Source organism: Lachnellula hyalina, assembly GCF_007821495.1.
Source record: "Lachnellula hyalina strain CBS 185.66 chromosome Unknown contig00149, whole genome shotgun sequence".
Classification (NCBI taxonomy): Eukaryota; Fungi; Ascomycota; class Leotiomycetes; order Helotiales; family Lachnaceae; genus Lachnellula; species Lachnellula hyalina.
Genome location: NW_022157263.1, coordinates 1 through 70448, shown reverse-complemented (window position 1 = coordinate 70448; position 70448 = coordinate 1). Strand labels below are relative to the sequence as shown.

The window sequence follows — 70448 nt, the reverse complement described above, 5'->3', positions numbered from 1 at the left end:
AGGACTGAGGATCGCGAGATGGACGGAGTAAATGACGGCCAGGTCGCGTTGCCTCCAAGTAAATGAATGTATAGCCGACCGACCAGTGAATTCTCAAAAACCCATACTCGGAAATGATGAAATGATATCACGTATCAATTCCTGGTGCAAGCATTCAACAAAGCAAGCGCCTTTTCTTGTTCTTTGTTCAACCCAAACTCACTCATTCATCCATCCATTGCAAACAGGGAACCAACCAACAATAAACAAGTACAAACGCATCATCTACAAAACCCCCCTAACAAACAAGGAAGAGAGATCTTATCATGCAACACCTACTATACCTACCTACCTGACCTCCCTCATGCAATGGCATTACATTCTTAGATGAACTCACATCTACCCAAAATACGAAGTATAGATAGTTCTATTCCATCCAATCTAATGCACACTGCCGGAGAAACACAATTAAAACAACCCCTGAATGACGAGCATCACTAGCGGAAGCGTGTCCTTGGATATAAGCGCGGCTATCAATGCTGGAAAGTAAGGTACCGGTACGTACGACATGATACCGGTACTTGTGTATTATTCCAAGGAACGGTGCGTCATGAGTGGATCACAGTGAGGAACAGGAAGAGGAGAGGAGCAAAGGAAAGTTTCACTGCATGCAGACTGTGCCACATCACAACCAACATACAAGTACATCTGAGATCCACTTTCTACACGCACGCCACAATTCGGGGCGTGCAGCGTGCCTTGCACGTGCTATACATCGGTCTCGACCCGATCCGATGCGAGCCTCACTGACGGAGCCTCGCTTCAAATGCAATGCAATGCGGCAAAACCCTCAATGTGCTAGCTGATTATCCATCTAATCCAGGCCTGATATATATATAATTAATTACCTACGGTACTATATTAAATATATACCCCCAGATTCTCAAACGAAGAAGGCACGTACAGCTACAGCAAAAAGCTTCCTTTCACGCATACACATAATTACATATACTTCTCACCCGACCTCTCCTCTCCTCTTCTATGCAGTACTGCGTACTGTAGCATCGAAGAAACATTCCTATTTCAACACAACACAGCACAGCTAAAGCAGCAGGGTATCGACGGATGCCTCGAGCATCAGATTTCGTACCTTGTTATTTAATTACCCCCAGGACAGCATCAACTTCGGAAACGGATTGCTGACTGTAATTATCCTAGTGACGGGTTCTTGATATACCTTCTTTGACGCTATAGATGGCTCGTCTCATATTGCATGTATTCTGCACTCGGCGAGACGAGGTCGTGAATCTATCTACCTTTTCGCCTTCGGTATTTGTATATAGGGACTGGCTATCTATAGCAAGCTACTCTAGGGCAATCAACGCTGATATCGTGGGTATCAATCGCAATCATTATGAATTAGGAGTATATAAATCTTCAAAGCAATATTAGACCAAGCACTCCAAGCCCTATTAACAATTCCACGACCCATATACTCCTAGGTATCCTATTCCTCTCGGCGCTCCCCAAAAACAATGTCCCGTTAGAACTACTACTCCCCGTCCCTGTCCCTGTGCTCGTTGCCTGCGCCGGTGCGAACCCCCCGACCGATATAATGGCGTTTCCAAGCGGCGCCGCCGTCGTCGTGGCGCCTACTAGAGCACCCACGGCCACGGTCTGGCTGCCTACCAGCACGCTTGCTGCACCGGGCAGGAGACTCATCACGGTGCCCGCAACGGTGATTGCGGGGCCATTCGGTCGGAGCGTCTGCGAGGAAATGATGTATTCGAGGGCTGATGCTGGGGTGGCAGTGGCGAGCACCTGGGTTTGTCCGTTCACAACTACATAAGCCCCGTTGGAAGCCAGCGAGAGGGTTGTCCCTGATACCGTTACGGCACCGCCCGCAGTAAGAGTCTGAGAGCCGATGATGAAATTGGAGGACTTGTCTGCGGTGATAGCTGAGGAGCCAACAGTGAGAACTGCTGCCGGTGGCGTGGAAGTAAGCAGGCTCTGGGTGCTTTGTGCATCAAGTATAATATATGCACCATTTGAAGCCAAGGAAATGGTCGTTCCAGACACCGTTGCCGCACCACCGGCCGTGAGAGTCTGAGAGCCAATGATGAAATTAGAGGATTTGTCTGCGGTGATAGCTGAGGAGCCGATAGTGAGAACTGCTGCTTGTGCCGTAGCGGTAACTAGGCTCTGGGTACTCTGCCCATCAATAACCACATAAGCGCCATTCGAAGCTAGCGAGACTTGTGTTCCAGAAACTGTCACTCCGCCGCCGGGAGTAAGGGTCTGGGAAGCAAAGACGAGGTTGGATGACACATCAGCCGTGATAGCTGAGGAGCCCAAGCTGAGGACTGCTGCTTGTGGTGTGGCAGCTGCAGTGGCAGTAGCTAGGCTCTGGGTACTCTGTCCATCAAGAACGACGTAAGCGCCATTGGAAGCTAGCGAGACATGAGTCCCGGAAATAGTTACTCCGCCGCCGGGAGTCAAGGTCTGAGAAGCAATGACCAGATTAGAGGATGCATCAGCAGTGATAGCTGAGGACCCGAAGTTGAGTACAGCCGCTGATGGTGATGAAACGGTGACCGGAGCTTGACTGGTTGGATCTTGTGGCGGATCCTGAATGCTCGATGATAGTCCGCTTGCAACTGGCACATTCTCTCCTGTGTTGCTCGATTGAGTGCCAGGTGCAACTGCGGCAGTGGTTCCTGGGTCGCTTGCTACTGGAACTGGACTGCTTGCAGGGTTTCTCGACGATCCATCTGATGCTGAAGAAGCCAGCGACTCGGCTGGCGTTATGATTTTGACTGATTGTACTTCGATATGAGACGACGGAGAAGCCGCTGTGGGAGTGGTAGAAGGTGTAGTTGAAGTTGGTAGACTTGTAACTGTAGCGCTTGCCATGTCTGCTGCTGCTGCTGCTACTGGAACCGCTGAGCTTGTAACGGGTGCTATGGTAGCAAATCCATTGCCTTGAGACAATGCGTAAGGAGGGTCATAAAAAGCAGTAAGTGGTGCTGCGCAATTACTCCATACGGGATTGAGTGTAAGTACTTGTGACGGGATCGATAATGTTGGTTTGCAGGGATTCAAGGTCCATTCATACGTATTGACAAGATCGGCGACATTCACTCCTGACATCGGGAACTCTGCTAACATCGATGAAGCCACGGATAATGCGCTCGCATAATCGGTATAGCCATTAGGTCCAAAACCCCAATTAGTTTGAACTGTCGTTTTGCAATCAGTTCTATGGCAAAGATATTAGTGATCCATAGCCGCAGACTCAGGAACAAAGATATAGCATGGCTTACATGTCTCCAAAGGTTGCTTTAGTCCATGCGAGCGTACCCTCGCCAAGAAGAACATTCCAGGTGAGAGATGATGCGACAATCCAGGCTGCGGAGGTAGATAGATCGCCTGGTGCAAATGCCAAAGTGGTAGTGCTAAACCCTGCTCCAACAGTTCCACACATATTACTTGCAAGTAATGTCTCAAAGGCAACATATATCGACGGGGAGGTTCTAAATTAGACACATTATAAGGAGGAAATGTAGTGGGACATGGGACTTGGCACATACAAAGTAAAGCCGACATCATTGACGAGCGTAGATATTGGAGGGGATTGGGTTTCTGTAGGCCAATAAAAGACTTGGACGGTTCCTCCAGACAACGTACAGCCATAACAGCACGGTTCAGATGCCGTGAAATCGAAAGAACTCTCGGCGAGGTAAAGAGGGCCCATTGCAGCCGAAGTTATAATGGTGGTTTGGGGTAAAACTGTTACAACAGATTCCGAGATGGTGCTTGTCCATGTCGTCTTGGTGCCACGGGATATCTCCGTCGAGCCATCCTGTGTGCTTACATATGGTAATATGATACTCGTCTCAGTCGTTGCAGCAATAACTGGACCCGTGGTTTTCTCCGCCGTCAAGCTCCATGCGGAAAAGTCCGACCCCCAAATAGAACTACAGGACATAAGACTACTACGCGCATCCCCGGTTGCAGCTAAAACCCTATAAAAATACGGATTGAGAAATGCATACGGGTCGTAATATGCTGAGCCTGTTATCGTCTCATTGTGACCCGAAGAATTGCTCGACGAGATATTTGAAGGGCTTGGAGTTATTGCGCTTAGAAACGACGACGTGCGCGAAGTGCTTGAAAGACTCGAGGTTGTTTCTATTAGAGAGGAGGTCCCCGAAGTGCGCGAAGTGCTTGAAAGACTCGAGGATGTTACTATTAGAGAGGAGATCCCCGAAGTGCTGCGAACACTCGAGGTTGTATTTGAGAAGTAAGGAGTGGCGTTAACGATCACAGCAAAGAAAAGAACGGCTGTAGTAACGAGCATCTTAAGGGAGTGTTGAGAGCAACAACAGGGAAGAAGAAAGCAATTCGAACAACAAAAACTCCGACGTAAGAAATGATCGTGACTCTCAACACGTGTATACGGAGGCCCTTGGAGCTTTAACACTCTAGCAGCGGCACAGCAGTAAAGCCACGTTAAGGCACAGCAGCAGAAAGCATTAGTCCGAATCTCCCAGACGGGTCGGGCTGATGGTTTGAGCATAGGCCACAGGGATTCTCGCTGGGGGCCGTTATGGCTAACCAATGATGGCAAGTCCTACGCGCGGTGCCTATTTCACAAAGAGGCATAGCTTCAGTTCACCACCGAGTCTACTGCGCGAGTATATGATGAAAATTACCTGATTGGCCAGATCTAGTAGTTTGAGCAATTCCTGAAAGCTGGTCCGCGGACCCTTCAGCCTCACGGATCTCTTTGGAAACACCAAATGAAATCTCGTCATTTATCTGTGTCAGGGGTAAAGTTAAGGGGGGTGGGACAGATCTAAACGACCCTCTGCACGCAAATCATCCGTTGCGCAGTGGTTGCTGGGTACGTTTTACCTTATAACATGGACGTTCTTAAGTAATCTTACTAAAAGTCCTAAAATCTATAAATACCCCACACTTGCAGGGGGTCTGTGCCATGTCCCCGCCCCCTCCTTAATATTTGTACGGCCCACGCCGTATCTAGTTCCTATCAAAGGCCCCCGAAATCAGGCCCATGCGTAAGGTTTATTTAGAACGATGCCCTACCCGCATGGCTGTGCTAACCCTATATCTATATAGGAAAACGAGATCCCAAAAGCGTGGTCCGCAGTACCATAAAGAAGCTCGAAAGAGTCTCCTCTCTAAAACAACGAAGAACACCTTACAAAAGTAACAACTCAAAGGTCTTATAAACTCAAATTGATTAGAGCACGCATGCGAGTTGCTGATTTGAGGTTTCGGGACACCAGAATCCCTTTTGAATTAAGAAAGTTCAAACCAAGCTTTTTCACAACCCCGGTATAGAGTAGTCTAGATTTACTTTACTTAACCTTAAGTCCTACCGAGTAACTTGAGTAAGTATAGTCCACCTGCCAGCCCCCGATCGTTGGCCGAAGCTCATCCCCGCTGTTCTCAGCCCCTACTCCCTAGCCCTATAAATTTACCTACCTAGCCTAGCTAACCGATATTTAGGGGCCGCGGGCTATAAGAGGAAGAGGAAGCTCCCACCGCCGTTTCGAACGGGCGGGAAGTCTCTTTAGGCATACTTCGTCTAATAATAACCCGCCCGCCGATTTTCCAAGATAACTTGAGTTTGAAAAAAGAATTGTTATTTGCGTTGGTATCGGTAGGGGAACTAACAATTCTCTTCTCAAGCAAATTTATCTCTATATGGAGTAGTAATGCGGGATATAGGATATACATGTCGTAAAGGCCCGCCGGGTAGTTAATAGGCGATTAAAACACGTACAGTACGACTGCCATTTATCCTCCCTCACATGTCCTGGACAGGGAAGGAAGGCACGCATCACGTCGCTTGATTAGTAAGCCGATTTCGACTATATTATATCTCGCGAATCTTTACGCTCTCACCTTTTTAATAACAGAGTATACGAAAACATTACTAAGTCGATTCGAACTATATCTCGAGAATCTAATCTTTGCGGTCTCACCTCCTTAATTATGGATATTACTGAAAGATCTGAGAGCAGCATGTAAGACCACACTGGTTCTGGCTTGACGTTTTATTTATTGCTCGTGATCTATCGCGTTCCAAAAGATAGCAATCTAGAATACAAGCCCAGCTAATCAAGCCGGACGCCAAATATGCAAAATCACAGTCCACGCTCCTCCATAGCCGTGGTGAAAATCTTATGGAAACTAAGCACGTTGGGCGGTGTGATCATGGTCCTGTGCGTGCCCTCCAGGACATGATACCTCGCGTCGCCTCCTGACTCCACGTCCACAAAGCCATCCCATTTCGATATGAATCCAGAGAACCGCTCGTTGAGAGTCATAGCCGATGCAGATCCATTCGGCGCCGTCGGCGCAGTGTAGAAGACATCCATGCAGTGGACCTCTCCCGCTGGATCGTAATCGCAGATGATCTGCTTCAGGCCAAAGGCAATATTCGCCCAATTGTCTATCTTCGCCTTGGTTATGCCCAGCTCGTGCAATCTCGAAGCAGGGGCAAGGGCCATGATATGGTTGAGGACCTCGTCGTGCGAGAGAGTCTGTGCTTCGGCGAGGTAGGAAAGTGCATATTCCTCGTCCATGAGATCCAGGAAGAAGGCGATGTGTAGAACCACTTTGTACCAATCATATGTTCTGGCACCTTTTTTCACTGCAGGCTGTTGGTCAAGAATGCCGAGGAACTTGACTGCATCGCCTTGGGCATTCATTTGCTTTGCGATCTCGAAGGTAGCGATGGATCCAGATGCATAGCCTGCTATAGCGTATGGTCCCTCTGGCTGTGTGCTCTTGATGGCAGAGTGGTAGGTGGTGACCAGTTCGTCCAGCGAGGTGAAGTGCGGTTCGCCGTCGAAGCCTCGGGCGCGAAGTGCGTAGACTGGGCGGTCGGTGATGTGGCGCGCGAGATTCATGAAGATTAGGACTTCGCCGAGGCCAGTATGGACGAACCAGATGGGAGTTCTGTCGCCATGGGGCTGCAGTACCACCACTGGTGAGAAATTACGTGTATGCTTGAGCGAGTCCAAAGCTTCTGCGAGCTCGTGGAGAACTGTGTGAGCAAACAGTATATTGATGGGGATGTCGTGAATGCTAAGGGCCTTTTGAAGAAAGGACTTAAGTCTCAAGAGGTCGACGGAGGAGCCGCCAAGTGCCGAGAGATCGCTGTTCCTTCCCAATTGAAGGCTACCTGGGAACATCTGCAGGTAAACGTCAATGATGGTCAGCTCCGTAATTGTAGCTGCGGGCTGGTGCGAGTCATGCTGAAGCTGGGTGAGCTTTGCTTCGTCAGACAAAGCGTAGGCATCATATTTTCCAGCTTCAAAAGCTGCTCGGATCTTTGGGCGCGAGAGCTTTCCCAGTGAAGACTTCTGGAGAAGTGATGCTTCGAGAGGAATGATGCGGTAAGGTCGAACGCCACAGTAGACAATGACAGACTTGGAAATTGCTACTTCTGTAGCCATTGCTGTCGCATAGTCGTTGCGGTCATAAGTCGGTAAATAGACAATGCAAAGAACCTCCGTGTGATGATCCTCGGGCCAATGTGGAAAGGTGGCGGTGTGCGAGGGAGTGACACCTGGGATCTGTGCTGCTTCGATGATAGATTCAATTGCTTGGGAGTAGTACTTGATGCCGTTGATGATAATGGAATCTTTCTCTCTGCCCGTCAAGAGGAGCTTTCCGTGCTTGTCGATCAATGCCAGATCTCCTGTCTTGAACCAGCCATCCGACGTGAAGCTTGTTGATGTCGCTTCCTGATTACTGTAGTAACTTTTGAAAACACAGGGACCCGATAGCTGAAGTGAGCCTATTTCATTAGGTGCTGCTGTCGTCGTATCACTACGGACAACCCGAGCCTGGATTGCATCAGTGGGAAACCCAACAGAACAATGCTCCGTATTCTGCAAAACATCATAGGAAGGACAGTTGTCGCTATAGACTGCACCACCACATGTTTCAGTCAGGCCTAGACCTGGGCGAATAAATGACGCAGGCGCATGATATTTCTGTAACAATGTTGTGAGTCTAACGGCAGTTGCCACAGAATTGGCTTCTCCTCCTGAAATCAAAGCCCGAAGGTAAGAAAGGTCAAGTGAGAGCGTCGCTTGATTAGGAAGCAATTCCAAAGCCCGGGCAATTCCGGCAAGAAGGAAGTTGGGAGCAAAAGTGTATGACACCTGATGATCACTCAATTTCTGGAGTAAATTCAGTGGTTCTTCCACGGCCGAGGAGGGCGGAATATGGATTTGAATGGCCCCGAGTCTCATAGCATGTAGATGAATCTCCACGAGATTTGCAACATGGTCAATTCCGGTCCAGGCGAGGAAGGTGTCCTGGGAGGTAGTTTCATGAAGCTTGACCTTTCCATCGATGGAGGATAGTAGCTGAGAATGTGTAAGACAAACAGCTTTTGAGTCACCAGTACTACCAGATGTGAGCATGAGAGCTGCGAGGTCTTCGGGTTTCTTTGAGAGCCCTGGAACATTGCCTTTTGCCAACACTGATTTTGAAGTGTGGCTTTTCAGTGAGCCACTGGAGTTTACATTCAAGGTGGAGATGTTGTCGATGTCAGTAGTTGTAAAAGCTCGTAGTCCTTCGAGATCGGAAAATTGCGAACGGAGATTTTCTGTGGTGATAAACAGTGGGTGGTCGAGTAGCTTATGAAGCGACATTAGGTGATGCTGGCGATGTTCGAAGTCCTGATTTGACTGAGTGGACATACACGGGATGCCTCCGGCAGCAAGAATGGCCCAGAACCAAGAGATGCCATCTAGCTGATGCTCTACGTGGAGGACGACAATTTGATTCGAAGATAGTGCGTCAATCGCGGTTAGACGTTCTGCCCTAATGGATATTTGTTCATACAGCTGTGCATAACTGACTTTTGTATATGACTTGTCTGTAGCGTTTGGGTCGTAAATGATAAGTCCTTTGGCTGATGGAGATTCCGTGGCCTGCTTCAGGACTTGTAATATGTTTTGGGGCGCCATATGATTGCTAGTGTGCTTCATAGCAGGCTTTTTTGCCTATGTCTTTTGTTGGGGGGGTTTGGTTTTCAATCTTGGTTTTTGTGCCAGTTGCAAGAAGGTAGAGTAGAGGTATAAGTAAAGGAAGAGAAGAACAGATAGTAAGATTACCATTCATTTAGAAGCTTAATAGTGTAAAAATAGTGAATGACAGAGGGCAAAGGTTTGTGTTTAAAAGAAGTCGATGAATATGGAAATGCTCCGCAATGCTCAATAAATCTCAAAAGCAAAAACTTTTGCAGGAACGGAGATTATGGACATCGTGATCCTCCTGATTCTGCGATGTACGATACTAAGGTTTTGTTTTGAACGCCATGATGGCAATTTAGCAAACGAATACCGGTAGAAAAAATAGCAAAAAACAAAAAGACTCCAGGGATAATGCTACAGGCAATAGCTCAAGCTAGAAATTTTTTTCTCATTATTGGAGTACTACCGGATTCACTCTCAATAAATGTAAAACAGGTTTATAATACTTATCCTACCGGTGAATATCAGTCGTGGTTTTTTCCATGACGGGAAGGAATTGCTACTTGTCAGTGATAGGTAAGATGTGTTAGTGAGAACAGTACCAATGATGCAAGGTGTCTGTTTATCATAGTACAAGCTCGTTGTCTCAATCATAAGGTCTGATTGAGAATCTTGAAGCCGCGTTGATGTCGTCGTCGTCGTCGTCGTCTTTGCCTCGTGAGAACGCCAGAGGCAACAGGAGGGAACGGGCTGGATTAGTCAGCCTTTCAACACTACAATAAACGTTTCTGCCATCTTTGCCTCGTCTCGCAACTTCACAACTTCAAAATAGCCTGCCATGCGGAGAATTCAATACTGAAGACGTGACATTCAATGCTGAAGAGGTGACCTTCGAAGCTAGAGCTCGCCATCCTTCTGCCAGACTATTCACCCGGCCCATGTACGAATTCGAACAGACCTGCGCTCCGAAGCCTCACTCCACAACATGACTACAAACGTGCTGGCATAAAGACAGGATGGGTATATACCAAGACAGAAAACAAGCAGAAGGCCCCACTTTGCTGTGGATCATCTAGAAGCTGCAGTGTAGCTCAACATCCAGGTCGAGTGAAAGCACCCATTGAGCAAACGTCGCAAAGAATAACACCAAACCCGTTTCAGAATAAAAAGTCGCCTTCTTCAAAGATACCCAATTCGTTACCAGCTGTAGCCTTTACAGCTTGAGTAATGTTGTACATTTCTGATAGATACGAGCGATGGCAATGGTAATGCTAATTTAGGGAGAGGGGGGGGGGGCACGTGCAATGCACGGAGGAGTGATATATTAGTCACACTCAGCGAGTTTTAGTTTTGTTTTGTAAATTTGCAAGAATCCGAGAAGTCAATCTTGTGAAGTAATTGGTTTGCCGTAACTTACTAGGCCAAGGATGGGTCCATTGAACACACTTATCCGATACCTGTGTTACCAATAAGGGGTGAGCGAGGACGGACCATGGACCATATTGTCGAAGCGACAAACGAAATTTAGCACCAAGGGGAGTTCGTCACGCACTAAATACTAACACACTCGGTCAATTTTGGCACTAAACCCGGTTTCGCTGGCAGTAATCCTAGGTTTACAAGTTCGTTTCTTACTTTTATATGGCATGTTGGTTTCAGAAAGCAGCCAATAGCCTACCATCGTCCTTGCCTTTTCACCTCTTATATTGGCCTAAACTTTCTCTGCGTATGCTAGTCTGTATCGCTGAGCGTGTCTTGGAAGGGGGGGGGTGGTATCATGCTATTTAGTAGGAGGGGACAATCATAAGTTTGTGTAATTATTGCGAATGAAAATTCTTCAACTGAGACAGGGAAAGTATGAAGTATGTTTTGCGTAAGGTTCATTTGACGGGCTTATGTATAACTATACACCTCACTTCCACGCTCTCTTTTGGTGGGTTTCCCCTAGCTGCGTTAGGAGTCAGGACGAGGGAAAGCTGTAAACTGTATGCGGACACACTAATACTGTATATTAGTAGTTTCGGCGCCAAGCGAAGATTTAGAACTTACTGCTTGCTACTCCACCGTCATTGCTGTCCCGAACCTCTCATCTAAAGAACATAAACATTCGGATCAAGCGCTTCTATAAATTTGAGCAATGGCTTGGAATCCTGAGAACTCAGCCAAAGAGCTGCCCGATTCGCTGCCCACAGCGCAATGATAACGGTCTCTTTCTCAGAGATACTTACTTCCTCCGGACTACCAGGCGCCATCACTAGGTCTTCATCGAGCACCCATGAAGACTGTTCCATTACAGCAGTAACGTCTGAGTACCACTTCAGCGACTTATTTGCGTATTTAAAACGGAAGACTCCGATACGTCTTTTCTCCAGCTCTTTTTTGGCATGTTTTAGTAATGCCTTTGTCCGTTTGTACTCAGTCTTTGTACTCTTGATCTCGCGAATTCGTCGGGTATGCTGCCACAACATGTCCTGCTCCCATTCAGGGACTAGGTGCAGGATGACGATATGTTCGGGCTCTGAGTAGCGCTCCTATTTCAATTAATAAGGATATTATAGAGGGGCGCAGTGTCAACATACCTGCCTCTCAAAACTGATGTCAAAGAATTTTAGGGTTGTGATGCTCAGGTGTTCGAGACTCATACGTGTATATATCGGTCGCACCAACTCACTCCCTAGAACCGGCCCCCGATCTCTCTCCTCCCTCTCCTTCGCTTCCTCGTGCTCCACCTTTTTGATTTGTTCATATTCGCTCATCGCTTTTTCCATGTCCTTCAAGGACTTCTCAATCGCTTTCACCTTCTCCTCAATTTTACTACATTCTTCGTCCATCTTCTTGATACCAGCGTCCTGTATGCTCCTATCATCCGCCTGAGACTGTTCTGTGGTCAAACCATCCTTGCTAGATGCTTCCGCGATATTTTTACAAAGATTCGCAATCGCTTTCTCAACCTGCCGTCTGAATCCACCATCAATCATAAACAAACTTCCAAGGGCCAGTCTTAGCGGCCTCACATGCTCGGCCTTTAGTAACTCCTCCAGAGCCTCATCAAAAGCAAGATAATTCAGCGTCTTTTGTGGATGAAACTCTCTTCCAAGATGCCACCCAAGTGCTTTGATGGGCATCTTCATGCCGAAAGCTCTGGTGAAGTCTAGGCACAGGATGTCATCTCTTCGAAGGATGTTGGTAGCTGGCTTTAAGACTGCGGACCAGAACCAATCTCTCCAGATGAGACACCCCCACTCATCCCAGCTGAAGCTGAGGATGATGCGGAGCACTCTCGAGAGGTCTTTCTTCGATATTACCCAGCCGCGGGCGGGGTAATGGACCCAGGGGCCTTGAACTTCAAAATCGTTATTGCTATCAGTTGTGGACTCGGTACTAATAATTGAGATTATTTCCGTCTCTTCCACACTCGCCTGGGAGCTAGTATCTTCCGCCTCAACACTAACCCTAGAGCTAGTATTTTCCGCATTCTCTCTGTTATCTTTCTCAAGCTGGAATTTGATATACTCATGTGGCTCAATTGGCAGGAATTGAAGAATTAAGGGTGGCGGAATACCTAGACATCTCATCGCATTCCCGATTGATACGGGTATATCATTGGAACCTTCCCGGAGCTGAAAGGCCGGCTTGTTGTTCGACAAGTTTCTCCTCCGAAACGACCTTCCAGCATCATTCGCCGTATCCTCAGGACTCTCCATCGATATAACCGTCTGCTGCCCCCCCAACGAACTACACGGAAGGAAACCATGTGCAAGCCAGAATTGGTCTTGGAGTGACAGGCGATCACTCTTCTCCGACCGCCCGCGTGGAAAGATCTCTCGCTCGGTATGAGGCACGAAAGCGATGGATGTCAAATAGCTCCAGTCCCCCTTGTTTCTCCCGACGGCTTGTATCGTCCCAGTAATGCCGTATATCATGCTCTCAGTTTGCTTCTGGATTTTCCAGCCACCGTACGGACCACGTTCAATGACAATGTTTTTCATGATCTCGCTCTCACTCTCACTTTCGCTAGATGAGAATTCGGAATTCGAATCAGACCTGCTATATTTCAGGGCTACGCGCAAGTGTTTTTTATGCCGTTTCTTGACAATTACTCGATCAAATCCATCCGGTGGTTCTCGTTCCACTCTCTCAGTTTCACTGACAAAGTTACGCATCTCGGCGCGTTCGCCTTGGAAGTTTCTTCGGATGCCCGTCATCTGAAGCACCCCTTTGTCCTTCCTCATCCCATACCGCCCAAGTAGCCCAATTAGCAAGATCCAATGCTTCGACACCACAAGCGTAGTCCTACTATTCACAACCTCAAGATTACCACCCTCTTTCGCAACCCCAAGTTCCACAGGGGTATTAGTAACACCGTCCCTAACCTGATACGCCTGCAACAACTCCGCCAACTTCGCCCACCCGGTGTTCCACCTCGCGAAATCCGTCGGTCTCAATACCCACCTCCCCTGCGCAGCCCTCCTCGCCTCTTTCACTAGGGGTTCGACCTCCAACTCATTGCTCTTATAAGCAGGCGCCAAATCAGGGACTTTAATCTTCCGAAAAATATACAATCCATTCCATAGATGCCAGCCACGGGAAATGTACTTCTGATCACGGTCCTGGATCGCGTTCATAGCGCGGTTGGTGTCGCTGAGTGCCGCTTGTAAAGCTAGGTACGGCCCGATTATTCCGATCAGCGCGAGGATTGCAAATGCGACTGCGGCCCAGGTCCCGACGTCGCTAGTAATCCCTATGTTATCGGGCATCGTTTGCGCTCATAGTAAGTAGTACTATGCAGGAGATTTATTCAACTCAAGGTGAAGATTTGATTTTTCTAAAATTCGATAAGTCGCTTGCTAAGATAGGCTCATTTCTAATGCAAGCTAAGCTACTTTAGGGAAAGTTATACTACGTAAACATAACTAAGCCTATAAATCTAATATATATGTCTTACTAGTTAGTAAGTGTAATATTATATATCTAATACCTATAATACTAATTAAAATAAAGAAAGATAGACTTCAAACTATATTTACCTAACGTTGCTACAATTGGTCAATTTTAGTCTTTTATCTTAACCTTCCTCTAAAAGTTATCGGCGTGTGCTAGTCTCTATAGCAAAGTAAGTCTTGGTATATTATATAAGTTTTATCCAAACGGCTCGTGTGTTACTATAAACCTCACTTCAACGCTCTCCCTTGGTGGAACTTCCCCGGGTGTGTTAGAATGAGGGAAAGCTGCATGCGCACACACTATATAGTATACTATTAGACTTGGCGCCCAGTAAAGATCGAGAACTTACTATTTGCTACCCCACCACCCACCTTCCATGGTGTCCTAAATCTTGATAATAGAAACTTCATTAACCCTACGTTTGTCCAAATAGTACCACCGTTGATCTGGGGTATTGGTGAAAGTTACGGTTTGGCCACGTTCTTCGAACTAATGTCTCCACAGATCACAAGGGTGCACATCAGCCGGCGACAATGTTTGGAAGTCCATCATTGCAAGCGGCCAATCCGCCACCAGTCCTCTCCGGGTAATCTTTGCAATCTTTGGTGTGACATTACTTGAGTGACTGAGCACGACTTTGAAAGATAGTTTCGAGATCCTCATATTCCTTGAGATTCTGCTGTAGGCCACACAATTCCCCTTTGGCAGATCTGATCAATTAGCTCTTCTTCTTCACATGGAGTGTCTTTATATTATACTGATCGCAATTCACCTGTTTCAAGTCAGTTAAGCTTTTGAGTTATGAGGTATATGTTGAGACTTACTATCGAAGCCAACTGTTCCTTCCTATTGGTTGTCCTCTTTCTTCATAGCTGGATCTCTCTTCCTGACAGTAAGATCAAAAATAATAACCCTTGAAGCATTCGTAAGCTTCTTGACGAGCTTTTCCACCTTTGGATAATACAAATCCTGCACAACTTCCTTATCTCCTACTCTTAAAGCCTCAATCAAATCGAGTGTCAGACCATCGGAGTCATCTTCATAGCAGAAACCGTTCTTGTCAAGGCTGAAGTCGTGTTTGTGCTGCCTCGCATCTATAACTTTCACTTCCTGCTCGACCCAGTCGAAGTTCGTGTTGCTGAACCCCTCGTCTGGTACTGAACGATAGTATGACTCGCCTTTTGATCCATCCCAGGGCTCAAGGAACCTCATAGTAGTTATGACTTGTGAAAGTTCGGTTAGTCCACCGTTAGTCGTCTTCGTCATTGGCTCTCCGTTTTGAAGCTCATTAATTGTAGTGCATTGTGTCTCTGCCATTTATAGTTTCGAACCTATAAGTAGCTTGTTCTGTGGAATTTGGAGTAGCAACGCTATCCATCATAGCACTTTCGACTTCCTAAACTAGTAAAAGGTTTAACGACATATAGCTAAGCGTTCCCAAGTGGATATATTTTATTTACTTCCTACCTTGTCTGCTTTGCTAGGCTCTTCCACTGTGTCTTATTTTGATCTTGGCCATTTGCACTTATTATTATTAACTCTACGTATCTTAACAGGCACCCAGCCTGTCCATTAGTCAATAAAGACTTAAGGAGTATTAAACGGCTCTTAGGTCCCCTTATGATTGCCTTTCGGATATTGGCCATGACTTTAAGTGCTTTAGAGTCATCCCAATCATGCAAGCACCATTCTGGTGGTCCTCTCTCTACTAATCTCTCTGGGATCTCATTCTCCCCGCAAAAGGACTGAAATCAAATGAACAGTAATCACAATCGAGGCTGAAAAGCGCTCGCATTTTCTTGGGGTATATGATGCATTTTCAGGAGATTCTAAGGCATAGAGCCCCTAGGGGCTCTATGCCTTAGCATATCCGGAATGGATCACTTACCGATTCCTCAGCCAGTGCCATGGAGAGCAGTCAAGTCTAATGTGTTTATGACTGCATCTCGGATCATCGCCGACGTCTTATTACCGTCTTGACTGCCGATTCCTGACCCAGCGGCTTGCAGGCCCAACCACGGGATGTTGTGATCATCGTAATTATAGCCAAGGATGCCCTCAAGGGCAGCAATAGATTGTTACTATGCCATGGTGAGAAGTTGATGATAGACTATGCTTCTTGGAATGTTTGTATATGGGGGGGTTGAAAAAATATATTTGGATGAGTATGGTTCTGGTGGTTGGGGAAGAGGGGCATCGGGGAAGCTTGGTATAAATTTACAAGAGAGTACTTAGCTTGCCGCTATTCGAATAACTTATGCAGTCAAGTCACGAATATGAAAAGGGTCCCGAGGACTCATAATAAGGGTAGGAAAAGGTGGTACATCCAATAGGGGAGAAAGTAACTAAATTCTCAAAGGAGAGGAACTAGGTTAATAATTTAGCAACGTATATAACAGGCATGGCAAGATTGCGGGGTGGTGGCCTCCACTGTTTTAATGATCTTTATAGCATTTATGACAGCCGTTGGAGACGATAATTCTCCCATCTGCAACGTCAACAAGAGAGGGTAGAAGAATTGGCTACGTTGCTGTAACACTTGGCGACTTCAAAATCGCGACTTTAGATCTCGTTCGAAGAGAAAGGAGATATGCCTTAAAATACCACATCGGCCATAGCTATCCTCTAATCACCACCTAAGCATCTTCTTCATCTTCCCGAACACCCCTTTGCCATTACCCTCTTTCCCCATTATCTCTACTTCTTGCCTCCTCACCTCCCTCACCTTCCAAAAACTCCTCTCGGCGGCCCACTGCTCTAACATCTCATCCCAGGTCACCCCCTTCTCCTTTTGCACCCGCATAAGCTTCGCCTTTCCCTCTAACGACGCCCACTCTACATAGCAGGCCCAAAGCCTCTCATTCTCCCCGCCATCTCCTTCAGATACAAACGTGCAGCTCCTGCCTAGTACAGGTTTGCTCCCGCGCTCTTCTGCGCTGAGGCTCCCAACGATGATTTCTGCCCCTTGGTCCAGCAGCACGTGAAGCAGGCTGACGTCGGCCTCCGCGGTGGCTGCGGGCCGTCGGAGGATCACGAACTCGGTGAAGGGGCTGAGAGTGGTGCGGGGGGCAGGGAGGCGTGTAATTGGGGGCAGTGGGGCGGTGGTTATTATTTGGGACTGCGGCGTGTTTTCTGATAGTCGAGCACTGGTAGGGGTGTTGAGAAAGGGTGTTATAATGGGCAGAAGTGGGGCTGGATTTGGTGTGGAAGGGGTCACTTGTAGGGCTGGTCACGGGGTGTTAGCTAATTTCCGGCTAGGGGAGGGGGGAGCGAGGAGGGATGCACGAATGTTCAGCTGTATGGTTGATGGACTGGAAGTATTGGTGGAAATGTAGACTGCAGAGAGACTGAGGCTGTCGTAGGTAGTGAACAGACTGTGGAGAAGATTGTACCACGGAGAAGATTTCTGGATGGGTAAGGATGGTGGTGGAGGGGATGGTGATGATGGGATGGTAAGGATCAAGGAGCTCATAGTGATTGTAGACCTGAGTACTAAAAAGTGCGTTCGAGGGTGAAGCACTGAAGATATGTTGGTAGGGACGCTATTTGGTGACAATTACTTCGTAGCTGTTTCGCTGCGTAATGCTCGTATAGTGGATCTGATATACTTCGAGCTACTCCGTAAATTGAGGTTGATTCGTTGTATTCTTAGGTGGGGCGAAAGAGCTCTAGTGCGTGTATTTACTTACACATTTTATACGTAATCAGATCCTACCTAAACAAGTTAGCGTAAGTTGGCTAAGTCAAACCCCTTACATTAGTTCATCTATGGTGGCTATGCTGTGGAGCACGGAGAAATCCTTCGTCACAGCTGCTTTTTTCTTTGATTGGCTCATACTATGATGGTATTTCCGTAGTATGTTGTGAAACATGGAACAGCTATTACTTACGGTTTTACGTTAGATACTTTTCTATTCTAACAACAACTATCAGTTCCGGCCCATCCGGATACACAACGTTGTTAAAATCACGCTATATCACACGTATCCTTTAATATCCCTCCGTTATGATATCTTTTCTATATTTAGATTAAAATAATTTCTTTGATATGCTCCTTAGATCTACAAGTTACACATCAACGCCCTAGGTGCACGAGGCCCCACCTGGTCTGCCCATATATGTTATATTTTACGTCAGGTTGTAGGGGTTGTCGCGGCTTTACCTGTATGCCAGTCATACTTATTCAAAAACGATGCTGTAGCATATAGTGCATAAGTATCGGCGTTATTTTCCTGTCCCGAAGTTGCGCTTGCACAATTATCAAAACCGTAGCCAACGGAATCATCTGTATAAACACAATCAGACTCACTTCGAACGAGTGAAAAGACTACGCCTCAAAAGGTTCTACTCACCTGTTGCGAACAGTTGATGCGTTATCTCGTGTAAGAAGAGACTTGTCACAGCAAAGTATTGGTCGAGATAGGCTGAACCGTCTATCGGGATGGTGGATGTACCCGTGTACGCCCTCACTGAAGACATCAGGTTACGAGCCGGTTTGCCATCGGAAGCCGGGACTGTGCCAAACGTGTTGGGGCAGAAAGTGATAACATATCTTGGTGCTTTCATCGTGAAGGCGCCTTCGCGAGGATTCGATGTGCAAGACCCATCTCGTGTTGGTGCGGGTTTGTCTTTCGTCTTGAGATCTTGCGGGTTGAGGTAGACTTTTGATACAGCATCATAGAAAATAAAATCAGTTCCATGGAAAGCTAAGTTGGAAGCATTAGCAGAGCTGATTTGTTCTTGTTGCAATACGTACTTGAGATATCTGAGACAAGGGTGCCATCTGGAGTCACCGAGTTCCCGGTTCCAGGGAGAAGGGTGTCAGTAGCTTGCAGCCATTTATCGCTGCAAGCAACGCGCCAAGTACTCTTGCCGCTTTTTGTGAAATCGATGATTTTCTGGAAGTTGTCTAGATTTGTAAGTGGTATTCAGTACAGGATGAGCGAGAGCAGTGGTGTACCTCTAACTTGAGTTGCTTTTCCTGTATCTTGAATTTTGAGCCTGTTGTCTGAGAAGCCAATTCCGTAAAACGTTCTGAGAGTCCGGACGACGCGTAGGCGCTTTTGCTTTGTATTGCCAGTTGGGGGAAGAGTAGGATTGTTCAGTGCAGTATTGATATCGTTTATGGCTGCCTGGCTCATATCTATGACTTCTTGGAGAGCCGGTCTAATCACAGTGTCTTGGGCATCGCAGCTTCCCAGGTCGCTTCCACTTATAACTTTATAGACGTCTTGAGTGTCTAGCTGGAAAGAAGGTGAGATAAGTAGAGCGACAAGAAGGGAAAAGAATAACACAAGATGTGAATAAAACAAACCCATAATGAGTGTAGTTGATTCACACTCAATTACTCGAGTGATCAAAGTTTCAACGTTTTATGGCGTCCAGGTGGATCTTATATGAAAAGGCGTAGCAAAACAATTGGCCATGCGCCATAGCATGCTATGTACACTCTTTAGGGGCGGGGTATCAGCATGACTTAATAATGGCTCGCATGGTTAATGTGATTGCCTGCTCCGTAGTGTGAGAACAAATCCTAATTCCTTCAAGTTCGTCTCTTAGATACCTTATAATTAGCTCTCGCTGACTTTGTACTCGTATGAAGTACTTGATTTATTACTCGCTCCTTTTTTAAAGTCTGAAACTGGATCCTCCTTTTCACTCTATAACTTTATACTCCACACCACTTAAAGAGCTTAGATATAGCTATAATATGGCTCCTAGGGGTCTAAACTCCCTTGAAAGATTGCTTTAGCTATCATATTTTTTGCTGTCCAGCGGATCTGCACTAGGGTAAGGAGCTAGTTATAAGTGTAGGATGTACAGTGGGGTGCAAAACGTTGGTTCCTATTGAGACTATTCCTAGAGGAGTCAAGCAATTGCTTAATAAAGCTAGTGGTGGTATGAATCTAATGCAAACAAGTCAAGCGATTACTTTTCTCAGTTAGCCTTAAAGACATAGGTACAAACTTTTTGCACCCTAGTGTAAGTATAGGATGTGTCCTTTCTACGCCTCCTTTAGACTCCATAAAAAAATCGAGTAGCGTGCCTCTACGTGTACGAAATAACTGTCGGAATAAGGCACCAAAACTCGCTTGTCTACTCCGCCACTTTTTTCATACACGTACACGTAGAGCGTGCACTACCGAACGAAGTGCTTTCTTGATACTTAGTGTATTTCTTATATATGGTCTCGCTTAAGTGATTGGGTCGCATATATGGGGCTACTACAGGAGATCCACATATACGAGGGTACTCCAAATCAAGAACATAGAGAAACTTACTCTACTCTCGTTCCCTCGACCAATCAAATGTCTTCTTCAGCAGATGTATAATTAAATGTAAAAAAAAAAATATCTTTATCAAGATAGTTAGTATAAGCCTTGTTTCATCTCACCTGATATGAGAATTAGCGTCATTTCTATGTTAAATTTAGAAAAGTCAAAATGCTTAACTTTCGGCAGATGCAGCTTAAATAGGATACCTTTTCGTAGGTAGTAGAGCTATGTAAATTAATTACCCTCGTAGGATCGGTTTTCAATTCCGATTTCTCCACTCTTTCTCTATTCTTACTCTCCCTCTGCCTCCTTTCTGCTTTTGTACGGCCGTAGGCAAGTCTTTACTCTCCCTCTCTTCTACTAGCCTCTACTAATTTTCTGATTATCCTAATCTCCTATAAAAACGGATATTTATAAAAGGTGAATCTAGGAATAGTAGTACTACTACATATTTTAAGAGTCAGGGGCAGAAGGAGGCATTCTAGCGTAGATTCTATAGTAAAAAGCTAATATTCTTCTACTATAAATCTCTATGTTTTACTATTAAATGATAGGGGTTTAACGTGGAAAGAGTATAATTTTGTATAGGGAAGACGCTATTAAGATCCTGTAAGGCTGACAGGGTTTTAACGAAGCCTTCAACCGTAGGCTTACACGTCCACGTCAACAGAAGGATTCCTGGCTTGACGTAGGACTGCTAGTTATCTTAGCCTAAGGCCACCCGGGTGTATTTGATATTGTTTGCTCTTTTTCGACTCTTCAAGACTAGATATCCGTGATTCCTATATCAAGTCATTGTGCTTATGTCAAATTCCTCTGTCTTCTAGGGCGGAGTTGGGCTTGGCATCAGCTTTGATAGTGTTACTAAACTTTATATTATCATTTGCTGTCACCGGAAGGACACCATTATTTTCCATGATTTATCCGACTATGAAACTCCATCTCGCTCTCTACTTTTGCTTCTTTGCCCTTAGCCATGGCTCCTTTTTGAACACTTCTTCCACTGGATATGAGTATACGAATTCGTCCACCTTGAGCTCGGGTTCCAAGCAAAGCTATTCCAGTAGTTTCTCGTCCTCAACTACCTTTCATCTTTCGTCTTCAAGTTCCAAACATGAGTCACTTTCGAGCTCCTATAATGGAGTATCATCAAGTACTCCCTCGTTAAGCGCAACTATTCCAAAGTCTACAAATGGAACTCAGGCCTCTACAACAAGCCAATCAACCATAATTAGTTCCAAGTCAGGAGCAAGAACTACATCAAGTTCGAGGTCATCAACACCGACTAGTACATTATCCACAAACACCCCTACAGGTTCTTTAAGTTTCATCGGTTCCTGGACTGACTCGACCTCGATAACACCGGTATCCTTCACCTTCTTTGATATTCCTACAACTACATTTGCAAGCGCCGCATCCGAGACATCCGAAGGCGTACTGCTAGGAGGCCTATTTCTTGCTCTTCAGGCGAACCGAAAATGGCTTACAGATTCCACACTAAGATCCCAATTCCTTGATAATGTTGAGAAGACCCAAGAACACACTACTACTTTGCTCAATGATCTTAGCGTCAAGCCCGCAGACGCTTCGGATTGTCATAACACAAAGTGGAAAAGACAAGGCCGCATGTCAGAGAAGCAGCTAAGAGCTCTACTCAAGAGGGATGGTATTGGGGGCATCGGCAATGTGATTAGTGGTGCCGCTCATGATGTTGCGGCACTTGTTAGCTGTGCGAGTGATGTTATGGAGAATTTATCAGAGGCTGTTAAATCGAACACGCCTGATCTTGGGGAAATTGAGAAATTGACCGACTATTTAGGAGAGATTGGGCAGGATATGGAAGCAGATGGAGAGGACGATGACGATGATGAGAACAAGTCGTCTTCTGCGGGTCATTCATCCAAAACAGTAACGAGTACATCTTCACATTCTTCACAATCATCTCAATCCTCTCAATCATCATCCTCATCCTCGCGGACCTCCTCATCTTCCACATCAGGGACCATCACCGACACCCCGCCCTCCTGGGTTCCCGACGCAATTGCGGCTTTTGACACCGACGCGCTGAATAAGCTTGCGACGCAGATTGCCATGTTAGATAGCTTGGTAAGTAAACTTTTCTCTTACTCAAAAGCTATCTTTCCAATCGAACATAAGCTAGGAGCTGTTTCGAGAGCTTATATAAAATGCCAGTCGCCAAGACAGCCCTTAGCTCCCTCCTGATATATAAGCTTTTTACTATACTAATATGTTGGATAGGATGCTGGTGCTACGGACACCACGCTGTCTTCTAGCACGAGATCCGCCTCTGGCTCGCTGTCGTCCGCTTCAAGTAGTAATTCTACATCCAATTCTATCTCAAACACGAGATCCACCTCTAGCTCACAGTCTTCCGCTTCCGTTTCAAGCAACCATTCTAAATCCACTCCCATACCGCCTACGACAACCTCCAGATCCACTCTCTCAAGTGCCTCTATATCGGCATCAGCATCGGCACCCTTATCAGCTTCCCAATTGCCATGTTGGAATTATGCGGATCCGCATGTAGGGGAATCAGGTACGGTCTACTGCACTTGCAGCAACGGTGCAAGCACGACAATAGCCCCTAAAACGGGGACTAATACAGGTTCGAACTGGCAACCATGTCCTTGGACGGTAGCGCCAGCGCTACCCACGAGTACCACAGCAGCGGAAACCACCAACACGGACCCATTCCCAATCACCACTACGCTGCTTGAAGGACAGGTGGAGGAGTGCCAGAGTCTGACGGTCGAAGTCATAGCAGGCTACCAACTCACCATGTGCGCGGGAAGTATCTCGACGCTTGGGCCTAGCACGACGACAGCAGCAGCGCCGAGTGCAAGGCCCACGTGTAATACGTGGGCTGATTGTCCGGTCGACCTCTGCTCTCAAGATAGCTGCAATAATGGTGGGGATTGTCCGATTTGTGCAAATAATATATGTGGTTGTATACAAGAATGATGAGATTAGTCTAACTATAGACGGAGGAGATGGAGAAATATAGTTATTTGTTATATTCATTCCTTATTTGTGGTTGCCTTATTTTCCAACCGCTCTATGATAGTACACCTACCGCCTACTGCAATAGTCCTGCAGCTCCTTCCCAGAATGCAGGAAAACGCCGGTATCTCGGAAGAAAAGGAAATAGCGCCAACCCAGACTAACTTTGCTTGGACATAAGAAATACATTACATGATCAATAAACGTAAGAAGCGAAAATATGTAAAGACGGAGATAATTCTGGAGAAGAGAACCCTGTGGATTATATGTGCGCAAGGTACTTGATCAATGTCCCTGCTGCGCCCAAGAATAGATCCAAGTGTATACGAAAGCAGGAGGGACACTAGCCAAAACCACCCTTCTTGCACGCTAAGCAGAGGTACTCTTACCAGCAACCGCGAATCGATCAATAAACGTAACTACTTCCCCCTGCCCTCAGATTCCGAGAGACCGCGGGGTGTTACATGCAGACATTTTTCGGGGCCGGCTGTGGCTTGACGCTGGCGAATCGAATCAGTATCATGGGTTCCCGCTCTATGGGCTGGCTGTGGTGAGTAGCCTGGTGTGCGAATCCGCCGGGGAGGACGTATGGGGCTGTGCAGGTTGTTTGTGTGTGATTTACTGCCTCTTATAGTGGGGGTTTGTGTTATGGGGAGGACGTAAACACAAGCCTACGAGGTGTTTGCTTAAGTGGAGATATATTGATATTTTATCCACTGGCACTATGTACAAATGAGGGTTTTGAGAATTGAGGGAAGTTGATGTTCTACTTATGTGTTTATGGATCATGGTTTAAGGAGAAGTCCTTCGTCTTATATATGTCTTTTGCTGTATTCTCCTATTTGTAATACTACTAAATAGTATAACTACCAGCCTCTAATGCACTTTATATGTTGTTCTCTTCAGCACTATGGGTATATATACACTAGCTTGCGAATTATAGTAAAATGTCGGCTATGAGTAGAAAAGCTAAGTCTGGGAAACACTTTATCTTATCTAGACGTGAAATGCTATCCGGGTAGTCAGTCTCCTAGAAGTGTTATAGCAGGGAAAGTGAAAGCGTACCGTAATCCTAGCCAACACACTATTATTACTTCCCCGCGGCACAGCCCGCTATTGCCGCTCCAAGCATCTTTAACAAACAAGCCATCTACCCAATGACTTGAAGTTCCAGACAGCAAGCCACAGCCGCTCTTCCGCATCTCAGCCTCAGCTACCAGACTGCTATTATTCCTCCCTCCACAACACCACCTAATAGATCCTCAATACCCAACTCCACATCCTTCCCCACCACCTCCCCCTCCCCTTCTGCACCCGCCCATTCTCATTCTCCGCCCCCTCACCATCACCATCCCCAGTCCCCTCCTCCTCAAGCCCCCGCTCAAACTCAGCATACCTCCGCTTCACGCGCACCAATTCCCCGTGCTGCCGCACCCGATACGCATACCTGAGGTACAGCTGGGCAGTGGCCGGCCCCAGGGCGCGGAGCTGCAATATAGTCGCGCAGTGTTGGTGGGGGGTGGGGGAGTTGAATAGTTTGATGGCTAGTGGGGTGTTAGTTGTGAAGGAGGGAGGGCGCGGGATTGGAATTGTTGGATTGACGTACCTATGGCTTCGATTGCGCGTTGGAATGAGAGGATTGGTGTTGTGTTTGTTGTAATCTCGTATGTAGATGTTGCCATTTTGCTGGTTATTGGGGTTCAGGTTGATGGTGGAATTCTTCTAGTGTAAAGAAGGAAAGAGAGAAAGATAGAATGCGAGAAAGGGGGAGAAAAGAAAGAAAAAAATGTTTGAATATAAAAGGTGTGTAAAACGCCGAAACTACCTCCTTCCTAGCTAAACGTCATTTTTAAAACAACGAGGTACCTATAAGCGCAAACTAAGATCAGCTAACCCTCTATCAAGTTAAACCAAACCAACTTCTATAAACCCTCCTCTTTTCTTTCTCTTCAACTCTTCTCCGTCCCATAGCCCGCTAAAACCTCTCACCCTACATCACTAAAACTCAACTCGCTCTCCCACCTGGCAAACTCGCCCTTCCACCATGGCTTCGGTTCCGGTCGAAGCCTCACCCTATCCCACAAAGCCCTCCACCACGCCCACACGCGCACCTTCCACCACGCCCAGTCCCGCGCTCGCCTTTCCTGCTCCAGCAGATCGTCCGTGTGCGCTACCATGACCCACGCATCGTGCTCGATGTCCGCGGCATATGCGCCTACGATGCCTCGGCCTAGGGCGCCGGGGTACCACAGCTCGACTTCGGATAGGGTGCGGAAGATGGCGTGGGGGGCTTCGGTGCGGAGGCGCGACATGGCTGTGGAGAGAGGGGGGGAGGTTAGTGCTGTTTTGTGGGACGTGGTGGGAGGGGCGTATATATGTAGGAGTGCCGTACCGCGTTTCTTGAGTCGGGCCTGGTAGGCGAAGATCTGGGCTGCGGTTTGGTGTCCTGTAGCTGAGGGTTTGTAGAAAACTCTCGCCATCGATCTTCGCATATCAGGTTGCGTTTTACAAGGCGAGGAAAGGGGAAACTGTGAGATTCGAAATATATAGGTAGGTGATGTTATAGGGGAGCTAAAGTAGTTTTGGTTTACCTAGTCAACTTCAAGTCAGGTCAACAACTAACTTTAAGTAGTATAATATGTGCGTGTTACCATGGTCCATGATATCAATTACCGCTTAACCTACCACCTGGATGCTTCTAGCCCTAAAATATACCTTTCCTCCCCAGGTCCTTCGGATTGGATTTTAAGAAGCCTTGGTTTTCAATCGTTCATATGGTAGACTTACGACCGTATCCCGATCCCTTTTGCTGGTATGGATTTCGTATGAAAAAGAGTAAAAACTCACCTCCAAGTATACCATTTGATTCCCACCAGCAATCTATACTTGCGACAGCCACTCTGTGGTCCTTGCACGTGATGACGTTGTGAAAAGGAGGGGTCAATCGGCTAATCCTTCCCTAGAACGGTGCGGTGGGTGCCCCGCACTACGGTGTAGGACGGCAGAAAAGATGACGGCAGAAAAAAGATTAAAAAAGATTCTCTCGCGACGACGAAAGCAGATGAAGGCGATTGTATGGCTGTGACTCCTCGTGACAGTTCCATCTGAGCAGATAGTATAAAGAGTCAGGATGCTCTTTGCGTGGTATGACTCTGTATTGACGCCTTTTTGGAGGGGAAATAGAGATGCGTCATTCTGTTGGGAGAGTCGAGTCGAGTCAGTCGAGATTGGCCTGGCTTGGTTTTGGGAAGGAACTGGTGTGCTGGCTAGGTAAGTAAGTTATGGGAGCAAGACAAGTAGTGAGAAAGGATTGGCTCACTCTAGAATATGGATAGGACATACCTCCGTATGCTAGAGTACATAACTTGTGCTTGTGCCAACTGCTAATTTGTAGGTACTGCGACTCTCCTGGCGGGCGCTTGCTCTCTCCTTGAAATAGAGAAGTCATGTCTTCACCCCTCGGTCTCCATCGATAATCATAATCATATCATAATCATAACATAATCATACGCACTCTGCTATCTATCTACCGCGTTTACAAAGTATTTTGGCTGTGACTTGAATTCATAAAGTCATGTCCAGATGTAGCGGTGAAGGCGTGAGGCAACCAATCATCTTCATTGCTCCTCCTGCACTGTCCAGAGCGATGACCAATGACCGAATAATATGCTCCGTACCAAGCTACTTTCGTACGCTTACACCAAAAAACCGCGGATACGATACTTTTGGCTCGAGGCTAAGCGAGAAAATTATAATACCACCCGCTGGTCCCTTCCCTTGTCTTTCCTCTCCTCCCCTCCTCTCACAACCACATCACTCCCACCAAACAGACAACGAAGTCACCTTACAATACACTTACAGAATATCCTCAATACCATTACCCCTTCGTCGAATCATGCCTCAGGCTATCGCTGGTCTGTGAATGCCCACTGCGGGTGTGCGCGAGAGCATGCCCGCAGTCCTTCAGCCCACCGAAACTTTCAATCCAATACGACCTCGACGAAGTTACCAGACTCTACCTGTCTACTGCTACCCAGTCCAGTCCGCCTCTAGACCCACACGCATTCAGTCAGACAGAGTTTGTCCATTATACACAATTACAGATCGAGTTTCGCTTTCCCAGCCAGAAAGGCGTGAGCTCTATCCGCGAGCGATCTTTCCCCCACCATCCCGAATCCCGAGTCAACCAGACCATCTACGACCCCTCTACAACCCCTCTATGCTTTTCGATTATCTCAATCGACCATCATAACCATTCATAAACCATATCTGCACCAGGGAACCCAGAGACGCAACTTCTACTAGAGATCTTGCTCTTTTTGAGGCTACACCGTAATTTCCCCACCACCACCATACCCCCATAATCAACCAAAATGTCGCGAAACATGCGACAGAAAGCCCCTGTGACTCCGGTCCGCAAGTCCAAACGTTCTACCAAACCCTCGGTCACTTCTGACGACGACGATTACGATGCAGTCAACGAAATATCTGATAGCAGCGATGAGGACGAGCCAGATGTCGAGGAGGCCGAGGAGGCAGCCATCATCCAAGATCCCTACTCTGAAGATGAAGGCTCACTTCCCTCTCGGCCAAATGAATACGATGAATCTAGTTGGGAAGGATTTGGAGATTCTCCCTTGCAAGAAAACTTTTTTGAAGACCACTTTGCTACTTCAGTCGAGCAAGAATCAACCACTGGTATGACTGGATGGACTACTACCGCTCCTTCGTCTGATACAGATGCTACCGCAACACCTCGACGTGTCAGGTTCAACATTGATACAAGTGACGACTCGGAGATTGATTTTCAAGAGTACCCTGACCCCTGCCACTTTCTTGACCAAGCCAGTTTGAACCCAAAGTTTCGCAAGAGGATCGAGCAGGATGACGATGAAGTTTCGATTGATGGTGGCCATTGGGCTTGGAATGAAAGTTCAAGTTCACATACCCAGTCAGACGAAGCTGGCGAAAGCGCAGATTCCGAAAGCTCAGATTACGATTCGTACGGTGTGTAGTCAAAAGCGTGCTTCCCAAATAATGCTGACATAAGAATAGACGATGAAACTGATGAGGACATCCCCGCAGGCGCTGCCGCTCCTCCTCTCCGTACGGTTCGACGCCCGTCTGTTTCTTCGTCCGACTCGGCAGAAGATATTACCGTTGTTCGCGAGTGGCATGGGTCAACGCCCAAGCTTGGAAGTTGGAAGCGCGATCGAAACAAACCTTTTGTCATGTCGGATAGCAGTGGAAAGAAACTGCTCATGTTCAAAGCTCCTAGACGAAGAATCAGTTTCAACACGGCGGTCGCGGGAATGCAGATGGTGCCAGTGCCAGGGAGTACACCTATGGAAGAGATGTCACCGATGCTCAGCAACTCTGCGAATCTTATGATGAGTGGTATGGCCCCAATTGATCGATTTGGAGCGGGACCAGCTATTGGACCACCTGAAGCTTTTTACCCCTTTACGTCTATTTCCAGCGATGGCCTCATCACGCAATATACTGACGAGGATGAAGATGAAGATGATATCGACGGCATCGACAGTGATAATCTTTGGGATATCAACGACATGATCGATTTCGGAGATGGGAGTTCTGATAGCGAAGGCGCTTCTCCTTCAAGCGACACAGCAGAAGCTACTTCGACCCCTGCTCGCCCAACGACAGCTACGAGCGAAGACCAAGCCCATCCTCTCCTCAATCACTTCCATAACCCTTCGGTCGTCGGCGCCTTTCGTAGTCATCAGAACCTCCATCAATTGATGACGCGCGACAACGTCTCGCAAGATTCTCTCGCCTTTTCGGGTCCGTTACAACAGGGAACTTTGAGGGGTATCAAGGGAGGACGATTCGCCGCTGCCAACAAATCCATCACGCCTAGACGCAAGACGCTTCAGCAGCCCATGGGATCGAGTCCTGGAAGCCCTCTGGCTAATGCTGGCAAGCGAAAGTTCAATGGGGATGAGCTTGGGGGTCATAAACGCCATCGTAGTCTTTTTTAAAGTCATCCTGGACTTTGAGATTATTGGTGGCTAATACGCCGAGGACGGCATGACAGCAGATTGCTGTTATCCCTGGCCTCAACCTTTATATTTGTTCGTCTATTTAGACAAAAGTCGGTTGGCAAAAAAGTGTTTAACTTTGCATTTCTTTTTGCGTTGCTTATTTAGTTTATACGTGTGTGTACGATCGGTCCCTGTCCTTTTAGGGATATCTCTCACAAGTAGCTTGGACCGGTTCAGTCCAAACTAGACTTGGTAGATGAGATTTGGTTGCTGAATTATCTGCTGTGGTTGGTGTGTGTATATATTGCGTTGGACTGGTGCATTGGTGAACAACTATATGCCGGACAGACAGGCGCACTGGCGTTGGAAGGAACTCAAGACATATGTCTTGCTTGGTTGACATGAAGTGGTAGATAGACTTTGGCATGGCATGGCATGGCATGGGCAGTCTGCACCAACGTTCCTAGCATCTAGCATCAATGAAAGAAAAGAAAGTTTATAATATGCATGCATACACTTGCTACCATTTGATCAATTTCGAATCGTGAATGTTCAAGTGAAGATCGTCAGCTGGTTCACAAGGCTAGATGGAATACGTACGGTCTACTTAGCTTAGGTACCGAGTACTGCGGCGAAGCGTATACGTACCGCGTAACGTAGTCAGCAAGGCAAGCAAGGCAGGCAAGGAAGGCTATGCTAATAAACCGGGGTATCATTATCTCAATGTAGAATGAGCAAGCCTTGTCTTGTCTTGTCTTGGCTTGCGTTGAATATTCGGCACTTGGTTAGTTTACAGATGGCATGGACGATGTAGGTAGGTAGGTAGGTAAGGTTAGGTTATACGGAGTAAGGCCGTTTGGTTGGCTGGTTGGTTCATCCCGAGTTCGTGCGCGGCGTAAGGTGAGCTGGGATGGGATGGGATGGGATGTAGGACGGAGCACGGAGTAGAGGGGGGTAGGTAGGTAGGTGGGTGGTTTGTGAGAATCAGCAATGCGTGGAGATGCGTTGGGATATTTCGGTACGAAGGGAAGGTGCGAAGGTGCAAAGGTGCGAAGGTACGAAGTCTAGTCTCCTGCTCTCATTTACATTCTGGTTTTGATACCGCGGGTATATATATGCGCATTTGTATGTACGGTACAGTACGGAGCGTGAGAGCATGCATGCATGTATTGGATTTATGAGGTTTGGGTTTAGATGTGGGATTCTTATAGCGAGGGTGATGGTAAGGTAATGCTGTTTTATAACATAACTTGGCTACTTTCTCTCTCTCTGTCTTTGTCTCTGCCTTGTCTTTTTTATATGGGGATGAAGCTGGAAAGAAGGAGGGGAGGGGAGGTATACCTAGGTACGGAGCGGAGTAAGCACAGCAAGGTTCTGCATCGGGGAATTTCCATGCTGACTATGGTGCCAAGACTAGCGTTGGACTGTTTTGGGTTTAGTGGGGGATACTGGGGTGGGATGGAAGTCTAAATTAAGGTTCCTCTGGGGTCGGATTGGTGGGTGGTGGATGGTGGTCTGTGCATCGCAATTCTGACACTGGACAGATAGGGATTATGATGGATGGATGGATGGATGGATGGAGATTGAGGTGAAGAGAAGGGATACGACATGTTAGATTCATATAGTATTATATGAAGAGATAATAATAATAATAATAATAATAATAATAATAATAATACTATCCAAGTAGAATCCATGCGCATCAAAGGAAGCAATTCATGAAAGCAGTGCGCATTCATCCCGTGTCCCATCTGTCTTTAGAACTTCTCACTTGCTTTTTGCTTCCGGCATCGATATATACTTCGCCCATGCTGGCCAATCACAGACAGCGTATTACGCCCACGTGCACCATTCCGTTTGGTGGAGGCTGTACGAAGTACAGGACGGATACGCTAGTGCAGGTGGCTGTCTATAAGCGGATCCTTTGATTTAATCCATAAAGACGTGACGCCCGGTGTTATGTTGAAGAAGCGTCATGACCGAGTACATACCATATATGCCAATAACTCCATAATATCCTTTCACGATGAAGTTATTCCAATCTTTTGCTGTTGCTGCTGCTGCCAGTCTTGGTTAGTCAGATCGTCATTCCCCGCAAATACTCCAGCTAATCAACGGACAATTCCCAGCACCGCTCGCATCCTCCCTCGCGACCTACGCACCCATCTCCTCGGGCCCATCTTACAGCGTCGGCATCCCGCCCAATTCCCCCATCTCCACGTCCGCGCAAGGCGGGATCTATTTCTCGCTCTCAGCTCCAACTTCCTACCAATGGGTTGGCCTGGGCATTGGCAAGCAGATGGCTGGCGCTACCATCTTTGTCATGTACGCGGATGGGAGTGGTAACGTGACGATCAGTGGACGCGATGGAGGTCAGGGGCATGTTGAGCCAGAATTGGATTCTGCGCTGATGGCTGGTGTGGAGCTGCTGGAGGGTAGTGGCGTAAATGGGAGTGTGATGACTGCCAATGTTCACTGTAAATATCCTCAGTTCAGACTGGACCAGAGCTGCTTTGCTTAGGTGATGGATACTGACGATAGGATATAGGTACAACATGCACTCTCTCCTCATCCTCCAACTCTGCATCCTCCCCCTGGATCGCAGCCTGGCACTCAGGCGCAGCACTCAACACCAACGATGCAGGAACCGACATCGCCCAGCACGGAAACGATGATTATCGACAATTCACGCTCGATCTAACCAAAGCCTCTCTTTCCACCGATTCGAACCCTTTCATCGTAGACGCTGCATCTGCATCTTCCCCTTCGGCTTCCGCAAGCCCGAGCTCGAGTTCTGGTTCCGCTTCTGACGATGGTTCAAGCAGCAGCAGCACTACCGAATCAAACCAAAGCCGGATTGAAAGGTTCCAAAAGGCACATGGCGCTATCATGGGTCTTGTGGTCGTTATCCTCTTCCCAGCTGGCGCTATACTCATGCGAACTATTCGCCATCCGTGGATTCACGCTGGTGTGCAGATTTTCAGTCTCGCGCTCTTGATAACTGGGCTGGCGCTGGGTGTTAAATTGGCGCAGTATACGGATCAAGTGAGTCTGCTTTCCTTTCTTCCTTTCTCCCTTCTCTTACCTTACGTACCTAATCAATATTCCATTATTTACTATTTTAAATTTTAAATTTCACGTACTAATGCGATTCGATTCGATTCTAACGCTTTTGCTAATATATACTAACACCACCCAGCTCTGGGGCAACACACATACCGAATTCGGCGTCGCCATCGTAGCGCTCTTCCTCCTCCAACCCTTCCTCGGCTTAGCGCACCACTTCCTGTACCAGAAACACTCATCCCGCACCCCCGTGTCCCACATCCACATCTGGTACGGCCGCATCCTGATGATCCTGGCTGTTATCAACGGGGGTCTGGGCCTGAAACTGGCGGATAATACGAGGAGTGGCGAGATCGTGTATGGGGTGCTGGCGGGTGTCGTGGCGGTGGTCTATGTGGTTATTGTTGTGTTGAGGAGGCAGGGGAATGGGAATGGCATTGGGATTGGGATTGGGAGGAGGGGGGAGAAGAAGACGGAGAGTGAGGGGGGGAGTCCGCGTTGAGGCGAGTGAGGCATGCTTGTGTTTTACGAAAGGGGTTGGAATCGGAGTTAGGTTGCCTGGTTGCGTGAGATGGTATATCTCGATGAGTATATGAAGCTCATTATGGTAGCATACCTACCTACAGTTCTCATTTGCCCTCGCATCGCAATACCACCTTCTCGATTCCTTTCCTTGTAACTAGTACAGGATCCGCATGCGGCATTCCTAGTATAGTTTTATCAAGGAAATCAGGACATAGTTTATTACACCCAGCCCATCCCGTCCAGTCCAGTCCGAGTTTCCAACCTACCGAAGGAGCTCTCCATAATACGTAGATATAGATTCCCATAGAACTTATTGGCTGGACCGTGAAGGGTCCTTGGACAGGATGGTTCTACCAAGCCCTACGTAGACCGGAGCGGCATCTATTCTCTGCCATTGCATTGATCGGCTCACCCCTGCACGCTTTAGCATCTGGTGGCATGGATGGACCGCTTACGTAATGTCATGGTCGATGGGCCATACCCATACCTACAGCTTACTACATACACGCACCAGCACGCAACAATCAAACGACGATACAGGACAGGCAAGGACGCCCGCCGAGACATGCACCGTTCAGGGCTCTTCCTGTCGGTGGAATTGAATCCACAAGGTGCCTTGCCTTGCTGGCAGGCTGGCAGCCATACCAACATCAGATTTATACGCGTGCGTTTGCGTGTGTACGATTGAACTATAATTAATGCTGGGCTGGGTAGGGCAGGGCACCGGGACATGATTGGCTTCATCGAGCACGTTCATCAAGGTGAGAGCTACCGCAGATGGTGTTCGAGTGAGACTTTGCGCCTTGCGCGGACGCGACGGGCTGCCGAGCTGAGAATGATTTGATGATGAATCTCAAATCCCACTCCACGCGCCGAGGGCGCATTCAGGCCAGAGGCAATCACTGGAGATTCATGTATAGGAAACTGGATGGATCTAGAATGTCTTGGGTAGGACTACCAGAATTGATGTGAAGGTAGAGGAGAACAAGGTTCTGCTTCCTAGTGGAGGTATTAAATCTATTATCGATATCTGGTTATATATACATGGAGTGGAATAGCAGAAGGTCGCGGTGAAAAGCGCTGTGGATGGTGAAATGGAGATATGATACCTCTACCGCTACCTCAACATGAGGTGTTATAGCTTCACAACAAAACGCTCCCTAAGCCACCCTCCGTAACGATAGAAGAGTAGTGGCACTGGAAGAAAAGCCACGGCTATAAAACCTAGGACGCTATTCCCCCACCCAAGTCCTAGGTCTGCATACAAAGGTGGCCCTGCCAATGGAATGAAAGCTCCAAAAAGAAGTCGGACAATCACATTGGCAGCCAACGCAGACGCGGCAGCCTCAGCGCCAAAAGCATCCACCAAATACAGCTGAGTTGGCATTATGACCCAGAGAAAGCCGAATCCAAAGAAGAAGGTCCCGATGATGGGCACAATCCAATGAGTCTGCTTGTCGGCTGCCCAGCCATACCAGAAGATGCCGATGGGAATGGTAGGCATGACCCACACCATGGGCTTCAGGCGTCCTTCAGGTGTGGGCGAATCTCCAAGTGCCTTTTGCAGCTTGTCGCTCACGGTGGCAAAGGCTGCGAGAGAGACGGCCATTCCAAGTCCAAGACCGAGATATGCCAAGCCAGAAATGCCGGTGGAGAAGTGATATTTTTCCTCAAAGACCGTGGGGAAAGTGGTGAACAGCATAAAGAGGAGGCCGAAAAGGAACGCGCACAGGAGGGCAAGGAGGAGCACGATTGGCGACAGGATGAGAAGCTTTATGGGCCGAGTAATGGCGCGGAGGAACAGCTGGCGGGGTGTCAGGCCTCGATCCATCTTCGACACCAGAGCAGTATTGCCGGTTTCTTTCCGGAGCCGAGCAGCTTTCCATCCTAGCAGCACGGCCGCATTGGTCTCGCGGAGGAAGAAGATTGATATAGTGAATGATAATCCTGCCTGGGTCGAACCGTCAGCGACTCGAGAATAGTAGGGGCTGAGCTCTACTCACTAGGATTAGGATGATCCAAAAAGTCCACCGCCAGCCAATTGATTCGGACACAAAGCCACCAACAATTGGGCCCAAGACCTTGAAGAATCGTCAGTGTCATGAAGGTTTGCGTGGGGTAATGCCACCTACTGGTCCCATAAGTGGTCCCACGAAGAACAGAGACATTGCCCTCCCACGCTGAGCTGGCGGGACAACATCAGCAACAGTTCCTCCGCCAACTGTCAATGGGCCCGAAGAAGCACACCCGGCAAGGAATCGAAAAACGAGAAACATGCCGGTGTTCTTGCTCAGCGCACATCCGATGATGAAGCCAATGTAAACGACATTGCAGGTGTGGTAGATGACAAGGCGTCCGTACAGTTCGGATAGCGGTGCAACGACCATTGGCCCAACGGCGAAGCCGGCAAGGTAAATGGACACGGTGAGACTGGTAACGGTGGAACTCGTGATATGGAACTCCTTGGCAAGCGCGGCAGCTCCAGGTGCAAACATCGTCGCGGCGAGGTTGCTTGTATGTGTATTAGTCAGTATGGGATTTGCTTTGCCAACAGAGCGCAGGAACCACCTTACGCAGTGAGCAAGAAAGAGGTGGCGAGGACGACTTGGGTCATGCGTTTCCATGCTGGCCAATTCCGCGGATTCTGGGCATCGTCTGGCCCATCCCAGTCGACGACATTGTCCTTTGTCTCTTGTTCAATTGCTGTTTGGGCAGACTCGCTAGGTTGTTGGTCATGGTGGCTGTCTTCTGATATGGCTGGCTTCTCATGGGCGGATTCCAAGTCGGCCGCCATGATATACTGTCGATAATAGTGTGGCTCTGGGATATTGACGCGTGTTTGTTCACTGGTGCCAGGCTTTCTGAGGCGGCTTTGTTGAAGGTAGGTCGTGTTGGGTATTAGATGTCTGACAGCAATGAGATCAATTAAAGAGTGGATATTTTGTGGAAGCAAAAAAATAGGAAAGAGAGGTTGCTTGTTCTATATGTACAAACGATTATTACACTACGGATGATCATAGCAATGTAAGGAAGTTCCATTCGCGGGGTTAGGAAGCCTAACTCCTTTGATTGGTTTATATGTGAGAATAGGAGAAATATGCGGACATGTGACGCGGAGGGTCGGAGGGTCGGACTGTCGTTGCTTTCTCCATTGCCTCTCGGTTTGCCCACCAGACAGCTTCTTCCTCTTCTTGAAGTGGCCGTGAAACCGTTTGAGAGCGGACCAAAAAACAATTCCGCTTCGGAAATACCTAGATTGCTGTGTTCGAGGTTGAGCTCCGCGAGCGCCTCAATCCAATCACACCATGGCCGACAATGCTCAACGTCCGCGTCCGCCGCCAAATCGACGCAGAGACAAAGTCCAACTTTCCTGCGACCCTTGCAAACACCGAAAGTACGTGCTCCATAGCCATCACAATGTCGTGCACGCTTAACTTTGCCAGGCTGAAGTGCGACCGACAGCACCCATGCGGAGCTTGCTCAAGGCGTAGCCTCACCAACTCCTGCAATTATGCGACGACATCTTCTTCTACGCCCGATGCTCAGCGGTCCGTTGCTCCGCGACAGTCCACCAGCCTCCATGGCAGAATCTCTGAACTGGAGAGCCTTGTTGTGACGCTCATGGAAGCCCAATCACTCCCAAGTCCGCTCGCACCGAAATCGCCGGGACCAAGCTCGCTCTCATTCACAGATGTGTTCCCTGAGACCCAGAGACCAAAGAAATCCCAGGATGAAGCTGCATCCCCGGCAGACCCTGGCACCCTAAAGTTGCGCGAGTCTGGAATCAGCTATGTCCAGAGTGCCCATTGGGAGGCCATTCTAACTAAAATCAGAGGATTTCGTGATTTGGTCACTGATAGCAAGGCTCCACCCGGTTCACGCTTGTTCTATGGCCCGAACCGTCATGCAACTCGAGATGAAATACTGGCTGCTGTTCCTCCTCGTCCAGTTGTTGACCGCCTCATGGCCCTTCACTTCGATTCCTACATTATCTCTCCCTGTCAGTACATCCAAGCTTTCTTTCCACTCTTAGAGGCATTGACTGTGTGCTGTAGATCTCATTCATCGCAAGAAGTTTCTCCGAGAGGTGGGTTCTTTTTAACCTGGCCGATTACAAGCAGTCTGACATTTAACCAGTACGAAAGCTTCTGGGAAGATCCGTCTGCAACTTCTATCGCTTGGATCGGTCTCATGTTCTCCATGTTATGTATTGCTGCGCAGTTGCAGGCCTTCACCATTGACTTGATCGACGGACAAGCCGAATCGCTCAAGGCGGAATATCTTACCACGAAGGATGACTTCCGGGATAAGGCCGTTCAGTGTCTTATTCTGGCCAGGTATACGACGGGAGGACCATATATCTTGGAAACCCTCATAACGGTCCTTACTGGAGAGTTTATACTCGTGAAAGATAGCTCTACCGATGGCTGGCTTTTGATCAGTACGATACTTCATCTTGCAATGCGCATGGGCTATCACCGGGACCCAGATCACTTTCCCGGAATATCTCCATTCGAGGGTGAGATGCGTAGACGCATTTGGACCATAATTCTTCAATTAGATCTCGTTCTCTCCTTGGAGATGGGCCTTCCTCGAAGTGCCACAGATACGCACATCGATACAAAACAGCCCCGTAATCTGCGCGACTGTGATTTTGAAGAGGACACGACCGAGATGCCTCCGCCGAGGCCAGAAACAGAATGGACGCCGGTGATCCCTCTCATTGCAAAAGGGCGACTGATATCAGCTCTCGGCTTGATTTGTGACGTCAACACCGATATTAATCCCCCTTCCTACGAGCAGGTCATCAAGGTCGACGCACTTCTTGAAGATGTGCACAATCATGCTATTCCGGCCGTGCTGCGCTGGCAAACTATGCCACACCCCATCACGGATAGTCCAAACCTTGTGATACAGCGGGTAAGTGTAGAAACGACCTACTACAAATCACGCATCCTCCTGTACCGGAGAGCTTTGATCAGCTGCCCAGTTCGACAGACTGAAGAGCGGACCAGGGATTCGGTGCGAATTTGTTTAGATTCCGCACTCAAAATTCTATCGTATCAACAGATGCTTCACGAAGAGTCTCAGCCATTTGGTCGTTTGTCTCAGCTTAGATGGAAGGTCACCCAGATTTTCAACCAGGATGTTCTCCTCGCAACGAGCGTGCTCTGCCTCTACCTTCAAGACGTCGATAAATTTGAATTGCCTGAGACTGCAGGACAGACAACGTGGTCGCCTAGGGCTGAAGAGATTCGACAACGACTAACGATTTCGCACAAGATTTGGCTTGAAATGAGTACCGCATCTGCGGAAGCTGGGAAAGTAGCGAAAGCTCTGAGCATCGTCCTTGGAAACACAGAGACGTCTTCCGAGGACGATAATACACCCGCTTCTTACGACTTTCTGGCGGATTTTGATGCCATACCTCTGAACGGATTTGGCGCAACGTTCAACAATCAATGTGAGAAACACACTCGGTCATGCCGATTGCAACTGACAAAAAGACTTATCAGATCTTCCTTCTGGCTTCTACTCTCCTCTCACGTTTTTTGATAATGTACTGGAAAATGGGGGGACATGAAATATGATTGTTTTGCTGGGGCTGAAGCACGTAAAGCAGGCCTTTCGAATGGCTCAAATGGCGGACAGTTTGTTCAGTCCAGCTCACCAATTCGTTGATTTATATTCGTAGTGCTGCCGTAGTCAATTTGCGCATCGTCGCATACCCCCTTGAGGTTCGAAGCAAAGGGGGTTCGATTGTGATAAGCGAGATTCGCTCATGCACATAGATTAATGGGTGAATTCAAAGGACATTTTAAGGATAAAGAGCTGGAGACTTGGAACCCTCTGCGCGAGAAGTCTGAGGCATAGAAACGTAGACTGGCTGTGATAGGTCTTTACTCTTGAAGTTATAGACATGGAGACTAAGTGTTGGACGCCTGTATTATATAAACCTCTATGTTGGTATCACAGGCGGTGATACATAGAACGTGATCACTTCTCTACTACGTAGTATAGACTTGATGCTGGTTGATTAATGCTTAGCATTTAGGTAGTATTATAGCTGCGAAGAGGTAATGCCTCTTTGCTAACTAAGCTACGCTAAATCATATAAGCTAGATCATATAACTAGAAAGGTTAGGGAGGATTCTAGGGAGGATCCTAGGGCGGATCGTATATCCCAACACTCTAGATACGCATCTTGATTATTTCTGGCAACTGTTCTTTGATGAACTATATATAGTTAGCATTGTTTAGAATGCAAGTAATAGAATAAAGTGCAGTTGTAAATTATAATGAGAGATATACTAATCTTATTGGTCTATTAAATCTGGACATGTCGGCCTATGTTCCACTTTCTAACCAGCTGTAAATTTTTTCCAATATTGAATAGCTGTGCCTATTACTGCATCAAAGTCAATTTCTTCATCGGGGTCTTTATTAGCTTCAAGGCTGTTGATTTCAAAAGCGACATTTAACTAGATGCTGCACGAATTCTTCCCGTGGCTCGAGGTCGAGGTCTCCCTAAATATAGTCGTATAGAGCTAAAAACTTTTGCACAACTAAACCAAGTAGTAAAAAGGTTATAATTAGTTACTGGAAAGGAGAGCAGGAACAGGACTAAGCAACCTAGGCAGAGTGAGCGGAGGGTAAGTAGATTAGTCAGCAGAAGAGGCATAACCAACAGGGGTTGACAGAATAAACGGCCCACCCCAAAATAAGCGAAAACACCATGAATGCTGAAGTATATAAATCTATTATTTACAATGCAATAACTACCATTTATTCCCTCTAATAGGCTTTCCTCCTGATCTTTGGAGCTCTGCGCATCTTCTAGGCATATTAGTAATGCGGTGGCGTATCTCTTCTAATGTGATTTTGTCCCATTTATCTTGTAGTGCCTGCTTTATCTCCTCCTCTGAATCAAAAATCCTATATTGTAATCTTTGCTTAAGAATAGCCCAAATACCCTCAATTGGATTGCAATCAGGCGATTGGGCAGGGTGGATAAGATTTTGTATATTATAAGCCTCCTTATACTCCTGTGCAAGCCCTCTTTTCCGCATGCCGTGAGAAGGGTCTCTATCCTCTTGTAGAAGCCATGATTTATTATTAATATTACGCATAGATTCAACTGCTTGAACGTAAATAGGTAATAAACGTTCTATGTAGTATTTCTGTGTTATAGCATTGCCCTGGACTGTCTTTTTAACCGCGTGAGGCTTCCTAGCTTCCTATTCTGCAACTTGATGTGTATATTCGTCTTCGGATTCAGTCCTAGGACGGCGATGAGGTTTTAAAGGATATAGAGGTTGCATGATTTTATCTTCTTTATTATTATAGAATTCAAGTTTATTAGCTTTCCCCTACTAACTAATCCACGCAGCAATATAAAAGCGGACGCTGTTAAGAGGAGGTCGTTTATTAATATTCTCTAGATTATCTCGTGTCCCCTGCTCCCGCAAAACTCTCCCTTGACTTTATAATGTGAGATTAATATAGGCTTTATCTGTATAGATAATATAATTAAAGAATCTGAATAGAGGAGACTAAACGTGGTCAGCGCTATATTTTTCGCGTTGAGCCTTATTTTTCATAGAGATAATCTTCTTTATAAACGCGCAAATATAGCATCCCCCTCCCTTTATATGCTCCTTTATCTTTCTCTGCAGTTGCCGTTTTCCTATAGGCAAATTAAGAGCTTCTATCTACGCTTTAAGAGGTTATTTTTGGTACGGATTTCGTATAGGAGAGGTAAGCATCTTGCAGAGCGATTTTGACACCTTAGACTTCCTTCCAAGCTTCTACGAGACCTTTCGTGTCTTTCAAGAAGCTTCTAGGCCTATTTCCTCCCTTTGTTTCTTCCACCTGCGGCCTGTAGTTGGAGGTATATATTATTACTCGCAAAGCTTTCTAAAACAGAGCCTTGGACAGTCGCGGTCAAGCGCATTAAAAAATCGCGTCCGTTTTAGCGTGTCAGCTTCCTTCCATTAGCCAGGTGATAGAGGAGGAGTAAACCTATCATTTGCGCGTGTTCTAGGAGCTATAGGTGCCATGGTTATTATTATATTTAAGAACTAATAATAGGGAGAGTCAAAATCACATTCTTGGTGTTTTCGCTTATTTTGGGGTGGGCCGTTTATTCTATCAACCCCTGTTGTAACCTCTTCGCGTTTGCAACATCATAATGAATGCTAAGCATCATCAACCAAATACCAGAATCAAGTCTATACTACGTAGTAGAGAAGTGATCATGTATCAAACCTGTGATACCAACAATAAGATGTGCCAGGGAATAGGAATATAACAATTGGTGCCTCTCTTAGCAAGGTATCATTCGTATAAGACTAGGCAACATCGGCGCAGCAGTGAAGTTGAGTAGAGCAACTGTCTGCCTTGTATAATTTGGGAATTTATACAGGATAAATAAATCAGTCCTGAAAGAAGCTTCACTAGTCATGGGATCTCGGATATGCCTGGGAAAATTGTCCTCTCATCGAACTAAGAGCGCTTGGTGGACTACCTCTGCATTATGGCTCACTTTACTCCCTATTTGATAGATGCTTAGGGTAACAATAGCCACTATAGCTTTTCTCATTTAATTAGCCTAGTAGGTACTCTACTAATTAGATAATAGGATTTTGCATAAAACAGCATTGAAGAACCTATATATATTCTCCAAAAAAAAACCTATAATTTCTATATTACTATCCTATCACATAATAAGATACTATGCTACTACTAATAGGAAGACTTATAATAGCTAAGGGCTTAAGGTGTATATTCTGGTCTCCTCCTTTTCGAATCACTTCCTACCTAATGCAACTTTACAATCTCAAGAATGTTTCATTGCCATGATGTTATTCGTGACCTCCTCGGAGTCCTATTTCCTCTTTTGTCTTCTCCTCGCTACAATTAGTTCTTAAATTCTAAGATCGAGCAGTGTGGTCAATATCTATTGCAGTCAGACCAGCATCTGTACTGAAGACTTCGCATAAATACTCACCTTCTCGATAAAACGAACCCCTACGACGACACTATTCTCATCGAGGAATTCCTTCTCGTCCCCGAAAGAGTTGTCATCTTTGTCTAGGCAGGTTAAGCAGGTGACGACTGTTTCCGCATATTTGCGACCCATCTTCGGCGGTAGTTGATCTCGTGCCATCTTCACCAAGGCACGCTTGATCTCGAATGCTCTCTTCTTATTGTCTTTGATAGTAAAGTTCACGACACCTGAGATCAAGGGGCTTGCTTGTGGAGCACCTGTTTCGGACTCGAATACTACCAAAGATTCACCGATGCCAATTTCTAGCAAACAGACTCCGAGAGAGTATATGTCATGCTGCATCGTGTAGGCCATTTCTGGAAAAACACCCTGTCGTGTGGGATGACGGTAGAGATTTCGTTCCCAAATGTCATCACCAAGCAGCTCGGTTCTGCCTTCCTCATACCGAAAGCTTTCGAATCCTACTAGGAATGAAAAAGAGGACTCGGAGTATACCGAGCGGAGAATGAGCACCGTCTCTGGTCGGATATTTTTGTGTACGAAGCCTGCTGAATGAACAAACATCACTGACTTGGCGAGTTGCTTTGCGATCTCAAGTCTGTCATCCAACGGTTGAAACTGGCTGCCGGATACGAGCAGAAACCGGAGAAATTCAGGTTGTTCGAGGTTCGGTGGTATCGAAAACGCAAAGCGGCGCGAACTTCCTTCCGTCTCAAGCACCCCTCGGCATGAAAGAATGCCAAATGTGAAGGGATCAACTTTCTGGAGAATCCTAGCAAGCTTGCAGGAATCGGATAAGCTCGATATGCTGCTCTCTTGGTCCAACAGGAATCTGGCATCCCCACCGGCTTCATATACAATCTCAGCTTCGGAGTGGCTGAATGGTGCCCGTTTCTCTTCGAAGAAGTCCTCCGAGAGGTAAACACTGCTGTTCCCGGCAGCAATTTGTCCTCTAAGATTCTCATGAATGGTATCTCTCAGGTCTTTGAGTATAGATAAAGGTCCATCCTCTGCAATGCTCACAGGCTGCAGCTCTTGGTCAAGTTTGCTGCTGGATTGCCGTATGATAAGATACCAGGATATATCAAAAACTTCTGCCCATTCTTTCAGGTCCAGCATGACAGATTTCAGGCTGCTCTTTACCCAGGTTGCGTACTTCAGGCGCTTATATTCGCCCTTCTTCGACATCATACTTCTCATCGTGCTTCCCTCTTTCGAGTCTCCGACAACCTGGTCAATCGAAGCAATTGCAGCCTGGGCTTTCCCTTGCAACACTTGGAGGACGCCATTTTGATGAATCTGATAGTCGTCGTCCAGAGTGTCCCAGATATTACGAAGTAATTCGAGCTGTCTCTGGATTTTCAACCACAAAGTTTCTATAAGCAGGATAGATTCTCTGATTTCCTGGTCTGCATGTTTATATGATTTGCAAGTTTGAACGAGAAGATTGCCATATCTAGATAACCATATCAGAAAGCACTTAATAGGGTTACTATGGAGTACTTACCTTATGCAAAGGTCCGCAAGGCTGAGCGCTGATGCCACTCCTTCCATGTCTTCATTCGGAGTTTAGAAATGTGGGAACCTGCACTCACTCAGAGGGTACAAGAAGGCTAATGACAATCGTTCCGTCAAGTTCTGTGTCTTCGGAAGAGGATAGGTAAAACGAGAGAAGCTGCAAGGTCGCGCGGGGAGCCAGATTATCCGGCTCTTTTGCGGAAAGCGGCACAGTACAGTACGAGTACAGCTGAGGCTGTGTTTGGGACTTTACTGGCCTCGTCGAGACCTCCGCATCTCGACAAGAAATACACAATTGTTGCATCTACAACAATTTGACATGCCACCCGCACGTTGCTATTCCTCTGGTAAGTTCTGGCTGCTATTATGCTCGTGCTGATTGTATAATCGAGCTGACTGGCGCTTCGACAGGATTATGCTGGCGCGAGGCTGCGAACCCCTCGCTCGGCGCGTAGCATCCCAATGTCTCTGAAGGACGATTTAGATGACTACAAACTCGACACTACTTTCCAGAGCGATCCCAAATGCGTCATACACAAGTTCTATAAGGTCCATCGAGCTCGCGGGTTCCGTAAGGTTGAGGTGCTGGAGAGATGGTTTCCTCAAGGAAAGGTCCTCGGTGCCGGTGCCTTTGGCACGGTCCGCCTGGAGAAACGAGCACCTTCCGACGATCATGAAGGTGCATTAAGGGATCTACGAGCGGTCAAACAATTATACAAATGGCAGCTGGACCGATTGAAGGTAGATTTTCGGAAGGAGTTATCAGCGTTGATCAAGTTCTCACGAACAAAGGTATGGCGGGTACCATCTTGAAGACCACTGCCGTCTAATTAGTAACAGTTCCGTCAATACGAAGTGTTTGTGGAGTTCTGGAACTGGTATGAGAATGAGGAATCCATCTTTCTGGCCATGGAATACTTCCCATTAGGGACACTCGGCGCATTCATCGAAAAGAAAATCAACGAGAATGACACCCGAAGCATAGCGACCCAACTATTAGAAGGATTGCATATCATGCATTCACAGGGCTTTACGCACAGAGACTTAAAGCCAGAAGCAAGATTGGAAAACCCCTGCAAACAAATCTCTGTAGCTAACTACTACTGCTTCTTATGCAGAACATCTTCGTGGTACAAGTATCACCTCAATGGGCGATCAAAATCGGAGATTTCGGGATAACCAAACGAGTTTCAAATAATAATACTATCATGCAGACTGCTACAGGAAGCCCCAACTACCTCGCCCCAGAAGTCTACGGGTATGTGCCTGTTGCAGATGCCGAAAGCTCTGCATATACAAATGCGGTCGACATATGGTCATTTGGGTGTGTGATATATGAGATATTTGCTACCAATGTCCCATTTCCGTCCTATCCACATGATCTTATGAAATTTTGTCGGGGTGGGCCATTTCCTGAAGGGCCATTGGTGGCCCGAGCTAGCAAAGAAGGCATCGACTTTGTGAAATCGGCTCTACAGCCCCATCCACTACACAGACTTGCAGCCTCTCAGATGCTAGAAGCTACGTGGCTGCAGATTCAAGACTCCGAATATCCGGGACAGCCTCCAGATATTGATCACATAGGAAGCCCAATCCCGGGACCGGGATCCACTGAGAGCACCGCGGCACCCGAGACCGAAGAGAGCGAGGATATAGAGAACGAGAACGAGAACAAAGAGGGTGACCAGACCATCACACGCCTTAAAAAGGTGGTCATGCCGCCGCTCAAACGTTTTGCTGCACTCTCGGATACTCTCAACTCGCCCGCAATCTTTGAAGACACGAACATTGACGAGTCAAAAACAGCTGACATCAGTGCTTCTACGTCAATTTTACCTATGATAAACACAATAGACCGACGATCACCAGTATATGAAAATGAGATAGAAGACATAACGAACAATGTTCTTAACCCTAGAGCTAGACCTTCGTTGCCCGCCATCGTGTGCCTACCCGAAGGTCCACCTGACTCAGTCACTATACCGACCATGAACGTCGATAGAGGACAAGCTCTCAGCTCGAAAAGAGCCAGACATCGCTGTTGATTGAGTACTTTGAGGGTGGAAAACCTAGCAAATCAGAATCGAAAAGACCGCCCGTTCGGGTTCGAGTAAATCCATCATCAAAAAGTCGCAGCAGGTCATCAGCAAACGATCATCTTCATATAAAGGAACGCAAAGGCGCGCGCAAGCCATCTTACGCAGAGCGAATATAATTAACTCTAAACGTCAAAGGGGACGAATTACTAAGCGACTAGGAAGGAGAAGGTAGCAAAGCCGTAAATTCATCTCAGTCACAGTCCAATGTCTTAGAAACATCCAAGGTATCCTCACATCAGGACGAACCCATCTCTCCAAGTAACATGGTAGAAAATGCCTCCGTTAACGTTAGTACCATTCGCGAACCCAACGATGATCAAGATTGCGGTAATGCAATTCCACTTCAGCATGTACCCAGGCTGCGGGAATTGCTTGTCCCGTCTATTCCTTTAACTGCCGCGGCCTTGAAGAAACAACAGAGAGAATTATGGCCTGAAGAAAAGAAGGAGCGCCGACAGCGGAAAAGTAAGGATCGCAGTCGAAGCAAAGCTACCGCCGAAGGCTACAGTCACGAAACACAGGAGCATGAGCCTCAGAGCCCAAATATCACTACTTCTTCCGGGAATGTGACCCCACTACCTGAATCTCCAGCAAGTCCAATCGGCGAAGGGCAAGGATTGAGTAATCCTGAGTACTCACAGGACATTGCAGCGAACTTACCTCCGACGCCCATAGACAATTTGTTTAGCGGCATGTCGGAAAGCAAAATCGGCGGGAGATATGTTAGGTCTGGAACATCATCTATCAATAATCCCAGGTTACTCGAAACTGTGGAGGATTCTATTAGACGCTTGATTTTACCGGAATTGAGCGCCGTGAAGAAAGGGGACCAGCATCGCAAGCGAGAGCAGCGTCGAGAGACAGGAGATTCCTACTTCGAAGTCATCACAAATTCCTCTTCAGATTCTACACGACCAAGGAGTCAACGTCAAGAGCGGACACCGACACTTGCGGCGGGATTTTCAAGGAGACGTAGTCGGAGTCGAGAACGATCGATAATTGCCCCAACATTGTCAGAGGCTGGAAGTCGGGATCCTCCATGTGTATCAGCAGCTGAACCTCTACCTCCACTCTCTCGGAGGCGACGTCGAAGCCGAGAAGGGAGACCTGTCAAACAAGAGCCAATCCCGGAACGCTCATATCGGTTCGACGAGTCCAGCGACGAGGAGAGTGCGCGGCCATGGTCGCGGCAACACTTCAGAAGCAGGTTTTCAAACGGCAATGATGATGAGGTACCTTTAACACCATTCACAATCTCACGGAAACGTAGTCGGAGTCGAGAACGAGAACGGGGACCAGTTGCAGCAGGGCAGCCCTCACCCTCAGCCACTAGAAGACGCAGTCTGAGCCAAGAACATACAGCATCAAAAATTAGTCTGCCTTACCCAAGTTTCAGTAAAGCGCACAGCAAGGATGCAATCTCAGCATCTCCAACACTACCTAGAAGACGAAGTCGAAGCCGAGAACGCAAGCCAGTGGTTTCACCTCTGCTCTCTCGAAGTCGAAGTCGAAGCCCGGAGCGAATACTAGGTCATAGAAGGCGAAAGTTTAGTCTAATTCCATCATCATACTCACGGCGGCGCAACAATCGACCTCAATATGACTCCGAATTGTCAGACAATATCCCGCAGCCGCAAGACGATTCTGACAGCGGCACTAGCCAACCACCAGGCCCACAAACAAAAAGAGCAGGCCACGCAGGTTCTAGCGGCGCCGCTCGCAAGGTAATGGACTTCTTTAAAAGGCGTGGCAAGTCTAGAGCAGGCGAAAAGTATGAGATTGATGGATATGAAGACTACTGATAGCTACTCCCATGAAATCATCATTAGAACTCTAATGGAGATTTGGACATGAATTTCTTTTAGACATTTAGTTCATAAAAGCTTGCTTGCTTGATTTTACCTCGTAACACGTGAATATAATATATGACCATCCAAGACCTTCAAGTCAGGCACCAACTCGCATCTAGCATGACCACATGGTATGAGCTTGCTGTTGTCACGAGTTGGAGCGTTCGAATCTCCAGATTCGTCAGGGCGTTCGCAGTCCAACCCGGTTTGTTGACAGGAAACGACAAAGAACAGTCCTCTGCTTCGCACCAAATGACAGGAGACGTTAGATTGCCACCAGCAATATTATCAGCATGGGCCAGCCTGCTTCTTCGATAAAATTCGTTGCTAGCTTCATTGTTCGAAGGTTTTCATTTATCGTATGTCATGATAGCATCCACTCCCATACCAGAAGGAGCGGTTGCGTTGACAGCATATTCGCCGAAAGGGGTTGAAGCTTTGCGGAGAAGGTCGTAATATTGGTATGTCCATGTCCTCTTTCAGGCCTTGTGCCCGATACCGTGGATAAAGCGATTGGTCGAAGTATCCCGCAAAGATGCGTCGGATACTCAACCGTTCTCATTGCTTCCACGCCTTATCAAGGCACTTGTATATCGCAGTCTGCCCTGCCCTTCATACAGCCCTACTATTGCTTCTCATCAGGCTCCTGCTTGTATTGCAGACCAATCATAATGCGAAGTGTCTTGAAGCAGGCAGCCCCGTCAGCCTTACGGAGAGCCTTAGACAACACATTTCTTCCGGTTCATTCATGAATCTCCCAGTTTATTCATGAATATGGCATTAGGGAGGCAGTAGCAGTGCGTGATAGTACAACACTGTGCGAGAATGCATCGGCGCCTCTGATTGTGCGACTCTCCTTAGTTTACACTACGCAGTACACCAGTATACTGTTTGGGTTCTTTATGCCTGCTAGCTAGGTGAAGGAGTTTGTACTATAGATGGGTTCTTTAAATTTGTATGTCGTCCACTCCTCCTTACAAGTTTTTTTTTATTACATTATAGTGTTGTACGAGCCAAAGACTATGTAACCCTTTTGGGCCAAATGCCGTGAAATTTATGGATTGGGTGGCGGTACGAGTGGAAGGGTATTCTCCGTAATTAGCTAATAGTGTGGTGCGGGCCGTGGGGCAGTGGAATTGCGCTAAATAGTCCAGGTACTCGTAAAGCCTAAACGACGGTCTGGTTCATTAGCTGACGCAGACTCCTATTCCTCCCTTCCTTCGCGGGCAACTCCAGTATTAATCTTACAACAGTACGCGTACAAGGTAGAGGGAGAGCCCGATACGCTATGCGATTTGGTCACTTTTCTTACTGGAAGCCTGGAACTTGGAAGCGACATCAGATTTGCCCTGTGCGGCAGTAGTGACGTGTGTACTCCTTAAGAGTTCACACCGAGATGGCATCCTTCAGGATCAAATAGCGTTGGCTCGGACGGGATTCGGAAAGCACGGTTGAGCTTCGTACAAGTACTCGTACGGCGTAGAAATTGAAATACTCCAGGTACGAGTAAAGTTAACGTAATGTTTGCCCGAACATCGATGCAACCGCGAGTACCATTTCCTTCACGGCCGGGTTCTTCCTCCACCTATGATATCGGTACGTTGCGAACCTGTTGACAGTATTGCCATCTAACAGAGATCCAGTACTCAACCAGAGTATAAGGCCGAGTCGACAAGTGCAGTCGCAATAATGACTCGTGGCGGCTTCGGGGAAAACATCGAGCAGACACAGGAGGAGCGCAAGACAAATGCGCCCCGGCGGCTACTAGAGCAGCGTCCACGGGCGTTAACGTTGACTTGTGCATTCCTCGCCGAAAACCAACCAACACAAACACAAACAAGCAATCAATCTCAATCAGTACTCTTTGGGCGGCTACCAAAAGAGGTCCGCCAACTTATCTGGACCGAGGTTCTGGGCGGGCATTTCCTACATATTGCTCGCGCTCCCAGGAGACTCTTAGCTATTAGATGCGCTGAGGGTTCCAGAGCCGGGGTTAAGCTTGAGACTGGCCGCCATAGTTGCTGGGGTGTAACAAGCCGGCGACGAGAGCTGGGTTATACGCCTGGATTCTATCATCTTCCAATATTTCAGCATCCCGCAAAACCTGCCAATCTTCTCCCTTTACTGCAAACATGCCGCCAGATTTATCTCGAGTCGATCTCTGTACCTTATACAGAGAACATTTTCGATATTAACCATATCGATACACTTCTATATCTCCAGCAGTCTGTCTTACCTCGGCGCCTAGCCCAAATCCGCTCCTTGAATCTCGCCTGGAATTTTCAATTACCTGTTGCTATAGGCCCGACTCCTTATAATCTTGAAACTTGGCGCGAGGCTTGCAATGTACTTGCTGCGAGTTATACTGGTTTATCTGAGCTTACGGTGCACTTGGCAGGCTCTACCGTCTTCTGGCCAGGCAATAAATTCAAAGATAGGTGGGGACTAGTGCTTGAAGCTCTTGTGCCAATAAAGGCGAAGAAATTCGATGTCCTTCTTCCTTGGTCAGAAGACGAATGTGTGGAAGCGGCGGAGGAAGGCGCGTATCCGTTTAGGTTGGAATCAAGTTTGTAATTACTATAGACGTTTAGTTGCTGAACTCCAGCGTGTTCTGTCAAAGTTACATGAGGCATGGGTTGATGGAGGTGTGGCGATTGATGAATAGAGCTCTAGCTCTACGTGCTCACCAGACAGGCCAATAAGTCAGTCAGTCAGTCATCAGTTAAGGAAGGGAAGGTAGTTGACAGACTGATATTCTTGGTGGTAGCTGACTGGCTGAGGGATTATAACTGATAAGTTGCTGATTCCCCCCCTTCCCCCGCCCCCCCTTTTTAAATGTTTCCTTTCAAAATAAAGGTCGGTTTATAGTGATATAAGTGGTAGGCTTATCTATACCAAAAAAGCAGTATTTGGGTGTCAAAATGCCCTATTTCCTCTTAGACCCTCGGTTTGGCACGTGGTGTGTAGGGGGAATAATCATGTCCTTTTGCCCTGTGGGAGTGGCAGTCTAAATATTACCCCCACATCCTCCGAGAGTGTTACGGAGCATTCCTGGCTCCTTCTAATAATAGCATTGCCCTAAATAGTAAAATACCATGTAAAGCCTAAACGAGGGTCTGACTCGGAAGACAAACATTAGTTTTATTTTTAGGATCGAGGTTTTCCCAGCTTAAGGTTGATTTTGTTTAGCTACCTTATTATGTGATTACTAGGCTTTACAAGGGGAGGTGCGTGCCACCAGGAGCTAGGGGTCAGGAATCGAACCTAGTCTACTTGTTGCTCCCCTTTAGGATCGAGGTTTTTCAAACGACCCGGTCCTGCCAGCTATAAGTTAATAAAACCAAGGCGCAAGTCCTCTCTGGTCTTTACAGCTCTTTCAAATCTCTTAGATATCCTTCTTGTCTTTTCTGTAGCCGTGAAACTTTGGAAAGAACACGCTCTATTTGTTTACAATGAGACTTTGTCTCGCCCTTCGCTTGGGCTCCTTGGCTCTTAGCTATGCCTATATCTTGGACAGCAGTTGTACTCCATACTCACCTTTAATTGAGAAAGGAATGAAAAGTTCCCTCAATTTAGCCCAGGCGGGATCTGATCTTTTTAGTTCACCTAGCACAGACATGAATATCTTACAGGCCCAGAATGATCTCATAACATATATGTTCGCTTCAATATCACAGAATCCAGCGAATAAGAGAATTGTCACAGACAGGTTCTCATCACTCGTAAACTTGAATGTTAATAGTGGAAAGCCCGAATAAACCTTGAATGCGGTTACAGACAAGGCAGTTTATCTAACATTTACCTCTGAAGACCTCATCTTCTTTTGCGATTATAGTCGCTTCGCTGATAACAAAGCCTGCGATGGCTCCGTGTCTGATGGCAATACTTGTGATACTCTCATGCAGCATGTATATTCTCTGGGCATCTTTATTCGTTTTTAGGGACAGATTCGCGAAGTTTCTGCTATCTCAGGAGTTCTGGGACGCTAAATACTACCAAACTCTACTCCCCGCTCCTCTCAAGCTCCAATACCTTTATTATTCAAGTAGACCTAACAGAACAAACTCGCAGATATGAAGGGACAATAGATCATGTATATGCATATTGCCTTTATCCAACCGACGACGAGTTCTACCAAGTAAGTGGTTAAATCACTAATGACAATACCATCTCAAATATTAACTTCAATACAGGCTTGGACCGTCCAGCTTCTGGCTTAGTACGGGCAAGACAAGGCCGCTAGTATTCAAATGTGTCCTTGGTTCTTGACACATATGGCTTCTGCCCAATATCAAACCGTTGGAGACGTGGGAACCAGGGGTGCGCTGGCCCTATCAACGTCATTGTTTTGTTGTAGCCTGTAAGTGGCAAGTGGCAAAGCTTATAAAGCCTGTGGCGAAGCTTAGAAATAGCTATTTCTAAGCAGGTGGCAAAGCTTAGAAATAGGGCTTGAAGAGCCCTATATATACAGCATACTTCCCACTGTAGAACAGCAGTCAATTCAAGTCATTACCCCTAGAAACAACAGTTTGTGGATAAGGCAAACCCTGTGGCGCCAGGAAAACTGCAATGGATACGATCGATTTATTTGACGTGGCACTGCTCCACGAGTTAACACATGCAATTAGCACTCCACCGCCAACTATAGATGACCCCTTGACTGGTGGATACGGTAAGACGACTGAAATGTCCTTCCCTGCTCATCCATGTTTCGAGGTCTTTTAGATGTCTCCCTTAACGTCAAGCTGGGAAGATATTTATAAGATCGTACTTGTTCCTAAGTATCCTAGAAATGACCCGAAGAAATAGAGCTAACTCGTTGTTTAATATAGGCTGGACGATTTCTGAATCTTTAAGCAGCCAAGGAAATGTTCACAATGCCAACAATTATGCCTACTTTGGTCTTGGAGCAAGGATGATATCTCCCACAATTCAGGGCGCGACAGCCCAGAGACCAATGAAAGATGGCAGTATTCAAATACTTACGCCTGCAACGAAACCGAAGCGAGATGCAGCTGGACACCCCCAGCCTCTGAAGGCCCGCGATGCCAACACTACCTCCAACATATCCAGTTTTAGCGCCCCTTCTACCTTGAGTATTTTGACCTCGGCTCGTAGCCAAAATTATTCCAGTAGTATCTCGCTATCAAGTACCAGGAGTCAATCATCTTTGGGTTCAAAGAGCAGCTCATCTTCGAGCACCAAGAGTGGATTATCATCAAGCTCGTCCTTGCCTCGCTCGGCATATTCTCTAGACCTCGCCATGGGCCCCCATGGGTCCTGATTTAGGACCCAGACCCAAGCTATGGGGGACCCGACCCACCCCATGGGTCCTTACTAATATAGGACCCGAACCATAGGTATCCGTGGGGACCCATGGGTAATATCACATGATTAATAATAGTATTAATTAATATAGATATTAGTATAAATGTTAGTATAAGCTTATTTACTTATTTATATAAGAAGCTAGTTTATATAAGAAGCTAGTATATAATAAGCTAGGTCACATAACTAGCTAGTCTCTATAGTGTCCATGTCCAGCTTCTAGTCCAGCTTCCAGTCTGGCTTCCAGTCCGGCTTCCAGTCTAGCTTCTTTCATGGCCAGCTTCTTCTATGGCCAGCTTCTATAAAAGTACTAGGTAGCTGCCGGCAATTGACTCCTTAGCTCGCTTCTCTAATTATAATCTTAATAAGATTAAGATTTACATTTGGTTTCCGATAAAAGTACTAGCTAGCTGCCGGCAATTAATAACTGATAAGCTAGCCATAAAAGAAGCTGGACTGGAAGCCGGACTGGAAGCCAGACTGGAAGCTGGACTAGAAGCTGGACATGGACACTATAGAGACTAGCTAGTTATGTGACCTAGCTTATTATATACTAGCTTCTTATATAAACTAGCTTCTTATATAAATAAGTAAATAAGCTTATAATAATATTTATACTTATTATTACTATTATTAATCATGTGATATTACCCACGGTTCCCTATAGGTACCCATAGGAAAATGAAAGACCCAAGACCCGACCCATGGGTCAAGAAATTCCTAACGACCCGCCCATAGGGACCCATGGGGCGGGTACCCATGGGTTTTTGGGTTTTGTGGCGAGGTCTAATCTTCTCTAGCTCCTGGGACTGCAGGGGCTACAACTGGATCTCAAACTTCCAACTCAAGCCAAATAGTTTCAAAAAGCTCCAGTAGTTCTGCTACGGGGAGCGTATCAAGGTCAAGCTCTTCTGTAAATACGGTGAGCAGTGCAAGTTCTATAGGCAATAGAACATCATCGGCATCATTTTCAATTTCGATACCCGGAACCAGCACTTCATCTGCCTCACATTCGAGTGGCTCCTCCACAACGGCACAAACAGGATTATTAAGCTTCATCGGCTCATTTACAACCGACCCATCAATCTCAATAACACCAGTATCTTTTACGTTCTTTAACGTTCCAACAAGCACCTTTGCAAGCGCCGCGGCTAAGACATCCAAAGCTGTGCTAATAGGTGGCTTGTTCCTTGCACTCCAGCTAATCGATAATGGCTCATAGACCCTAAACTAAAATCTAAATTTCTTGATAATATCAAAGAGACCCAAGAGGAGACTACTGCGTTAATTAATGATCTAAGTGTAAAGCCACCAGACACCCCAGATTGTTCTAATACAAAGCGAAAGAGAACTGGAGCTATGCGTCTGTCCGAAAGACAAGTCAGATCTATACTTCGTGATAGGAGTATGATACCGTCCATAGGGAGTGTCGTTGAAGATGCTATCCATGATATTGGAATACTCCTCAATTGTGCGAAAGACGTTACAGACAACCTGGCTGATAAAGTTAATAAAATTACGCCTAATCTTGGTGTAACTGAGGACTTGACTGATACCCTAGCACAAATTGGGCAGGAACTGGAAGATGATGGGGATGACGATGAGAACAAGTCGTCTTCAGCATCCGTATCATTGTCATCCAGTAGCTCCTGTTCAGCGCGGGTTACAAGTGCCTGTGATACATCCTACTTGATCGTTACGCCAACCGGCGCTTCAACAGCCTCTACATCAACCATTATAGGCTCATGCTCAACCACAACCGCTTGCTCTGCTTCAATAACCGGGTATAAAACAACGACAACGGCTACAAATTCGGGGGTATTTACAGTCTCATTTGCTGGCGACGACTTTGCCCCTACGGCCTGGTATACCCAACAGCAGTTGTTAATCTCCGCCATCCTAGCCGATACTACAGATCCGCGTGTCACCTGGAGCAGCAACGAAGTTAGTTCCACGGCCAACGTCACTTCAAGCAGCGGTTCTAGTGGCTCGAAAACCGTGTCATCCTTGACCCTCCTCATAAGCACAACATCATCCGGATCAAAGTCAGCAACTGCCTCTTCGACTACCGTATCATTATCAGGCTCCAAATCTTCATCAGGCACCACGACTTCTTCGGCATCCACATCAACTTATAGCGAGTTACCATGTTACAACTGTGCGGACCCAGTGCATAGTGTCGCAGACAACTGTACCTGCAGCAATGGGGCACGTACGCCAGTAGCCTCCTCAACGGGAACAAATGCCGGCTCTGCATACCAGCCATGCCCATGGACCGTTGCTCCGGCCCTTCCAAGCACAACAACACCACCCAAAAACACCATCCCATTCCCCTTCACAACGACGCTTCTCGGCGGCCAGGTCGAGGCCTGCGAGACCTCAACAACTTCATACATCGCCGACTACGCCATCACCCTATGCGCGGGCAGCATCACAACGCTTGTGACTAGCACAGCAACGCAACCTGTACCGACACCTATTCCAACGTGTACTTTGTGGTCTGATTGTCCTGCTACGTACTGTTCACCAGAAGGCCAGGCCGGCTGCGATGATGATGGGAACTGCCGGGTTTGCGTAAAAAATCAATGCGCTTGCGCTACAGGTTAGTTTTATATTTTGAGATTGCAAGCATTTGAAGTTCAACCCAGATCTGTATGACGATACGTAGAAAGAAAATGGGTTGGGATGATGGAGTATGGAGTATGGCGAGAAATTTGTTTCCTTCGTGCATGTACTTTAAAAGACACGATACAATTAAATCCTTGTCTTCCAGTACCCCGATTTGAGTTATTCAGTCCTGCATTTGGCCAGGTGAGCTTGTGCAGCATCTGATGTCCGTACACCGCTGAAAAACCTCCCTACTTTGTTTGATTTGATGCGAAACAACACGAAAGAAAAGAAACAATTGGCTTAAACAGGCCTCTACAGGGGCAGCCACGATAACAGGGAAAAGCAAAACGGGGGCACAACGAGGTCGAGGTACCACTAAAGCGAAGAGCAGATAAAACTGCGGCTAACGCAGCTACGATAGCAAGAGTAATAGAAAAGCCGAGAGGAAAATGAAACGCTTAGAGAATAAAAGGAAAAGGCAATTAGCATAACAAGTGGTGCTGAGTGGTGGTATAACGTCCCCACAAATTCAGCGAATAATTGCCGAAGCAGCGCTGATCTTTTAGCGCCTCCTTGCCATTACCAGTAAGTCTTCAGGATCCCACTCCTCGTTCGAATCCTTCCCCATCGGCGGATGCAACCACTGATGTAGACTCTCCGCACCAGACTCTCTCCAAAGCTCTTGTTTAAACTCATCGGCACTTGGCACCCACGCTGCGCACGCTCTACCAAACGCTCTGAGCCCTTCGACGGGCTTGACGCAGTTACTTTTGTACCGGCCTAGGTCGTAGTCGTGGCTAGTGATCAGGGCAGAGGTTGGGCCTTCGAGGAAGGCGTGGTTGAGGCCGGAGTTTTTCGCACTGCCGCAGATGACCACGGAGTGTTTGAGGAAGTGAAAGGGACCAGCGCCGTGCATCACAGCCCAGTAGTAGGCCTATTGACCGCCCATCGAAAAGCGTATTACTGCTTCGAGGCTTTTAACGCCGAGGTGTTAAGTGAGAAGGATTTTTTGGGAATTATGCAATCCTGGTCGTCACAATTTGTATTCAGCAATCTTCCTTGAATGCTGATAAGCAGATGACAATGTTTCAGAAGCAGCCTACCTGGTACCGAAGAGAGTAGTTCGCAGGAAAATCAGCATTATTGGAAGGGCTTGAACTCCCTCTGTTCCCAAGCATAGCAACAACAATAACAATATAGTCCTTCAAGGCTCCAGACGTGAAGTTGAATTGTGCTCGCTGCATTTAAATGATTAAGCTGACTTAAATGTGTTCAAGTGGGTATCATCGATTTGACTCTCGACGATTCTGACGATTAATCTGGGAAGTGGCGTTCGGGGGACCCCAAAAGAAGTTCTTCGCCAGAGATGTTCAAAATTGTTGCGTGGCGAGTACGTTGGCGAACAGATACGGCACATACATATAACAGGAAACACCAACCCTCTAGCCCCTGCCCGGCCCGATTCCATAGAAACCTCCACTATTGAAGCTTCTAAGGATGAATCCACGCGCTGGCGCATAGCACATTAACCTAAACCATATATACTTGAAGATGAAGATATAAGTACCAGTTCACACAGCTCTAACGATAATATTATTAAGGTCACATCTACTAAGAAGCCGTTAAACTCCTCTAAGCGCTCGCTTAAAACCGTCAATGACCAAGGCATGCCACATAAACGTCTCAAGGTTGGCAAGGAAACCACTATTCCCAACAGCCAGGTCGACTCACCCCAAGATGCGAGGACTTCTGGTGATAAATCCAAGGCCCAATCGAAACGGAAGACACGCTCCAAGTCTAGTGAACATTCGTTAAAGAGCCATATCGACAAAGAATCTGGATGGTTAGATGCTGCTTCACTAAGCTGTACAAATCTTTAGGAGCGCTCCTTACGGAATACAAGAAACCTCTCGGACCTTATAAAGCTCGAGGATGAAAGTGCAAAGTTACTTGCAGATATCTCAGCTGAGAATTTGGCACCACTGGCACGCAAATTCATTATACAGTTTGTTAAGGTGGAGGAGAGAATGCGGAATCAGACAGGTACGTTGTATCGAAATGGGATTTATGATTTTAATAAGTGTGAATCAATGAAAAAAGTCCTTGAGCTGTGGGCCTTGGAGGATAAGAAGGTCTTGAAGCGTATTGAAAAATCAAGTCAAGATGTTAAAGAGTCAGGCCAGTCCCAGAATATACCCAGTACTAAAGTCCTATTGTGATTTAATGTTTCAACGCGAGAACCAATACAATTTTGCAAAGTTTTTGTATTTGTCGTGCTTAAGAGTACAGAACAGTAAGTTAGAAGTCAATCTAAAATACAAACTTACTTCTGAACAACGTCATCTATAGAACAAGAACCCGTGCAATAAATTACACCTCCTTCTGCATGCATCGCAACTGTCAAATTTAATCTAAGCTTTCCTTGTTCCTCCCCGGCCCCATGAGCTGCACATGCCATTATTGATGTCAGCGCTTTCACATATGCTCATAGATCCATAGACGTTAAAAGCTCTTGTTTAAAAGCACTGAAAAGTGCTGTGTCCTTGCTGGTCAGTGTCTAAGAGATAGAGGCTACTTTCTAGACAGCATAAAGATGGTTGTTCGGGACAATTCTGGTTATTACCAAAGTCGTCGTATGGTAAGGGTCCCTGGGCATCTTGTCGACTATCTAGACTGAGGGATTTGCGGACTTGATATGGGGCCTGTGGTCGTGCCATATGTTAAGATTCGGAAAAGAAATTCTCCAACATTAAATCAACACACTGGGAAGCTCTAAGAGCAGGAGAAGAGGTTTGAGTTTGGCGCATTGATTTTCGAATGTTTTCCTACACCATTCGCCAGGGATATCACCTTGACCGTTCAAGTCTCGTTTGAGGTTGTCTATTGGGCTCAAGTTTTATCGTCCTCGCTTATTGCCGAGCCCCTATGTGTTCTAGTGTTACTACCTAGGTACGAATTCGTTAAGTATGTATGAAGTAGATTGATAGCGTCGGTTATTGGAAGCTGCATTAAAATCGCGAAGGCCTTGACTAATTAACCTTCTCGTAAGCTTAACTACACATCATCTATATTTTTTGAAGCGTCCGAGTATCGAAGCAATATTCACAAGGGTGACGGCTGATTCATCACAGTCAGGTTCACCGAAGGAGAAAAGCAATAACATACCAGCTACAATAAATCTCTACCAACCCGAACAAAATACAGACTAAGGCTTCCCGAAAAAAACATAAGGGGTGCTGGCCATGAAACTTGGAAAAGCAAACTGTTCTACAAACTGTTTTAACGAAACACCACCCACAGTAATCAATGCTTGCCCCTTAATGTCCAACTTGCAGCCACCCAGTGCCCATTGAAACATATCCCAGGATGGAACAACGTCATCGCTAGGACGGCAATTATCACCATCGGCCCCTCCAGCACCATAAAACTGGTCTGATTATTTGCGAGCGCTCCTCCGAACCCACCAGATAGTTCAGCAACACGATACACAGACCGAATGAAAATGGCTACGGTGGATACCGCCAGTGCTAAGGAATATGTTAGTCCTTACCTCCCTAGTAATAAAGTGGAAGACTCTACTAACCATATTTGAAAACTCTAAATGACCCGGTACTTCTCAAATCCATAAAACGGTCTTGTTTAGGAGAGTGTCTCACCTGCCAAGCATACTCAAGGCAGAGAATCATAAACAAGACCAAGCTAGAAACTTGGAGCGCTAAGCCCGCAACCATGATGTGGACACCAGCATCCGAGGTAGCCTGATCACCCGACGTGGCGGTAATGCCCCCACCGGCACATTGCAAAACCAAAGATGCAAAATCGCAGCTGATAAATGTGAGGGTATATGTGCGAGGCTGAAAGCGAGAAAATTCGGTGCCGTATGCGACGATAACCCGTGCGAGGCAGAGGTAGAGGGCTGCGGAGAGCAGGGTTGGGCCGATGGTGAGGCAGATGAGATAGCTTGAGATCGTGAGCAACAATTTCATATTTGAGATGCCTCGAACAGCAAAACCTTACATTAGGAAGTAGTTGAAGTTGAAAGGATCTGAGTGTAAAAGAATCCGGCCAAGGTATCCCGCTATTTCAAGAAGACCACCAACTGCCATGGTGGCCAGAAACCCCCAGGTGCGATAACGGATTCCTAGATATACCTGAGCGAGCCACAGAATCGCAAAAATAGCAAGATAGGTTGCATTGCCAGCCAAGGAGGGAAGATAATCGACAAAGGCATCGTCAATGGGGCAAGTGGCTAGTGTACAAATGATGTACGTGCTATTTCCGTCGGGGAGAGACATTTTATAAATTGAAGCTGGTGATGTAGGTGAGAACGAGATAATACTCAAGCAATAAAGGATGAAGTTGAATGGTCAATACATTTATATATGCTCAGAGTTGCAGCAATTTCGTCCTCGCCCCCTTACCAGCAAGGATGCCTGCCGCAGTGCCGTAAAGGATTTGGCAAATGCCAAACTGGAGAAAAGTCCATTGCTGACGCGGCCACGACTGGAATAAATATACTACTGCGTCTAGTAAATTTAGCAAGGCAACTTTACTTTGATGATGGCAGATGATATGGTGTTGCGTTGCGTCGAAGATATCTCAGCCGTGTGAGCCTCGTGGGGATTGTGGAAACAGGGGTCGATTTGAATGCGCTGATTGGCTGCGTCGTCAACGCGAATCAGCCACCTAGCATCAAACTCAAATACGCTTCGGATTTATCAAGCCACAAGTGCCCTAGCCTTCAAACCTTCTTTAGACTTAATGCGACCAGCACAGGAACATGCTGCCTGGAAAGTCCGTAGATATACAAAGTAGGTGACTGGCTCTGTCGTCTCCTTCTTTCGGATCACGAACTCTTTGATATGACGTGACGACTCGATCGCTTGGACGGGCTATGGCGAAGAACAACCCCAAACCGACGAAGCGGACAAGGAAGGGTGGCCAACGAGGCAAGACTGGATGTCCAACATGTCGGTAAGTGCCCTAATGCCTCCTATGGGAGAGGAGGGCTATGTTCGGAAGCTGATAGGTGTTCCAGAGCTCGACACGTGAAGTGTGATGAGCGAAGGCCCTCCTGCTTGCAATGCACTTCAACTGGACGCAAATGTGATGGATACGAATGCGTCAGGACTCCAACTCACCAGGAGGCTCCATTGTCTCTTGAACATACCCGATTTTATAACAGCAAGACCAGTCCATGGAACGATTGTCGAGTCGCCTTGACTCCTACCTTAGGGCTTTCTTCAAATGAGAGAGGCAACCGCTTCTTCTATAGTTTTCTTCACGGGTGCGTCCCATCTCTTACAGAAGATATGGACTCCGAATTTTGGCAAAGGGCCATCCTGAGAGCCGCTTCTTCTCCGGCTGTACAGCATGCAGCCATTGCCCTTGGTGCTGTGTATGAGGAGCACGTGGCACCTCAGAAGTCCCGTGGTCGTCTCGCATCAAGCCGAAATGACAAGAGAATCGAGTCTCCGCTTTACTACGCCACTGCAATTCAAATTCTGCAGCATCGCATCACAGAGTCGTCCCAGACTCCGGAAATGCTTGAGGAGATCATGATAGCATGCCTAATATTTATTGTCATGGAGATCCTCCGTGGAGATGATGTAGCTGCTGTGACCCATCTCGACGGCGCTCTCAAAATCTACAACTGTTTACAACCTATTGGCAACACCTTTACCCACGCGAGGGAAAATCAGGCGGCATTTAACATGAACAATGCACTTAAAGGGCTCACCAACACCTTCTCACGGCTGGACGTCCAATCTGTGCTATATATGGGTTCTCGAACTCCCTGGTCACCCCAAAACGGAACTTCAGTCTGGTCTCCCACAAATGAGGACATCCCTGTTATGTTTGAGACCTTTTTGGATGCTCGAGACAGTTTATATGCGCATCTCACGAAGATAATGAGCTTCGTCACACCTCCAGAAGGCGCCAATAAATGCTTCCCGGGGTGGAGTCCCCATCCAGACCGTGGGTTTGACATCTACACCATCTTTCATGGTAGTAAATACCGAGATTATAAATTGCCGAAAGCTGCTACGCAACGTCGAGATCTAACTCGAATTCTTTCACGCTGGAAGAGCACATTTCAGGGATTCCTGCAGAAGAGGACGGCAAAAATACCTGAGGCTATGGCAGGTTGCGCTTTGCTTTGGCTAGCATACCATACAGCGCGGATTCAGTTAGCTGTTTCCTATACTGATGATGAATGCTGTTACGATGAGCAGCTGCCATCGTTCAAGAAGATTGTGGAGCAAGCTCAGACGTATCTAAAATGCACAACTCATTCCTCGCAGTCACAGCTACCCAGAGACACGACTAAGAAAGTTGCGGGCAACATGCCGAGCCTTAAGCCTAAGAAAGACAACTTCAAAGTTTATTCAACCGTCTGTTATCCACTTTACTATACGGCATTGAAATGCCGGTACAAGCCTCTTCGTCAGCTTGCTTTAGACATCCTACGGAATACAGACAGGGAAGGCATATGGGACGCTGATATGTTGACCAGACTCGCTGAATTTGTCGTTTCTGTCGAAGAAGACTCCATTGAGCCAGACTCTCACAACATACCCGCTGATGTTCCTCACTTTGGGGTGTCAGAAAAAAACAGAATCCATTGTCTCTCGTTGAGCATCGATAAAGCCCTACGAACTATCTGGCTCAGATACAGCAGAAGAAATATAGCAACACAAGGAGAAATATCCCGCAGTTCCGACCCACTCAAGCGATGGAAAATTGACAATACTATCTTGACATGGAGGGCTCCTGCCACAGAGAGTGCAGAAACAATTGACCCAAGACAATGTCTACCAGATTTGCCTCCTTCCGCTACTCCTTGGGAAAATCAAACACTCTCTTATCGATCTCCCCAAGCTCAATATTAAAGAAACGATTTACAATCCCAGTCCTCGTTGCTACTTCATAGAAATCATATCCAACAACCGTGTCGCTCGAATCTAGATACACCGTTGCCGGGCCGAAGCCCTCACACACAATCTTCCACTGCCACATAATCAGTATCAATCTCATTCAAGACCAGCAAAATTCGGAGCTCAAGACTCACACTTGCGGCTACACCTAGCCATCTATCATCCACCACGCCCGCAAAAACAGCATTGCTCTTTACCAGAATATCCTCTTCAAACAGGGTCCAAGCCGGCTTCACAAAACCCGTCCAGATCTTCGGCGCAGAAGAGACAGAAGGCTCGATTGTGAAGAGGGTATTCCAGACGAAGTTATCGCGATTAGTATTCGTGTAATCGAATAGAGAAGATACGATAGATGAGTCGTAGGTCGAGTCGGTGCGGAGCTTGGACTGCGTGGCGGCGTGGTAGAGGTAGCCGGAAGATATTTGCGAGAAAGAGGACGACCTTGGAGGGATGTTGTTAGCTGCAAACAACGGTTCAATAAGTGGAATTGTGGGTATTGAAGAACTTACCAAGCATGCTGCTGCCAGTTACATTTGAATTCAGCTTTCACGAGCGGAGGATCAGGCTGTTTGAAGGCGGGCGAGAAGAGCTCGTAAGAGGCAGGGAAAGAAGGCTTTTCACGAGTGGTAGAATGCATGATGGCTTGAGTTGGATAAGCAAAAGAGAAGTGGAGAGCTGCCAAGAGCAAGAGGAGGTGAAGCATTATGGTTGAGAGTCGAACGAAGACGTGGGGTCTGAATATTTGCAAGATAACGCTTTTGTTACGCCTTGGGAGGAGATGGACAAGCCTTCTTTTAAGTTACAATCATTGTCATAACTTTCGTACTCGGATACTCAGCCAGCTTGGGCTCCACCTCTAGAACAGGCTTGAATTCAAAACCTCCAGGAATACTCCCCTCTCATTGGGCTCGCCGTCTGTCGCTTGATCGCCGAAAGATTACGACGTCGCCGGGCTCAAACATGAAGCAGCGTCCCCACTCCCAAGATGTTCCGCGTCCCCGATATCACTTACCAGAAGCAGATCTTCAAAAGCTTGAATAATATACCAGCTGCGACGCCATTTCAAATTCCTCCACGATCGTTGACTTCGGAGGCGTCACTAGTGCCGGCAAACTGACGACGTAGCCAATCAGGGTCGAGTATTTTGGGCTCGCTTGCAGCCCACTTACTGTAGTCAGGGGTAATCGACTGCGCCCTCCCTCTCCCGGGTGTCGTTTTATCTCGTCCTGGAATCAGTTCCGAGACAAGACCTTGATGCTTCGTCATTTGGCGCTCCAACAACTACAAGACAAATCGACGCCCAAGTCAGTTCGACCTCCCACAGTGACCGCTGACCCAGAGATACAATCTGGTTGAGAAATTTACAAATTCAGAATAGACAGAACTCGGAAAGGTCCACCGCCGAAGTATACAGAGATAACTGCAAACATGGCTATTGAGCAAGAAGGCTTAGGAGTGCAAGCACATTTCACTGGTATGGGCTTCCATTTTTTCTTCCCAGGACTAGCCAAATGTCACCCGGCTTCAAAGGCTAATTGCCTTCTTCCGCTCTAGGAGACGGACGCATAGCCATCGATCTCGACCGGCAATCAACGATATTCTCTCCGTCACTCAAAAAACAACTCCACGAACAAACCAAAGATGTTGTGACAGAGGACTCGAAACCTACGTATGAAGGACACTCAGAAGATCGCTCTATCCTCACAACTCAAGCCTCAGCATCGCAACAACCACCCTCTCGTCTCAACATCGTCATGCACGCAGTTGGCTCTCGTGGCGATGTCCAACCTTTCGTAGCACTCGGGCTAGTCCTGAAATCCACCTACAACCACCGCGTCCGTATCGCCACCCACCCCATTTTCAAATCATTTGTCGAGGAAACCGGCCTAGAATTTTTCAGCATAGGTGGCGATCCACATGAACTAATGGCGTTCATGGTTCGTAGTCCTGGGTTGTTGCCGAGTTTGGATGCTCTGAGAGGAGGGGATGTGGCGAGACAGCGGAAGATGGTGGCGAGCATGATGGAGGGATGTTGGAGGGCTTGTATTGAGGATGGGGATGGAATGTGTGATTTAATGGGGGAGAAGAGGATTGTTAAGGGGACACCATTTGTGGCGGATGTGATCGTTGCGAATCCGCCAAGCTTTGCACATGTGCATTGCGGGCAAAAGCTCGGTGTACCCGTGCATTTGATGTTCACGTAAGTTCGATTTCTTTTCTGCTGGTAGCCCTCTTTCATTAAGAATGTCCTAACCTTTATACTCACCTGACCCTTTTTTGCTGTCTAAGTTGTTTTCATCTGACCTTTGTCCTATCTGAGTTACTTAGACTGTCTTAATCTCGCTAACTGGGATTCAATTTCTAGGATGCCATGGTCAGCAACTCAAGCTTTCCCTCACCCGCTAGCAAATATCAGACCTTCGACTGAAGATTTCGGCCTGGTAAATTATGTATCCTACGCCCTGGTCGAAACGCTCCTTTGGCAGGGCCTTGGTTCTCTTCAAAACAGATTTCGAGAAAAGGTCCTCGGACTTGAACCGATCAGGTTGGCTTTTGGACCTAGGATGTTGAGCCGACTGAGAATCCCGTATACATATTGTTGGTGAGAATATCCAAGATAGGAATAACTTTTCAGTCGAGCTAAATATGTGCCATAAGGTCTCCTTCGTTAATCCCAAAGCCGCGAGACTGGGCATCACATATCTCTGTTGCAGGGTTCTACTTCCTCAATCGAACGACAGAATACGCCCCTGACCGAGCTCTTGCCGAGTTCCTTCAAGCTGGGACAGTTCCCATATATGTAGGCTTTGGCTCAATTGTCATTGACAATCCAGAAGCTTTGACCAAGACGATATTCGACGCAATAGAGCTAGCTGGCGTGAGAGCAGTGGTATCCAAAGGTTGGGGCGGCCTCGGTTCACGACAGCTTCCAAGCAACGTCTTTCTTATTGGAGATATACCCCACGACTGGCTCTTCCGCCGTATCTCAGCCGTCGTCCACCATGGTGGAGCAGGTACTACAGCAGCGGCGATTTCGGCTGGGAAGCCGAGTGTTATTGTGCCTTTCTTTGGAGATCAATTCTTTTGGGGAGCGACGGTTCATAGAGCTGGTGTAGGCGCAAAGTCAATCCCGGGAAAAGATCTCACTGTCAGCTCTCTTGCTATGGCTATCATTGAGGTAGTGCAACCAGCTGTGCTAGATCGAGCGGACATATTAGGCAGGTGTATGGAAGCCGAGAATGGAACAGACGCTGGCTGTTTGAGACTGCATCAGCAGACGGAGACGCAGTGCCTGAAATGCTGGATTGCTCCGCGGCGAGTAGCTGTATGGAAAGTCAGGAAAAATGGGATATGTTTGAGTGCATTCGCAGCTACTGTTCTTCTCAACGCCCGCATTTTGCGCGTGCAAGACTTGAAGTTGTGAGTAGTTCTATCTACCGTCCTCGAACAATGTCTGATAGAGATTTAGAGTTCGACATATAGAGTACGACCTTGAAAGCGGGCCTTGGGACCCCATCGCAGGGGTAGTCTCGTCGTGCCTGGGAATGGTCAGCAATATGACGAAAAGCTTGGCCGATATTCCTATCGCAGTGGGCCGAGCGAACAAGGCACGTCCTATAGATAGAAGCATCACCCGAGGTTCACTTAATGTGGCTCAAGGCACCATTGTGGGTACGTCAAAAGGAGTTGGTCGGATTCTCCTTGCCGGCTTCCGTTCCCCGTTTGAAGTGACGTTAATGGCAGCGCGTGGCTTTCACAATATACCGGCGTTGTACGGTGATGGGTCAGTTCGGCCGCCAGAAAGAATAACTGGGATTGTGAGCGGCTTTGAGGCCATGGGAAAGGTAAAGCGCTTTACCGTCCTTGATGGAGTTGTTTTTAACGGAATAGGAAATTGGATACAGTCTATACGACGGCATTTCGGGCTTATTTCTGCACCCAATGGACGGCGCTCGACAGCAAGGGTTCGCTGGCTTCAGTAAAGGCCTTGCAATAGGATTGGGTGGAGTCGTTCTCAAGCCAATAGCTGGTAGGTGTTGCCCATTTGTAGTCGACCCGTGTCCTGACCTCACAAACAGCTGCTTGGGGTATTGGTGGCTATACATATGAGGGGGTCAATAAAGAATTGGAAAAGCTCTTTGGATCGTCTGTCAAAGGTCACATTTCGCTTGCAAGGTTGGCTCAGGGATCCAAGGAGTTCAATGACGCTTCTAATGAAGAGATCGCCGACGTGGTCAGAGCCTGGGAAGAAGTTACATTTGAAAATAAGGCTTTGAAAGAAGATAATTCCCATAGCGTTTGATTTTCTTGCCCTTTCCTAAATGTCGAGTAGAGTATGGATAGAAAGGAAACATCAAACTGACCAACTTATTTGTGATGATATTCCGTTTCCACCGTTCTTAGAATTGTGAAATTAGAATTCATTCCATTTCCGCTCTTTCCGGACTAAACTTACCCAAAACCCCCCACACGGTCCCCCATACTGTGACAACAGTGATCTTCGGTATTGACCATTCAGGTTATTGTCGAGCAACCAATGCTAGCGCTTTCCCATACCCAAGCATGAGTTCATCAGATAAAACAATATCCACCGAGGGAATAATTGTAAGCTCTTGCGAAGCAAAGAATAGACGGATCTCGTCCCAAATAAAATTACGCCGTTGATAGGCAGTGTCATCAACCTCGACGATCATGAATTTGACCTTATCCGCATCATTAACTCCGTAAAGCCAACCACCGCGAAAGATGTCGAGCAAGTAGAAGTTTGACCGACCATGGTCGCCGGACATTAAAGGTGGATCATAGTCGTTTAATGTTCCAGGACCGAAGCACAAAGTGTCCTTCGGGAAGTCGAAATATATTCTCGGTCGGTCGGAGTACAGTCCGAATGATGGTTGGTAGATCTTGAGCCCTTCTGAACGCGAGTTGTGACAGATGTGAAGAACCCGAGGCACATCGGGGCTTATCCATCCAGCGAAAGTGCAAATGGTCACTCGGTTGATCTCATTATACTTCTTTCGAAACAACATCGTGACATTTCGAGGCCATGAAATGGCACACTGCCAGACTTTGAGTTGCAGTTCGATCGGTAGTGCGGGGAAACACGTGAAGCTCTGGAGTTGGAGTTTGGGTCCTGACTCCATAGATGTTTCAATTTTTGAAAGAGATTCGAGGAATTTAAAATTCAGCGTGGGTTATACATCAGAACTCTAGTAGCAAAGTTTGGTGTTTTGATATCCAACGACGGGTCGCTGTTGGAAAATAGAGTGAAGATCAGGAAGATCAGGAAGATCAGGACAGAAAGGAGCCGCCTCGCTTACCGCGCGGTGCTAATAAGAATTAGGAGACGTATCGTTTGTTGTGCGGTGCTGTGAGGTTATCTCGTCGCAGCCATCGTAGATCTTAATAAAAACAAGTCTTCACCTTGAATCGAATATACCCTGCCCTCAGTGCCAATGATAATGAAGAGCGCGGCGTCGCTTACCGCGTGCTAATTATAACAGGAAAGGTCAGGATGGGAGAGACATTGCGCTCCTAAGCACAACCAAGCTGACTCAGCAGTGATCGTTTAGCGCCCACTGAACCCCAATCGTGCCTTGCGCTCTGACGACGTGAATCTCTAACATCCAGAGCCTACTTCCCATCTCATGAACGAATAGCTCTCAAATGAGCAAACTGCGCATACTATGCCTTCATGGCTTTACCTCCAACGGTAGCGTGCATGCGCATCAAGTTCGCCACTTGACTTCTTCCCTCTCCAACGACTTTGATTTTCTCTTCCCAGATGGACCTGAAAAGGTCTCCCTCTCTAGTCACATGGATCCCTCAAAAGCCGCTGCCAAAGCCTGGGTCGACTATGTCTCCGCCAACTCATCAGGAGCTGGCCATCGTGCATGGTGGTTTGCGCGCGACCCAGATCCAGTGACGAAGAGTCCTGGGGGTTTTGAAGGACTGGAGAAGAGTTTGAAGTCAATAGGAGAGCTGATCCAAAGGACTGGGCCGGTGCATGCAATTTGGGGATTTAGCCAGGGGGCGTGTTTTGCAGGGATGCTGGTGGCACTACTTGGAGAGAAGAACAGAGAACATCCGATGAGAGTTCATTTCCCGAAGGAACAAGGAACCCCAGCTGCGGGGATTTTTTTCTCTGGGTTTAAGGCGAGATTTGGGCAGTATGATAGTATCTATGCTCCAGGCATTGAAATTCCGACTATGCATGTTATGGGGAAAAAAGATACTGCTGTGAGTATGGAGAGCAGTGAAGGTTTGGTGAGAGTCTGCCAAGGTGCGAAAGTTTTGAAGCATTTGGGTGGGCATGATGTCCCAAGTTCAGAGGGCGATCGAGAAATAATTGTCAACTTCCTGGGAGAAATTTTGAGAAGGAATGGCAAGGAGTCACTGTAATATTACGAATAACTGTTCCTGCACTAATATTACGAAGCAACAATCAAGCAATTGAAAGAGGCCGTGGACTTGCAATCAAACATTCTTAGAAAGATATATCAGATAGAATATGAAAGACTTATATTTAAGAATGAAAGTACCAAGGGTAGAAAGCCTTGAATATAATATCAACAGGTTACAAATCGTGATCTGAAATTGTGTATAATTCTGCTTGGTCACCGCCAGATGTTGGATCTGAAATGTGGGGGTATTTGGTCCAACCGGTGTTGAAGGCGAACTCTTTGTAAAAGTTGATCCTCTCTAGGCCTTGCTGGCCCTTGAGAATTACCCTTATGACACTATCTATCAACGGGGTCGTTGGCGCTTATGGATACAGGGTCAATTAATTGCCTTTGAAGACTTCTGGGTCCAACGAGCTACCCCTCAGCCCATGACGGTGTCCATGGCCCCCAACCCTATTCAGCATCGAGGTATAAATTCTTGCGGCAGCTACACAAATAATTCTACCGGTTCTGGCTCCAGCAACTCAACTACTTAATCCATTACCTTGGAGACCGGCCAAAGTAACACTCATTCGGCATCAAGGCAACCGACAAGCACAGGACTCACGTCGTCTAGATCAAGTAGCCTGTCTTCGATAAATACAACTTTAACAATTTCTACTGTTTCTATAATAATGACAGAAACCAACAATGCTGGCGCAGTCATAGGCTGCACCTCAGTTTCAACCTTATCCTATGGTAGCAGCAAGTCAGAGCTTGTTTGCATTGGGGCTGGGATTCCCCTGACAACCATCGCCTCGATATACTCTGCCTGGAAATCAGGAGTATCAGCAGCAGCAGCAGCAACAACCACTGCTAGCAGTACATCATCTACGACTACAGCATCACCCACGCCTTCATCGACAGTATCCCCTTCAAGTCCGTTAGGCAATCTAACATGTTACGGGCCCGGAGGCCAGGCTGATGCCAGTCCGGCCACGCCACGCCATCCATTCCACTCAGTATCGGGTAAGTTTCGATTTCATCTCTTGGCATAACAAAGAACACTAACTGTCTACCCCTATAGCAACTTCTCTGCTGCACACATATGCGGAGCAAAGGGACCAAAGGGACCAACCTATAGCTCGTCGTCCAGCTATGACCAGGGTTATGCTGGCGGTAGGTTCTGGTTCGATCCCAAGATCCTGGACTTCTGCAGGTCAACAGCTGTTGATGGCACGAGCGCCGGCTTGTGGTCATCTGAAGCAAAATGCTCAATAGCAGGTGGGAATCAATACGAAGTTTGGGTGAATGTGCAATTCTCCGATGACCAAAGTGGATGCAATTCGGAGAAAAAGTTGGGATATTCCTAAGGACCAGGAGTGTGTGGATATATATAATACGATTCTGAACGGCTGTAAGTTAATTACTAGTGCGATATTACGGGGAAAATCAATTGCAAACTAACCTCAATATAGGTGATACTGATACGATAACTGCTAAGAATGGGGGTGTCCTCAAGCAGAATACTGCCAATGGTTGTGTGGATTGGCGAATCTGGAACGTCTATGCGGATGGTGGTTGGAAATCACACCATGTATCGATTATAGAGAAGCAGGCTCTATTAGCACGTGACTGACCTCGCATGAACCAGATGTTCATATATGACAGTATCAGTCGCCACTGTGATGAATATACCTAGCGTACATGCATGCATGCTTGCTACGGAGTGTGAGAAGTTAACAATTCCATCTATCTATTCATTATATTACATTACCCCATTACTCCGCCCACCCTCCCTCTCTGTCCCACCCTCATCCCCACCTCCAAGCCCACCTACCCTCTCTCCCCCAAGCCCGCCCCCCTCCCCC

At 47.1% G+C, this 70448-nt stretch overlaps 11 protein-coding genes across 11 annotated transcripts; 5 read left to right on the top strand and 6 right to left on the bottom strand.

Moving 5' to 3' along the window:
* Positions 1-6155: 6155 nt before the first annotated feature.
* Positions 6156-8999, bottom strand: micA (Microperfuranone synthase; the record flags this gene model as incomplete). Its single annotated transcript, XM_031153371.1, has 1 exon — positions 6156-8999. One exon carries the CDS (start codon positions 8997-8999, stop codon positions 6156-6158), a length of 2844 nt encoding a protein of 947 aa, XP_031002819.1.
* A 22210-nt stretch (positions 9000-31209) lies between these two features.
* Positions 31210-32794, top strand: LHYA1_G008450 (uncharacterized protein; the record flags this gene model as incomplete). Its single annotated transcript, XM_031153370.1, has 4 exons — positions 31210-31233; positions 31328-31727; positions 31799-32340; positions 32450-32794. Coding segments are annotated over 4 exons (1311 nt in total), but the record flags the coding sequence as incomplete, so codon positions are not given.
* Positions 32795-33976: 1182 nt separating this feature from the next.
* On the bottom strand, positions 33977-35635 carry prlG_3 (MFS transporter; the record flags this gene model as incomplete). The annotated part of the gene is made up of 4 exons (XM_031153369.1): positions 33977-34792; positions 34845-34922; positions 34974-35352; positions 35415-35635. 4 exons carry the CDS (start codon positions 35633-35635, stop codon positions 33977-33979), a joined length of 1494 nt encoding a protein of 497 aa, XP_031002829.1.
* Positions 35636-36258: 623 nt separating this feature from the next.
* On the top strand, positions 36259-38425 carry fsa6_8 (Fusarisetin A cluster transcription factor; the record flags this gene model as incomplete). Its single annotated transcript, XM_031153368.1, has 2 exons — positions 36259-38305; positions 38358-38425. 2 exons carry the CDS (start codon positions 36259-36261, stop codon positions 38423-38425), a joined length of 2115 nt encoding a protein of 704 aa, XP_031002828.1.
* Positions 38426-41809: 3384 nt separating this feature from the next.
* Positions 41810-43405, bottom strand: LHYA1_G008447 (uncharacterized protein; the record flags this gene model as incomplete). The annotated part of the gene is made up of 2 exons (XM_031153367.1): positions 41810-43307; positions 43359-43405. 2 exons carry the CDS (start codon positions 43403-43405, stop codon positions 41810-41812), a joined length of 1545 nt encoding a protein of 514 aa, XP_031002827.1.
* A 426-nt stretch (positions 43406-43831) lies between these two features.
* Positions 43832-45414, top strand: RAD53_0 (Serine/threonine-protein kinase; the record flags this gene model as incomplete). Its single annotated transcript, XM_031153366.1, has 3 exons — positions 43832-44161; positions 44210-44458; positions 44488-45414. 3 exons carry the CDS (start codon positions 43832-43834, stop codon positions 45412-45414), a joined length of 1506 nt encoding a protein of 501 aa, XP_031002826.1.
* Positions 45415-55818: 10404 nt separating this feature from the next.
* On the bottom strand, positions 55819-56494 carry LHYA1_G008445 (uncharacterized protein; the record flags this gene model as incomplete). The annotated part of the gene is made up of 2 exons (XM_031153365.1): positions 55819-56190; positions 56360-56494. Coding segments are annotated over 2 exons (507 nt in total), but the record flags the coding sequence as incomplete, so codon positions are not given.
* Positions 56495-58559: 2065 nt separating this feature from the next.
* Positions 58560-59551, bottom strand: RSB1_5 (Sphingoid long-chain base transporter; the record flags this gene model as incomplete). Its single annotated transcript, XM_031153364.1, has 3 exons — positions 58560-58783; positions 58840-59216; positions 59274-59551. The coding sequence occupies 3 exons, from the start codon at positions 59549-59551 to the stop codon at positions 58560-58562; spliced, it is 879 nt and encodes a 292-aa protein (XP_031002824.1).
* Positions 59552-63622: 4071 nt separating this feature from the next.
* On the top strand, positions 63623-65618 carry UGT80B1_4 (Sterol 3-beta-glucosyltransferase; the record flags this gene model as incomplete). The annotated part of the gene is made up of 4 exons (XM_031153363.1): positions 63623-63668; positions 63749-64394; positions 64560-64635; positions 64875-65618. 4 exons carry the CDS (start codon positions 63623-63625, stop codon positions 65616-65618), a joined length of 1512 nt encoding a protein of 503 aa, XP_031002823.1.
* Positions 65619-66714: 1096 nt separating this feature from the next.
* LHYA1_G008442 (uncharacterized protein) lies at positions 66715-67224 on the bottom strand (the record flags this gene model as incomplete). Its single annotated transcript, XM_031153362.1, has 1 exon — positions 66715-67224. One exon carries the CDS (start codon positions 67222-67224, stop codon positions 66715-66717), a length of 510 nt encoding a protein of 169 aa, XP_031002822.1.
* A 637-nt stretch (positions 67225-67861) lies between these two features.
* On the top strand, positions 67862-68596 carry LHYA1_G008441 (putative hydrolase; the record flags this gene model as incomplete). The annotated part of the gene is made up of 1 exon (XM_031153361.1): positions 67862-68596. One exon carries the CDS (start codon positions 67862-67864, stop codon positions 68594-68596), a length of 735 nt encoding a protein of 244 aa, XP_031002821.1.
* Positions 68597-70448: the final 1852 nt, after the last annotated feature.